The sequence below is a fragment of the Lipophrys pholis genome, assembly GCF_963383615.2.
Source record: "Lipophrys pholis genome assembly, chromosome: 10".
NCBI lineage: Eukaryota > Metazoa > Chordata > Actinopteri > Blenniiformes > Blenniidae > Lipophrys > Lipophrys pholis.
Genome location: NC_137640.1, coordinates 14,647,013 through 14,702,220, shown reverse-complemented (window position 1 = coordinate 14,702,220; position 55,208 = coordinate 14,647,013). Strand labels below are relative to the sequence as shown.

Genomic DNA, 55,208 nt, shown 5'->3' with positions numbered 1-55,208 from the left:
TTCAGATGCTCTGAGATGAATTTGTGGTTAATTTCAAATCACTGCATTTCAAAAAACACAAAGTCTTTTTTTTTTTTTTCCCTTAATTCATGGTGCCTTTTTGTGAAACAATTTATGTACAATACACCATAATTATGGGAAATCACTGCAAAGCAAAAGTCAAGGATCCCTTCATGAAAACATTCATGTATTGTTTTTTTTAATGTTTTTTTTTTCCTGAGAGATAGAGATAACATTATCAATGCAAGCGAGCATTCCTGTCATCAGATGCAAACTTGAAACCAAAAGGTGCACTTTTATTAAATCGATGGATTTGAAAATTCAGTCGGCGTTGTTTCTTTCAGGCTATTAGCAGTGTTTGTTCAGCCACACAAACAAAATGACACATATGAGTCTGCTGCACTAAACCTAAGCTGCTTTTTTTTTTTTTTTGTCCCTTATTAAAAACACTTTAGTCAAAACAAAATGTAACTGATAAGCACCAGTCTGGCCTCTTGAGTTCAGTTTCTCATAAGTTTGATATTATCCCTGTGAAACACAACTCCCCAAAAGCCTTATCCAGTACGATAAATAATGTGACTTCTCAGAGTTCAACACATTTCTAGCGTGGACGTTATATTCAAGGAACAAAAATTTGTTTTCATTCAATCAGTGCTAAAAGATTTCCATGAATTAAACTGATTTCGTAGCTAACGTTGTCTTCAGACGCTGTTCAATGTTTGAATCGACCACAAGATTTTTACTCCTTCTCACCATGAGTCTTTTACTTCATCTCTGATTATGTTGTCTGCATTTATCCTGTATATGGGTTTTATTGTCTCATGTTTCTCTTTTTCGGAGAACTTGGTATACACACCATTAAACCAAAGGCCACTTCTTCATTTGTATGAGTGCAATGTAAAATCAACACACATCGCCATGATAGAATATGTGAATCTAAACAGGGATGAAGAATGGCAGGCGTTAACATTTACTTTTTTATTGTACAAAATATATATTTTGTGTTTCTGTTGTTTTTTTTGTTTTGTTTTTTTTATTTAAAGCTCACATTATATTACTGTGAAGTTCTGCTTATCAGTGTTAAGCCTATTGTAAATAATAAAGATATTGATGAATAATGTTTTGTTAATGGGTTCCCTCTGCCTACTTCTCATATTATTTGATAGTTGTTTGTTTTTTTGTTGTTTTTTTTGTGAATGATCAGGTTTGACCAATGAATTAAACAAACAGCTATTCGGTAAAACAAAAGTAAGTGACTTACTTCCACATGATTTGTATTCCTGTTGTAGATTGGACTCATAACCACAGGTGATTGAATGTTTTCAAATTCATTTTTGATTTGCTCTAGAAGTTCAAAATGATAACACTTTGGATGAAGTGTTTATAGAAGTATATAATATTTCATAAAAATCTTTTTTTTCTTTAAAATGTCCCACAATGTATGTACAGACAAAAAATCTATAGTAACAAGAGAGCACAAAAATACCATTTTGTGGAATGAGCTGTTTTGAAAACTTAAAATCTTCTCAAAACTCCAAAAGCTCCAACGAGTGATATTTTGAAAAATGTTTGCACTTTTAATTTCAATATCTACCAATGTGGATAGTGATTAGCATTTATTCCTCACACCAAGAATACCCTTCTTTTTGAATTTGGGCTTGAGAACCTTTCTGTGTGGAGTTTCATGTTCTCCGTGTTTGAGCAGTTTAATCCAGGGCCTCCGGTTTTATCTCACAGTCTAAAGACGAGTATATTAGGTGTTGTGGACTTGTAGCCTGAATAGTGTATGCTAAATTTGTTAAACATAAGCTTGGATCCAAATTCATATTAACTGACCCTGTACTTCTCAGCAGAGGTCATTGTCGTTTTTATAGTATATTTGATAGTCTGTGGCGATAATGTTCACCACTAATCTGATGTTTGAAAAATTAATTAATTAATTAAAAATAAATAAATAAATAAAAATAAAAAATAAATATATATAGAGCCTGGCACACACTACAGGATTCTTAAAATCTTCACAGATCAAGAGACCACACACTATATGATCACAAAAGGCAGATCGCACATGATCGCCAGGCTCGTGACGCCGGCTGCACGCGCCATATCCGACTCCTCCCAGTCTTTGCCTGAAGTAAAGATGGCGTCCATCATGGAGGGACCGCTCAGCAAGTGGACTAACGTCATGAAAGGTTGGCAGTATCGCTGGTTTGTTTTGGACTACAACGCCGGTCTGCTGTCCTACTACACGGTACGCTCGTCCCCGCCGCTTGTGAACACGGAGGCGCTCGGGTTAAAGTGGCTGGGTGAAAAGAGTTCCTGTAGGTTGACAAAGTAAGAGTGAGGGGCCTTGTGTTTGTCAGGAGTTGGGAGTCTCAGCTGGCACCGGGAGGTGGGACTTCCGCGTGACGGACCCAGACACCGGCCAATAGCAGAACCGCTATGAGACTTTCTGACCAATCGGGTGGCAGCATTTTATCTCCACCGCCGCTAAACGCAGCGAGCTAACAAAGCTAAAAGCCGAAATGAACAACATTGTTGTGAGGAGTTTACGTTACAAGGGAGAGAAATAACTCTGTAGTTGTCATGATATTGTTTGCCATTGACAGTGGCGTCAGAGTTCATCATTCACTGAGGTTGTTGGCAGATATTTAAAGGACCCTGCAGGAGGAGACAGTGGCTGATCTTAACTATCAACGCTGCTTTCAAATGAACTGTCGTTAAAGAGGATCACAGCTAAGCTTTTCTCCGTTGACACGAAGTTGATTGTCTTATAAAATGAACAATCTTGTCTAAGCATAATAACGAGGGCAGTGGTGGATTTTGCTAACACCGCCGACTTTCAGTAACACAGTCGGATCAACCACAAAATGTCAAGTATAACGAATAACCACGTAATGTGATTATCTCCTCACCGTTACCACTGTCACTGAGTGGGACACAATCAAGTTGCCGTTAGTTATTGAAGTTGATGTATTGGGAGGAGAAAATTGGGCAAAGCTGCGGTCATGATTGACAATGGTTATAGGAGCGAATTGCAATAGCTGCAGTGGATCATGGCAACTCAAAAACAGCAGGCTCTGTGGGACGTTCCTGCGAACACAATGTGCTGCTAATAGGACGTGAGCCTCCTAACTATCGTTCAGCTGTGGGGAAAGGTGGCTACCGAGCAGGGACAGCGTGACGCTCTCGACAAGCTCCTGCAGAGAAACATTGGATGCTGTCTTTCAGTGGTTGGTACTTTTGACGCCTATCCAGGCATTAATGGCAGACTGCATGCACCCTCACCCAGCAGTAGCCTCTTTTAGTCTGGTAACCTTTGCGGAAAAAAGGCCTATTAATGATGTGAGGAACATGTAAAAGTAGTTGGATGCAACACAGTGATGGAGTGATTAACATTGTAACCTCGGAGAGAACCTGGATTTGCTGCTGAGCTGTGTCTGTCTTATGTGAGGTCTGCACCTTCACCATATATGGATATTCTCTGGTTACTGTGACACCCAAAGACATACTTTTTATGTAATTGGTGCCTCTAAAATGTCTGTAGATTGAGTGTGTATTTCTGTGATGCTCTGTTTCACTGTATTAACCCGATAATAGACTGGAAATGTTCAGTGCATATTACATTACTTCTCCTATTGTTGTCTGAGAGAGGTTTAAATGCAAATTTGATGCGGGCATCAGAGATGGATGAAGGTGTAAATGAATGAACAAAACAAAAATTGCTGTTTAGTTGAATATCTGGGAAAACACAATCATATCAATGGAAGTCTAGTTTACATACACTCATTAGCTAATCAGCCAATGGCAAGGCAATAGTAACTCAAATTTCCAATCTTTACAACCAAATAATGCCGAAGATCATAACAAGTTGAACCTGTAAGCTGATGGGCTACAGCAGCAGAAACACCCCGAGTGCCAATACTCTTAGCTAGAATAAGGAAACTGAGGTTAGCATTATTACCAAAATTAGAGAATGGAAGTGTTGAAAAACATTTCCGGGTCTGATGTTTCAATTTCTGTGTGAAATGCTCTTTGTAGTGTCAGATTTGGGTATAAACAACATGAAAGGGTCCATTCTGCCTTGCATCAACGACTGAGGCTGCTGCTGGTAGTGTCATGTGAGTAGGATATTTATTGGCATTCTTTGGGCCCCTTTGTGTCTTGTTACCATCGGTCTAACACCACAGACTACTCGGGATGCAGTGTTTCTCTTTCAAATATTAATCCACTTGATTCGCCCAGTACGGTTCAGTACATTTTTATGCAGTTTTTTTGCCCAATCACTGTTGTGATAGACATTAACCCCCCCCACCATGGCTTTTTCCCTCGACAGCTGATTGCGCTCAGCGAGGAAGAAAGGTGGTCTGTCCAGGTCCAGTATGTTGTGGTTCAGCCAGGGCTCAGTGATTAGAAAAATACAGTAATTCCTCGTTACTTTTGTGAAAGTTCATCTTTTGATATGCACCTTGAAGCCGAGGTAGGGCTGAGTGATTTGACCAAAGAAAAAAATTTAAAGAAAAATTAGAGTTTCGATTCGATTTTCCTTTTTTTTTTCCTCAATGCACTTAAAAATGACGGCCCAAAATGCTCATGCACTCTTCTTGCCATGGCAGTAAAACTGGATACACTGTCGCATCCTGTGGAACATAGGAAGTGTAGTTGCAGTCTCTCGTCCAGATAACGTGCTGTTTCATGGGCTATAATTTGTGTTCTTTTTCTACTTTTTGTTTTCTTATTCTTTTAAATGTTTTACTGTCATATGGCATCCAGCAGTCCTAAAACTGTATTCATAGCCCTACTAGTAATTTTTTTATGACTTTTTCTCAATATGTGAAACTGTATAATGTTGCCAGAATTGCTTAGCACTTTATTGAACTACCGCAGCTAACTGAGGCCAAACTTGTGATAGCTCGCTATCCAGATTAGCTCATACGATAAATATCTACATCTGTACCAAATTAATCACGTTTTTCATTGAAGAATAAAATATTCTTTTCTGTGAAAATCTTGATTTTGATGGAACTAATGATAATCCTGCTTGTTCCCTCACCAATGTAAGTGTGACTGTGACATTCGAAGGCCTTGGGGCCTCGCTATAGGTGGCATGCAGATAACAAATAAGCATGCAATTTTCAATTAAAAACTAATAAGAGGATAATAGTAACCATTTCAGGGTTCAGAGTCGACAGATACAAGCAATGTGCCAACTACATGGGGTTTAAACAAGCACATGCACTGAAATTTGGAATGAGGTGAATCAGTTACAGGTACGGGTGGAAACAGTCGCCTATAAAACGAAGCCATTACCTGAAATGGAAAAAAAAAGACATTTAAACAAAGCAAGAAAGGATATAGGATACATCGGCAAAATCTAATCGCATGTCACAATGCACAATATAGTATTTAGTAGTGTCCAGAAGGCATTATTTAAGGTCTAATAAATGGAGAGCTTTGCTTTATGGCTCGGCTTCCTCTTCACCACAACAGTCCAGTACTGTGGCTGCATTACTGCGGCTGCATTACTGCGGCTACCTGTCCGAATCTTTGGCCAATCCCACGATCCCCATCACTGGTGAATAAGATCCTAAGATACTCTTCCATCTGAGGAAAGTGCTCCCTCCCTACCAGGAGTGGGCATGCCATCGTTTTCCACGAGAGAACCATGGGTGCCGATTTGGAGGTGCTGATCTGCATCTCAACCACTTCACACCTGAACGGGGTCTTTTTTATATTTGAAATAATCATCATGTGATGCCCACTATGTGTGATCACCTTTGTGTGAATCGGATTCTCCTTTTTTGTTATTGTACCGAATGAGTTCTAAAGGAATCGGCGAATGATCTGGGTTAAAACACTCTCCAGACAGCAAGCGGCAGTTTTTGACTGAGACATTGTGTACGGAGTGAAGAAGGTGGGGTCTGCACTGCTGGTCTCCGGCTACTCCAAGGCATCAACGAAAAGCTGAGCTCCGTGCTCCACTCCTGTTTTTATAGCATTAATACAGCGGATTATGGGTGTCACTGCTTGGTACCTGTTCAAATTACTCACAGAAAACACATTTCACATACTCATTAGGACAGTAAAAGAACTGGTTATGTTGGATACAAGTCACATGACGGCTGTTAGAGAGATGATTTTCCACCTCAATCCCGGACTGTAAGACTGTTAGCTGCCAAAATATGCTTGTGTAGATGAGACTCAAATGTTGATCACTTGTTGACTTGAGAAATGTGCATTTATTGAACATTTGCGCCCATTTTTTTAACACTCTCTTTTCTTAAACATTTAGATAAAATAGGAATGAATAAAATTTACGTAAATGAGGGTGAGTGTGGGCTTTGCTCACCGCTGTGTCATCTGCATTGGTATGTGGGGAAATGAAAGGAACTTTCTCAAGTGCACTGAGACAAAGATGGAGTTTAAAAATAAGGCCACATCAGGCTATATGAAGTGCTCTTATTTCTGTTTCTTGCAATGTTTTTTTTTTTTTCTTCCAACTGATAATTCTAATTTAACATATTAAAGTCCCCGTCTTTAGTTTAATTTATGTAGTTTAATTTCTTTTTAGCCTCCAGGTGATCGTCACTCCCTGACATTCTTTGTCTAGCAGAACTAGCTCTCCATGTGAAAAAAGGTGGCAGACGCCTAGTCTAGATCAATGGTATAGTTACACCTCCCTTAGTAGCTTTGGAGCACATTTCAGACGGAATATTGGAGAGAAAAGGCAGCCACACTTCAACTTAAATGTTTATTATGTGAAACTGGATGAAACACAATTTCTGGTAATACTTGAATACGTAAATTTGAATTCACTGATTTGCCCGTTGCAGTCAAAAAACTGTTGCGCTTTCCTTCTCTGAGCAGTTCTATCTATCTAGTTATCGGGCCTTACATTATTGCATGCAGCAGTTCAGACAGGCGGCAGTGACAAGTAAACCGTTATCAAATTGACCCCTTTCTATACTTCTCTACTAACAAATATCACTAATCAAGAAGAAACATGTCAACTATTACACTATCCTATTATTTTCATCTTCCGTCTAGTAAGTACTTCAATACGTGTGCTGCTGATTCAATTAAACTTTATTTTGGACCCAGCCAGTATTAAACTCGTTTTAGTTTATGGTCACTTACACCACAAAATAGCAACGGCTCCAAATGTTACCAATTTTTAAACACCTTTTCACCAACAAGCACCAGTTAAAGGAAAATTAAGTTGGCACTAATGTTGAAATATTGTTGTCCCGAGGTGAAAGATACAGTGAAACGTCCAAATAAATCAATTTTGTTACACCTTTTGTTGCAAATTAACTCTTTGCAAGGTCATTCTGCAGGCCAGCTCCCGCTCGTTTAAATTCCAGGGCAATTGTCTACTCATCTTAAGGTGCAAAGAGTAACTGGATGATGTAAGATAGACCCAATATTCAATACAATAAATGGATGGAGTCAAAATGTATTTTATTTAATGTGAATGTGTTCCAAAAAGTACTGAAAAGTGTGTCTTGATTGAAATGATCAAACAATATCATGTAAGAGGCTTTCGTTGTCACCATTAAGTGATTGATTTAGAAATCTTTTGTATTATGTTTAAAGTTCTATATTTCTTTTAGATTATAACTTAAGAGTATTTTATCTGGACTCTGTAAGAGCTGAGACAGTAGTTGGATCAAATTGCTCATTGATCTTTATATTGACCTACAGAGGAACAGATACCTTATATTTAATACCTATCCGATACGACTGTATGCTACATTTCATCAGCATCAGCTTTTTCCCCACTGTGGACACATTACCATAATGGAGAAGGCACATATACCTCTGATACTGTTGACAGTGTGTCTTTCATACTCGAGGGATTCAGTGACAGTGAGCCAGCAGCAACCATACAGGACTTTGAGTCTGGAGCAGCTGAATGAAACTGTTTATTTTCTTTTTACACTTGTGCTTTTCCCACTTTCACATGTTACAATGTCTTGAAAAGCTATGATGTTATCGCGTAACCTTCAATGTTGAAGGCTTACTTTGCTCATCCCACACTTTTTTGTGTTTGGTTACAGTCGAAGGACAAGATGATGAGAGGATCTCGGAGAGGCTGTGTACGACTGAGGGTAAGTTAACTTTCACCAACTAAATACCCCCTTTGCGGCATTTCTAGTTATTTTTCCTGTATTGAGCAAGTGTTTGAAATACATGTGTTACCTTGGCCTTATTTACTTTGAAAACAGCTCGAACAGGGATGTAGAACACGTGACACAAGTAGTAAATAACTCTTCCCTGATGAGAGTTCGTCTTTACAGGAAGATAATTCCTTTGTGGAATCCATAGTTTGTATGATACTTTTCTGCTGCTTTATCCATCTTTCCACTGCTGTTCTTGTATTCCTGCTGTTCTTGTCCTCACTGGCTGTTTTCAGTGTTGAATAATGTCCACTAGATGGCAGCATTGTCCTACTATTCAGTTCTAAATGGAAGCGCAGAAAACATTGTTCAGCTGTATTTGAATTTCTTAAGGAAATGAGTTCACATTGATGGTTAAAAAAAAAGACAAAACCACACGGATTAGAATATGTGTTCCTTAACTTGGGTGTACTCTGCAGCTGTTTTTTTGTGCTAAATGAAGTAACAAATGTCATTCAGCGTTTGATATTTATTATTTGTTTATGACTATGTTGTAGTATGATTTTAGTGAGTTGACATGCTCAGTTTTCCCACTGTGGCTTTAGATTATAGGCCATTTGAATGTTTTAGCTAATAGCAAATAAAACAAAACAAAACAAAAAAAATGTTGTGCATCCATTGACATCTTTAAAACCTTGTGTTCATGTTTCTTTTCAAGGAGGTCTTTGTATTAAGTCTTTTATGTTTGCTCACAACTTTTAATGATGAGTTGTTTGTGTTTTTCTTTTAAAATATAAATCCAACCAGTGGGCCCCTCTTTTAGCACCGATAATTTGTAAACCCTCAAAAATCTTTCCAGTCTTGTAGCCTGCACAAGTAAATACACCTATTGATTCTCCTTTTATATTTGTCTGATGGTGAACTATAAAATCAAAGAGAAAAATTCTCGTGACTTTACCAGAAGCAATGGATCTTTGTCTTTCTCTCTCGAATATTTCTACAGCTGTAGTCATAGGGCCTGAGTTTCTTTGAGAGCCAGTTCAGTCAGTCAATATTCAAAATAAATCATATTCGTCTTACTCACCACACACTTCCTTGGACTTAAACCCAGATTTTGTAACTTATGTTGTCCAAATTCCCAAACTTCAGAGTGTTTTTCCTGAAGGCTGGGATTCTCTGAAATCGCCACCTACTGTACGCTAAGGTCAGCCATAATAGTGGAAAGCTCTATATGTTCTCAGGTGATACACAGTGTGAAAAGTTTCAGAACTTATCTAATCTAAATTATTATTATATTACAAGTCAAAATACACAGCAGTCTCCCATCTTGAACAATGATTTTTTTTTTGGTACATGCCAGTCTAAAAAATGTCAATAAAAACAGATATGACAACATTTTTCCAATTAGCACGCATACGGTCAAATCCAATAATTGAAGCACATACAGCAATCCTAACAGACATATCAGGATTTACTGTGTAATAATGCATTGAGAGTAGACTTTTTTCTGATACATTGTCCATGTTATTATTATTTCAGTGTTTTTACCATTGCTGAAACATGCAACCCAGACATAGAGTATATCTATTATCTGTTTTTGTTGGCAAAGCTAGATTTGATTTGCTGGATTTGACTTGCTCAATATTTTATCAAATCTTTTAGAAGTCCCTTTTCAATATATCCAAGATTAACTTGTCAAGCCTGGTCACTCCAATGTATCACAAGATATTGTACATATAAGCCGTATTCATGGTTTTTCATACATGTTCATGCAGCAAGGGACTTTGTGGATTCGCCTCAGAAAAGCAGTGACGTGGTTTTCACTGTTATGTGCAACTTTCAACATGGCATAAAGTTTTTGATGCCCCCCAAAAAAAGTTTTGTTTAAAGAGTGTGAAACAGTTTACAGCTGCTTTTTCATATCCTGCCTGCCACCATGTGGAGTACAGTAGAAGTTGTTATTCTTAGTACTTGAAGGTTTTGTGGATAGGAAAGCTCTGAGTCACACACCCTGTTTCTGTTGCTAGGAGCTAATGCCCCAGCTGGCCAGCAGGCCACTTCACTGCGGTTTCTTTTTTCCCCTCCCTTTTGGCTGCTGGTCCTTAGTGTCTGTTTCTCTCCACCCTTTGCCGCTTTTCTCCTCCTTACCTCCTCATAATCCCACCTCCTTCTCTTTTCTTCGCTCCCAAAACGCTGCACTCGTATGTGTTTGTGTGTGCGAGAGAGAGAGAGAAAAACACAGTGAGAAAGAGATGAGCTAAAGGACACCGTGAGCTGCTGTGAACGACCATAAGTAATTTACAAAGAGAGCCGGGTACGGGCTGCTGGGATATGTGGAGGGAAAGAAGATAGACATTGAAAGTAAAGTATGACGTGTCCCACTGTCTGACTGGCTGCTTTTGTTTTTTCTTTTTTTCTTTCTCCCTTCTGGCTCTGGGTTTGCACAGGGAGCTGTGATCGGCATTGATGACGAGGATGACAGCACGTTTACCATCACTGTGGACCAGAAGACTTTCCACTTCCAAGGTGAGGTATCCCCTTTTTATTCTTTTTCCTTTTTTTCCTCCCCCTCTTGTCTTTCTATCAATGTCGCTCTTTCTGTGGCTTCTTATGCATCCAGTCAGGCTCTTCATCCCTCTCCCTCCCCCTCTCCCTCTCTTTCTCTCCCTCGCTCTCCCCCCCCCCGCCTTTTAAAGAGTTCGATCGGCTTGCTGTAACACCAGGAAACACATGCACACAGGCATCTATACAATATCAAAGCATGCTGCATGCATCTTCGCTGCTCCTTTCTTTCTTCCTTGGATCTTCTCCACGCTTTGTGGAGTTGGACGGACACATATTACTGTAGATGAACAAGATTTGTGCCGCTGCAAGCCGCACAGATTCCTCTTGGAACAAACCCAGCAAGTAAGACTTTTTTTTTTTTTTTCCTTCGGCCCTGCCGACTGTGGCCGAAGAAGAAGATTGCTGCTTATGTGTCTCTGCCGCTGAGCCTCTGGGAATAAGGGAATACTGCTGAGTTGGAAGCTGAGATCAGGTCTCTTCTGGTTGCTGCTGCTGCCGTTCGCCCTTCACTGCACTGCTGCCGTCACTATCTAACAACCAAGCTCTCCGTAGGGACAGGATTGGCTCCTAGCTACAACGTCGCCCCTCTCCCGTTCTCGCAAACCTTCTTCCCTTTTTGACAGGGAGCTGCCAGTACACCGCAGACACCCTTTTTTTTACTCTGTCGCTACGTCAGGTCTTTAACTAACCTCCTCTAACTTTCCTTCATCTCTGTTTTTCCATTAGTCCATTTGTGTCCGTTTTGCCACCACCAATCCCTTCCCCTACACTTCACCACCAGCATCCCTTCTCACCTCCTTCTCGAGGGTCACTAGCCACAGTCTATGGGCCCCACGCCCCTCTCACCTTCTCCATGCCCTCTCCCATGTCTGTGTTCCGAAGCTGTATGCTGTGGTTCTACAAACGCAAGGGTAAGGCGAAAACCGCGCACGTCTCATGGTCAGCATGCATGCCAGACCCGCGGAGAATGGATCATGAAGAGGCAGTGTTTGTCAGGGTGGAGCAGTATATGCTGTTAGCACATGGTTTATGTGGTTTGTTTTTAAGGTTAAAGGACAGTTCAGAACAGAGCAAAAACAAAAAAAAAACACCCAGCAGTTTACTGGGTTTGCTGTTTTGGTTGAACAATGATGCTGTCTCGGTTTTTTCCTCCTTCAGATGGCAATATATTTCACTTATTGTCATAGTGACATGTGCATGTCCTTAATGATTATGAAAAATCCATCTGGTGTTTTATTCTGGAACTTTGTTTGCCCCCAATGAATCAGGTTTTCAATGTCCACTGTAGTGCCTCAGTGAGTTAATGGTGTGTTCATTCAGTTATTTTTTATATGCCAAGTTGTGAGCTCTGAGTTATCCCAATCTAAATGACTTGTATACTTGACAAGAAAAATGTCTGCAAATCATGCACAGATTTAATAAGCCAAATTTAAATGGAATTATTCAGAAGCCACATTAATTCTGGGGGAAATGATCTTTGACAGGCTGTTGTATAAACATATCATCCACACAACAAGGGCATCACAACACGTGTAGTAAACAGGCACCGCCACTAGAATTTAGATTTTAAAACTCAAAGATAATATGAGATGAACTTTCTACTACTCTCTGATCAGCGATCAACACCATGTTGTGTTGAAGGTAAAAATCTGAAAAGATCGTATCTTGCATGGGACATTCTGAAAGTTTGAGGCGTATCGGAACCCCAGTCGTCATAGTTTTGAGTGAAAACAATAAATGTCTTTGTTAGACACATCTGCTGTCTTGATACCCAGAGGAGTATTGGTCCATGTCGTGTATCATCATATGGGGAAGGGGTAGAAAAGTGGCACTTAATGTGTGCTGAGCTGGAGAATCCAGGTATCAGACAGGAGACTCATAGGATGTTGGGCAGGAGGAGGTTTCTGTGTTACTGTAAAAGGATCCCATTGAAAGCATGTTATGCAGGCAGTCGTGTGTGTGCGCGTGCGTGTGCATTTTCTGCTAATGCGTGAGTAAGTTATAGATTTTGAAATTGCTCCATTGCCAAGATCAGAAGGATGAAAGTGAGAACTATATGGTTTTCTATCAAGACACGATTGTTCCAGCTACAGATCTATTGTGTGTATTGCGGGACGAGCCATCTTCCAGTTGGATCTGTCGTTCTGAGCTTACTGGCTGTAGTGTTAGAGTACAGCTCTGTACTTCTATTTAGAGAAGCATCCATTATTCATCAGTCCCTCTCCCCCGGTGGTGCATCATAGTTGCCTGAGAGCCCTTTTCCTCTTTCCCCCTCTTTGCTCTGCTCTAATCTACAGAAGCTATCAATTTATTGCTTTCCCTCCCTTCTCTCTAGCAGACCTCCTAACATACCCAGAGCATCACCCCTGGATGAAAGACACTATATGGGCATATGAAAGACACATGCCCACTGTTTGCCTGCCACTCCGCAGAATTTCTCTTTAACTCTATATCACCTGCACCATCTGTACTCTTCTCTTTAAAAAAGAAAAGAAAAGAAGAAGAAGAAAAACAACTTTTCACCTTGTCAGCATTTTTGACCACAATAAGTCTTTCAAGGCTCTATGGTCTTGTGTGTTTGTTAGTAAAGTCAGTTAGGACATAGTGTAATTTTTGTGTTATCACACAGTTGGAGAATAATTATATATATAACAGTACAGTTATAAACAGATATGTCGTAGTTACTGCAGTGTTATTTTTAAATTATATTCATAATGATTCATATTTTGGATCATTGCAATGCTGCCATATTTACAGGTTACAGTGTGGTATCAGACACTCCGGCCCTCCCACTGGATTATTTACGGAGACATTTGATGATCTTGTCTGAAGATGGCAGGAGGAGAATGAACATAGGAGGGATGAATAATTCAGCAGCTTCTTTGGAGAGAGGAGGAGGAGCAGCATCATGGGTAGAGGCTGAGCATTGTGAAAGGAAATGTGTGTAATGTTACTCTGACTTCCTGAGATAAAATCTTTGGCTTAAGAAAACATATCTGTGGGTTGTGTTTGCCAATCAGCAACATAACAGCAAAGGTATTACAGATCCTGTCACATATGACGCATGTTCAATTCCTCTTGTTTCTTGTCATCTCCTATGTGTGGAAAAAAAACTGGATAATTACAAAGGTTTTTCACAATGCAAAAAAACAAATAGCCGGGTTCTGCTGGATTTATGTATACAAGAAAAATTAACTGCAAAATATAGTTAAAACACAGATATGTTTACATCAACATTTTAAAGACTATGGAATTTAAAGTAATTGGATGCTTAGAGTTTAGTAAGTGTTTGTTGTTGTTTTGACACCAGTAGTTCACACATAATATCCACAGAGGGCCGTTGAGCCGTTAAAGAGTGAAAAGAGGACACGATGAATCTGGACGAATGGCATCAACCCACACCCTGCACAGCAAATGTTTGTCTGGTATCCATGCTATATATGAGGTGACCTCTACTGCCCGTGTGGACATCAGGATACTGACTTAGGACTTGTTTTTTGCAGAGTATGTCAAAACTATATGGGTGTCTTATATTTAGTCTCTGCATTTTTACAGATATGGAGACATTTGTGCTCTGTCAGGTTGTATGTATTGTAAATCTTCATTTAGTCTTTGCCAGGATCTAAGTGTAATTACTAGAAGGTGTGTGTGTGGATAGGTGGTGTCTGAGGTTGCCTTGCAGCTGAGTCCATATGCATTTTTCCTGCAGAGATCCTGTAGAACTTACAGGAACAGGATTTGGTCCGTACACCTCCTGCTGGTATAACACTATTAGATAGCTGAGTCGGGAATCTTTTATACCCACACTGAATCAAACCGCTGAAAGTGAATCATAAACCTCACAAGGGACTTTTGCCCTTTTTTTCCCCCTCCTTTTACATGAAATGGTCACCGCACAAAGACCCATCACATGTCTAGTAAAACATTCACTGTGCTCTATCCATAAGTGTTTTCACTCTGAGGATCTCTGTTCTCATCACTATTGCCTTGACTTTTCAGGCTACTGCTCATTACACAACACAGTTGTCAGAAAGTTGTTAATCGTTGTCCCTTTAATTTAATTACTTTGTGACAAATCTTTACATGACATTTGACCTTTCAATTTTTCAAATATGTACCTGTTTATGTTGACACAGGACAGTCAATATTGTCATGTACGTATGTAGATGAACATGTGATGTGATGGCAAGGTTAATGGTTTCGATTTCAACCACAGATGAGAACAGAAGTTGGACTTGTGACATGGGAAGTACAGTTGCACTATTTGTTTCTCTTAAATGACCCTGCTACTGTCTCTATTCTGTCATGAACAGACTTGACAACATTCACTGCAGTAATCTGTTCCTCTTGAGAGTGTGTTTGGCTGAGGGGAAAGTGAGAGGGCAGTGAGGCACTGTCTGAGTGGATTGGCCTGAACCTCGGACGCCTTTTAATGTCTTTAAAAGCTTTTGTGCTATACCACTGCTCAGCGTCTGTGCTAGCGCAGCCATTTATCTACTGTACTGTCTTGTTTCTGGCTGTCTGAAAAATGACTATGACACAGGATATAATTTGCTTCCTAAATGAAGTTTATACACTTTTATTAAGTTCTCCCCTTCACATCTTTTACAGTTGAGGTTTTTTGACTCAGGAGAGTACCATGCACTTGTACAAAGGACAAGAAACGGGTCCTTTGATGCGACAGGAAACTGTTTGATTCTTTGAGACGCAGTCATAAATATACACAGCACTTACACAAATTACAACTTGATCATAAAGAGTTAAGGTTAGTCCATGTTGTAATAAATTGTGTCTATGTGTCTAAAAGGCAGCAAAGTGTGGAGAAGCCATTTGCAGTTAGTGTGGACACAATTCATGGTTTAAGTATAGATTCATTGGTCATTGCTCATACACAGGACTATGCATTAAAACATTTCATGGAATTCTGTGTGTGTCTGTGTGTAAACGCAAGGGTTTGATCATATCAGCTGTAAATAACAGTTGAGTTGTATCATGTATGTTAACATAGCGTCCATCTCCGCATCGCCTATGCTCATATCATTTCAGTGTTGCGTCCTGATGTCATTCGTGTGCAACATGATTTCTGATGAAGTCTGTATGGAAAACATGGCTCACTGGGTGTGTCTGTGCTTCTGCCTTTAGCCCGAGATGCAGATGAGCGGGAGAAGTGGATTCATGCCTTAGAGGGAACGATCCTCCGCCACACCCTTCAACTCCGGGTATGTAACCGAGCACATGTGTATGAATGCGCCTCATGTTTGCTCTCCACAAACCGAGCAAAGTGTTTTAGATGTTAATCTTCATTTTATTGCACCTGATAATGTTTGCTTTTATTTTGCCATCTATTGTTTTGTTTTTCCATCCCTTTCAAGTAAACATGTCAAGCTTAACAGTGTGCTGGTATTTATGAAGTCAAAGGGGTACAGCGAGCTAAGTTGGTACTGTAAATGTAAAAGATATCACAATAAGATAGAATTTATTGACTTTACTCCTATTCATATGGTGAATTTGATTGTACTTTACATATCAGGTGTTTTCAGCACTTTTAAAACCTTAACTTGCTTTTTTTTTTTTTTTCCTTGCTTGATAACAGCAGTTAAGAGTTGGTTATCTGTGTCATCTGTATAAATAAAAATAATGGTGACATTTACATCATCATAAATGATGTTATGGCAATACATGGTGGACGGGCTCCGAGACCTGGCTTTTCAGTTCAATGGAATGTCTGTTTAATAGCTGGCCTGCTGACAGCCTTTTAGTCTCGCTTTGTCAATTTTTAGTACTGCAGCTTCTTTTCCTTCAGTGGTTCCTCTTCCCGACTTCTGTCCTTAAAGGCAAATCTTCCTGCATGTTCCATACTTCCATCATGTGCCCTTCTCCTCCTTTTCATGCTCATAACCAACCTTTCCATTCGCTCTCACTCCCACATCCCATTTCCCCTCCTCCTTCCCCTCCCTCCCTCCCTCCTTGACAAATCCTTCTGATGTGCTACGTGTGCCTGACTGTTCAGTGCGCACACACATACACGCACTCATACAGTGTTAGTGTGCTGCTGTCATAGCGTCATGTGACCTGGCGCTAACCAACCTGAGCCCTGAATGCTTGATCAACCAAACCTCTGCTGCCCTCAGCCAATCGGCGAAGCTGTTGGTGCTTGTTCCTGTCAGTGCTCGCTACCGCTTTGTGTGTTTTTGCTTCTGCCTGTGTAAGAGGAAGTGTGCCTTTCCTGCCAGGGGAGGGTCCTGGATTAGTTCGCCTCTGTCTATCTTGTACTCGATGCTCAGCTGATAACTGCTGCTGAGGGATGCGTTGTAGCTAGACTGACTTCCCGACTTTTCTCCATTTTGAAGGCTGTTGTGGTTTATATTTGGAGGCTGCAGTGGAGAGCAAGAGGAGGATATTGTGCTCTGTGTCATTCTGCATGAGAAGGAGGGGCTGAGAAGAGGGGGGGGTAGTATGTTAATTTCACTGAAGCTGGTGATTTGTTGCATTGGTGAGGAGAAAAAAGCTGAGTAACGGAGCCAGAAAAAGAGAGAACCAACTTGTCAAGCCAAATGGCCTGAGAGATGTACCAGGTTTAATGCAGCATGTCCATTGGAGCAAGGCACCCAGTAAGTACATACACACACCTACAAAAAAACATCACTGCATCACAGTTGGGATAACCCAAACGGCTGCACTGCGCTGCTGGGGAATCAGCGTTTTAAAGTGGGTCACACTGTGTCGAAAGACAAATAGAGCAGGGGGGAGGGGGAGGGTGTGAAGGCAGTGTTGTTTGTGAAGTCTGGAGGGGTTGGATGGGTTTATGTGTGTTTACATGTAAGACTTTGCAGACTGTCGTGAAATTCTCCCTTTGTGCCACAGGAACGATCAGTATAGGAGGTGGAAGTGAATGAAAATGTTTACAGCAGTACAGTGGCTTACTATGAACCAACCACCTGTGTCTGATTTTCTGCTTTCAAACTTTTGTTGAGTATGACAATACATGCGATGTGTGTTTTTCATGCCTCATTTTTCATTTCCATTTTGCTCCAGTGACAATTAGCTCCGTTTTTCTTGATCTAGGTTAATTCATTTTCGCATATATTTAACGTGCAGTAAATTCTGTCTGTTGTGTGTATTTCGTTTCAACTCAACTGTTATTGTTGAGTCTCTTGGTATCGTACACAAAAGCATTATGATATATGGTCTTTACTTGTTTTAGCTACTGTCATTTAGGCTGAAAGTAATCTCCTGTATTCCCAGTATTCTTAAAGTTTGGGTATTTATTCATTGTATTTAGGGCTTCCTGAAGATGTCCTTTCATAGCTCTGTATTTAGCTTTTTGTTATCTTCTATTAGTCTATTAATAATTATTTTGTCTGTGTACTAGGAAACCAAAGAAGACCATCTCTATTACTGAGATGAAACAAGACCACAGTAATCATTAAACTACACCCAATTCAGTGTCTGCACTTCTTTGATTTTTACTCAGGCAGCCATGTGGCCTTAGTCACAATCACAGTGACACCTACCTTTGTCCCTTTAAAGAAGCTTGCCACAATCACTGCAGACTTCATGGCTGCTGAGTTAATGCAGACTTTGCGCTCAATAAAGCAAGCATGTTTTTATAGTTTAAACTTTAGCAGTTTGCAGCCCGGAGATACTGCTGACAGTGTTTGGTTTTAGGTTACGGTAATGGCTTTTCTTCACGTTCCTATAAGCTCATCTTCAGAAGCAGGAAACTCACCATTCGGACGCAGAGGGACAATGCCACGCAGCAGATTCAAAGCGACCATGACATCATGCATGGTTTGATCAGAATTTGTTTTTGTAACAGAATGAGGACTTATTTTTTTGTGATTTTTAAAATGTTTCTCTCACCCCTCCGTTTTCATGGAAATGTTTGTGTTGCGGGTTTTTCCATGCCAGAGTTTTACTGTTGTATAATGGTAAATTGTACTGACACACTGTGGTAGTCATCTCCTGAATCATCTGACTTGACGTAGATGTTGTGTTGTCATAGTTGCTAAGTGGCTTTGCTATTGACCACTTCGGTATGACTGGCTATATGTCCGGGGTGATAGCTTTGCCTCTTTTATTTTTGTGTGTTTTTGGTTTTGTGTCCCAGCCAACTGGATTGTTCTGTGTGCACGTGAGCTCAGACAGACGCAGACGGATGCCTGGTCACGTCTGTTCTGCCAATAGTTTAGTAATTACCTTCAAATGGCTATTATGTAATGTAATTTTCTCTTCCAGAGTTTGTGCGTGTGCATGCAGTCTGGGGGGCTATGAGGCAAAGCTAATTACCAAAGAATGAATCTGAGTGCACCTCAGCCCATTAACACACATTGTCCTCGGTCTGTCACTGTCGGGAACTGAACGCTCTTCAGCCTTGAGATACCGGATTTAGTTTTGTTAGAGCTTGAAATGTGCTTGGCCATTGTCAGGCAGGCAGACAGACCTGCTGTGCTTTCATGACGGCGAGCCTTTCAGTCATACTATACATATCTCCCTCAGTACAGTACATTGCTGGAAGATTCTCCTGAACTGGTGATCTTTCTGTGGACTGTTTTGTGTTTTACAAAATACAGTTTACAAAGCCTGTATGTCCGGGAGAGTGTTTGTGTGTGTGGGTGGGGGGGTCTTTTTTGTTGTCGTTTTTTTTAATGAATGGACAATATCTGTATTCATGGCTTTGTATTATTGGGAGTGCCTATAAATGTTATTTTGAATATGTAAATACTTATTCAGCTTTTGTGGTGGTTTAGTCAGAGCTGCACTCATGCTCTGCTTTTTGTTTTCCTGTCTTCAGGAGGCCGAGACAGGATTGGTTCCAAGTGTTCAAGACTTTGACAAGAAGTTAGCTGAAGCTGATGCCTACCTGCAGATTCTGATTGACCAGTTAAAGGTAAAACATTGACTTGATGTAATCATTTAATGGGTTATGGTTAACATTTTAACGCTTATATTGGACACGTTGAAAGTTGCCACTGATTTCAAAGATACTCCAAAAAAATATAGTTTAACTGATAGTGATTGATTATTAAAATCTTATCTGGATTGTGCAAAGGGCATATCTTGTAATCAATGTGTCGCAACTGTTCACAAAGAATAAGTAATTGAAAATGGGGTTTATGGTGACAAGGTAGAAAACTGAATTTAAAGAAGCAGTTCGTCTTGGGTCAGAACAGTAAAAACACTTCAAGTGTCCGTCCTTAATGAGACCAGCTTACTACTTGCCACATTATGGGTAAAGATTCACCTTCTAATCCTTTGAACACTCGAACTGTGGATTCATCTGCGCTCATGTTCCATCTGTCTTTCCCTGTCCACTCACACGTCTTCCTCTCACACAGCTGTTTGATGAGAAGATCAAGGACTGCAAAGAGGATGAATCACGCAGAGTGAGTATGAGCAGAACCGTGCTCTCTGGTCTGCAGTTCTGTCCTTCGTTAGGATTCCCAGCTAACGTCTGGAGAAAGACACAGGATAGTTGTCAGGGTGGTGCAGATGTTTCATATCTGGTGCTTGTCAACTTCAAAATCACACTGTGTTGATTAGAAGAATAAACACAACAAGTTGCATGTCAGCATGTGTGGTTATGAGTTTATTAGTGTCTTTATTGACAGCCCACCACACATATTGATATATTAAACACAGAAGTACTGGAATTTGTTTGCACCACTAGTTTTTTCTAGATTTCTTTTCCAATTTTATGTTAACATATATCAGAGGGATAACTACAAAAGTAAAGTTGTTTTTCTGTCTCAACAACGGCATCAAAAAGAACTAAATTCCTTGTCATTCAGGAAAAAAGGTTAAAGCGATGCATCGTCATTAAACTGCATATCGAAAACTGTTTTTAAAGCTGAATTTTTTTAATGTTAACTCCATTTAGTAGCAGTAAGCTGTCATTCTTGGTCATGAGTATTGAAACGTTCCCATTACAGTTGCTTGCTTTTCTTCAAAACGTTGTCTACTTAGGCTGTTTTAGTGAGTTTAGATTTGAGTAAACCTTTTCAGTATGTAATGACGTTGACCTCAAAAACCTTTCACTCCTGAGTGGATGGATTAAGAAAAAAAAGCTTCTACATGTCACTATTATTTTAATGCTTTTTTCCAAGTTGTGCATTTTCTTGCTGTTAATCTGTTTGCATCGTGTTTTTGATTAGATTTTTGTTTTCTTGCCTTTTACAGAAAATTGAAAATTTGAAACAGACTACTTGTGTAAGTCAGAGCTTCACGCATTTTCCTTCATCTAAGTGTGTAGGACGTATACTTCTATGAAATGACATCAATTCTGTTTTTCCCTTTCAGAGTATGGTAGAGTCCATAAAGCACTGTATTGTACTGCTGCAAATTGCCAAGGTAAACTCTGTTATATTACATGCTTGGTTTTCCCCTCAATGTGATATGCTCTGCCATTTCACCATAATCATTGTTGTTGTGAGACCACGGTGGCGTGCACTGAGAGTTACCTTGCATCCCCGGGGTAGTTCCCTGCTTCCCGTTGCTATCTGGGTTGGTGGTTGATGAGGGTGGAGCCCTGTGCTTGTTTCATCACATGTTCCTTTCAGCTCTCTGAAAGGAAGTGGAGCAATAATTTCGGCTTCATGTGGCCTTGAGGTGACACTTGTTACCTTTTTTTTTTTTTTTTTACTTTTTTAAATAAACATTTAAGTACAGCTTTCCATGATGGAGCAATTTTGTTCTTTTTGACAATATCAGAGAGAAGAAAGGGGGATTTGTGATGAAAGGATCACGGCATTTGGCAACACGGGGAATATTCTAAATCTCCATGTGACGAGAGAGATGGACTTTATTTCTCTCAACACTTCAAATGTTCCAGATGCTTTGAAAAGTGACTCTTCCCACACAAGCAGTCTAACACTGTCTTCTTAAAATTTTAAGGACCAAAGTAACGAACAACAACACGCAAACGGACTTATAGTAAGTTTGACACTTTCTGTCCATGAGAAAAACTGAAATCAAACAAACTGCTAACTTTCTTTACTGCTCAGTTTACTCTCTCGTAGAAAAGCAAATGAATCCGATCTCCGTACTGCATGTCGTCTAATTTGGAGATCCGCTCTCGCTCTGACGCTCTTTCCCTCATGTCTCCCACTACAATCCTCTTGATTAAGTTAACACTTTCCTAATTTCATCTAAGGTGTACTTTCCAAGCAATGTTTGGGAACTATCCTTTTCTTCATCAAAATACCAAACGTGTGTTTCTTTGGTACGCACAAATGTGGATTGTTGAAAAAGGAATGTGTGTCCTTGGAATTTGCATGTATGTTTGCATGCCTGAGTGTGAGTGTCGCACATCACTTCACCCACTAATTAGTCAACTAATTCACCATTGATTTATTGTGCACACACTGCCTGCCTATTGAACCGCTGAGCACTAAAAGCTGGAAAGCCACACAGACAGCAGTTTATGAGCTCTGTAGGTACACGTTAATGGTGAAGGATGTTCCAGGGGTTATGCATGCTTTAACTCGCATGCTTGCTTTACATGAATGAGAACTAGTTTCCTCAGCATTCACTGGTAGATTTTTAAATTGATTTCACACTTGGAGGCAATTTTACCTTGTTTTGTTTGTGGTTTTTTTAACCATCTCTTTATTGATTTTAACAAAGTACAATGGACATGCCCACTTATATACATATACATACAGATAAACAGGGGAAAAAACAGAAATAGATATGAAAATAGATCAATAAAATAAAATAAACAGAAATATCAACATCTAGACAAGTTGTTCTTACCAAGTCCTTGTTCCAATTTTAGCTTGTTATTCCATTCAGTATCTTGTTATTGTTAACTGGAAGACTTAAGCAAAGCTTTTGACAGATAATCTGTCACTGACATTAGAGAGAGTAAGGCATTTGTAAACAGGAACTCTTCTGGACAAAAGAAATTCTGACCATTGTGCTGTGAGTATAAACTGCCAAACGATCTGTTAAGTGGAACCGACGGCCAGATATCTGTTGAAATGTTGTCATCTTTTTTGTTCATTTTGCGAACGGCATGGCTTCCTAAATGTTAACTTAGCTGCAATGAAATACATATCACTACTGAGGTTGTGTAAGTGTCGAGATCCCCCAAAAAAGACAGCACAGAGGCTGCTAGACTGGAAAATGGAAGGTACAGCAAAGTAAATGCTGAAGGGCAATGAAACATGCACGAGAGATTAAACCCCACTGGAGCATGAACTGAACCTGGCTGCTACCTGGAAAGTCTAAAAATTGATCTGAAGCCTTACTGCAAGCATTGGAAAATGTTGGAAAAGTCTGTAGGTAGTAGTGTGTACACAGAAATATACAGTGTTCTTCTTGAATCCCACATGGGGCAGAAAGCTCATAGAGCAGCATTGCTCTTATAGCTGACCTAATCTCATAGTCATTAAGTACAGTCTTATGTCGTATAAATAGCACACCATAAGCTCTGTCTTCACGAATAACCGCACATGTGTCAATATGTCATAAGCTTTGCGCTAAAAACATTTTTAAGTGTACATCACGTTGCAATTTACTTTAAACTTTAGCTGAAAATACTTCAAATGCTGGCAACACATTTCATTGACCCTGTCAAACACTGGCCAGAGCAGAAATCATTTACACTGAACACACAGGAAGTCTGTTTGGTATTTAGCTGTCAAAATAATTTATGTACTGTGATTGATTTAGGCGTGCTGTGCCACAAAAGCTACTGGCTGCATCAATATTACATTGATCGAAAAAAAACATATGCATTGAACATGACTCAGGATTGAAAGCTTCACCAGCTGTAACACTCTTGTATCTCCTAGCTGCTTTTCACCATCTGCTTTTGCTTCATCTGCTGCTTGCAAGACCACAGGCTGGTCCGCACATCATAGACGCAAACAGCTGAAATTGACTATAATTAGTAAGATTGGATAACACCTCCCAATGACTAAATGTCATTTCAGTGCTACCAAGAACCCTGAGGGTACACTGTAGTAGAGTAAGGGTCAATACTTTGACTTTAGATGGCTTTGTTGTCAGTGTTGCTGTCAGTGTGGTGGTGTAGCAGTGACCCTTTCACATTGAACCAACGGTGTTCTTTTTTTAATGTTCTGTATGCGTATTGTATGTGTGCAAAGGTGGGACTCGCATGAGGCGTCCAAACAATTCCGACTGCTTTTTAACATATGGTCCAGACATGGTGGAGCTCACCCCGTGCAGTTAATGAACTCCCTTTTAGGCCGGAAGGTTGCTCAGAGGTCAAGAGGTGATGTTAGTTAATGTGTGAAGCTGCTGTCGGCATTTGGATTTGAAGCACTGTCGCTGGTTTCACATCGATTACAGTAATGAAACCTTGTAATGCCGTGCTTTCCAGGAAATGGAGTGAAAGCTCATCGATCTGCCCAGACCGGCTTGTGCATATTTAAGCTAAATGTTCCTGCAGTCACATAGAAACACAAACCAGCTCAATCAAGGATTCTTTCAGTCAATTATTGCTTTGATATCGGCCTTTTTGCTTTCATTGTGGGTGCCACATAGGTTGACAAAATAAGCTGTTTGTATTAAAAATAACTCAATTTATTTATCATCCGACAATAAAACTAAGGAGTTATAACAGGCAGTGTGTGTGTGTGGTTGTTGCAACAGGCATCTGATGCAGAGGTTTTTTCTTTTGTTTTTGACACCGATGTTGTTGGGGTTTTTTTGTTCTTGTTCTCCAGAGCACCATCAACCCAGTGGATGGGATCTACCAGCCCCCCCTGGACACCCCTGTAGTCAACACCACCATGCCAACGCAGACCACACTACCTACAGGTATGACACTGTTCTCGCCTCATCTGAAGGTTCATGCTGAAGCACTCTGTGATACAGATGATCGTGTTACATTAGATAAATCATTACTTTTCAAATTTATGTAATTCGCTCTGCAGATTTACATGTAATTTTGTTTGTTATTGTAAAAGTTTAACAAGAGCAATCAGAGATTTCTGATGTCCACCAAAAGCTCGACCTGGACTTCGCCCTTTCAGATCACCTCCAAAACTTAGTGGAATCTTCAATGGCCTAATAAATATCTGTGGTGAAAGTTTTGACAAAATCTAAGCAGTAGTTTTGACCTCATCTTTCTAACAGACAGACAAATATACATCGATGACTTTATTACGTTCTTGGCAGACGTAACAGAGTGAAAAAGAAACAAGGTCAAGTTCTCAGATGATACCATCAGTTGTTCTTGGTTTAAATAAATGTACTGGAAATGAATGTTCAAATCAATAAGCATCGGATTGTACCATTTATATTTCATGGTTTTATATTGTGTTTTAGACTTAATAATCTTCCCAAAGGAATAGATGATAGTTTCTTATTGATTATTTCTTATTTGTCTGTATAATTATATTTTAAGCCGCATTAGGTGATTAATAATTGACTAAATTCACAGCGATTGTGTGAGTAATTCGTGATGCGTGTGAGTGTATTTTAGTCCGGTGACTATGACTAGACTTTTTGAAAATCCTGCAAAAATAAGCACCACAAAATAGGCCATTCTATTTTCAGTGTCTAGCTGGTCTGTGGAATCCCCCTCACAGTTGAAGTCTCACTCTGCAACACTGCAGGTCACTTTCTCAGGCTCAGCCTGCCAGCATATGAGGACTGTTGTTTGTTTTTGTTTTTATGCTGATCTGGCTTCATCAGGCTTCACTGCTAATTGATGTTCCTTCTTGTTTCACTAAAGACGCTTCTCAGGTGTGTAAATCAGACCAACGACCTTCCACGTTACTTGTTGGTCCTGTCGTAACGGTTATGGGTAGTCTGCAGACTCCTACTCCCAACAGTACAGGTAAACTGATCAATAAACTTCTTTTTTTTTTTCCTCCTTCTTTTTTCTGGTGGCATTTTTAAGGCTAAAATTGGTCACATGATCTTGATTAGCAAATTATCTTTGTTGTCGTGCTAAAGGTTAGAAATTAACTTAAAAGTTTAGTTCCTTCTAAAATTTCCATTGTCACATAGCATTATCTGTTATCAGAAAGAGGAGAAATTGTTTTGTCAGTTGCAGAAACCGAGTATATAAATACATTGCCGTGCAAAAAAAAAAGTATGTGAATCCCTCTTTATCCTTATTAACTAGCCTTCTAGGGATAAAATGTTAACGGATAAAGGTTCCCATTAAGCCTGGACTCTTGCAGCCACCATGTAATGTTTCAAACATTTGTTTTTGCTTTTTGTTGGAAATAATGGCATTTACAATATGTGCACTCAGAAATAAACTTTAGTCAGGTTTTACTGATGATTAAGATCTAAATTCACAGCATTTTTTCACGAAGGAAGAAACAGTTTTATTCTTGGACTACTGTGTCTCAAAAGTCAAAATTAATTGTGACCTTGACACTTTTGTTTTCTATTATTGTAGGTTTTCTAAAAAAAAAAAAGAAAGAAAAGATTTTACTATCCATGCACTATAAACACATTTATGCAGACATGATGTATTAGTCATTCTCCAGGAAAAGACACTGTGCACACTTTCCAGAATATGTATTATCAGATAGTTGACTTTACAAGCAATGTTTAGCTGATGCATGAGTTTGACCACAGAAAGGCATACAGTTGAAATATTAATTAATTCTGCTCTTCCGTGTCAGTCTGTAAGCATAATGTAAATTGAACAGCAGAGTGCAAAAGCATAGCAAAGCAGAGGTTGTAGCCCGTTTGTCTTCGATGCTGATGCAGTAGTATTAAAATGCTGCGCTTTGCACTAAGGGGGCTGGCTGCATGCTTGAGAGTACTGTCAATATCCACTTCAGAGTAAGCCCTCAGTATGTTAAAGACAGCTTAATGTCACTGTGCACATTCTGGAGAAGTGCTCTTGCTGAACAAAACACTGTATTTGATCATCATTTTGTGTCTATTGGCATGTAACTGACAAGAACCCTGCAGCAACTGACAGTGTTTGACGTCTTTGTTTGTGTTGTTTTTGTCTGTTAGGGAGTGGCCCATCTGGCCCCAGCAGCGGCGTCGCCTCCCCAGCTCTAATCCCCCTCCCCTCGCACTCGGTGCCAGACTTCTCCTACTCCTCCAGTGAGGACGAGTTCTATGACGCTGATGAATTTTACCAGAGCAGCACTTCCCCCAAACACTGCATAGAGTAAGTACAATAGCACTGCACCTCCTCTCCAGCCGACACCGCTCACAGCAAATCAAAGGGATACTTTTGTAGTTTGGTTTTGGGTGCTTGAAAGTGTAGTTTCAGACACACAAAGCAAGGTAGGAGGCGCTCATAACCACAATACCAACTAAATGTTTCTCAACATTCTGTTAATTAATACCACTTCAGTTAGTTTAGTCATGGTAAACCTACTGTTTTCCAGTATTGAGAAGAGAGGGGGAAAAAAACAAGTAGTGAAGCCAAGCTGACTCCCAAATGGCTAAATGAAGAGCCAATGAACTTGACGAGGATTCTCTGAGAGATGCTTGACTATACACAAAACCATCCATCTTCTATCCCGTTCAATGTCGTGGGGCACTGGAGCTTTTCCCAGCATGCTGTGGGTGAGGGCAGGACACACCTTGGACAGGTCGCCAGTCTGTTAAAGGGCAAACGCATATAGACAAACAACAACACAGTGAAAACAAAAGATTTTTACCAGAGATAAAGAAACGTCTTGTATAATACACGTAATTCAGATATGGTCACGGTACAAAGTTTTCAATCCCTACAACATAAACACATGTTTATCAAGAAATACTCTTTCAACTAGTTCCAACTATACTACATTCAGTTTCTCAACAATATAGCCTGAACACTCCAAAATGTTGAAGCTTCCGTAGTCGGTCCCCTCAGGTCAATATCTTGAATATACAAAGACTTTCCTTCACCCAAGCTGAGAGCACCATCATATTAAATAAAAACGTGAACAGGAAGTGGGTTTGACCGTCAATGGAGACGTGCAAGAGAGATTTGCAGCGTCCAACAGTCCTCACCTAACTCTGTAGATTGGACGGATGACTGTTGTGAAAATATGTCATGATCCTTTTGTCAGAAAACCTGGAAACCAAAGCACAATGTGATGGAACTCATGTGGATCAGTAGAGGCAAAGCATTTTCACTTGTTCTGGGACTTCAACAAACAGGATTGTGACTGGAAAGAAGTCCATACGCCATAATGTTCTGTGCTTAACACACATTGTCTTTGAATGTGGAGACTCTATATTTTGGTCAGACTGTGTAGAAGGGTGATGCCATCTAATAGTCACAAAAACGGTTGAAGTCAGCTTCACCCACAGAAGCTATAACGACTATAACAATACTGTTTCAAGTGAATTCAAATGAAGTGGCTTTAATCAAGAGGGGCTCAAAAGAAAATTGGAATTTCTATCTGCTCTTCAACATGTCATCTCTACTGCTTCCTACCTCATTTCTAAGCCCACTATTTTTTCCTTTTTCCCACAGTCCCTCAGGGCCTTCGGCAGCCTCGTCACTTGCAAATCAAGATACAGCGTTGAAACGACCCGACACCACCGAGTCCCTCAGCTCATCCATGTCTAACGGCACCACAGATGCAGGTAAAAAAGAAAACGCAAGACATACATATTTATACTATTTATACTATGATCGCTGGGCTAAAGCTTTGATTTGCTCTAGAAGTGAGAGAAGGCAATTGTTTTAGGGGCAGTGGTGGCCAAGAGGTTAAAGACGCGGATTATGAATCTGGAGTTTGCGGGTTAAAATCTCCCGTCCCTGAGCAAGACTCTTGACTCCCTTCAACTCCCTGGAGTGCCGTAATGTGGCAGCACCTCCATATCCTGAAAATAGAATTGGTCAATGCGGGATGGTGATTCCCCCAAGGGGATTAATAAAGTATGACTAGTTTATTTCAGTGAGTTATACACCCAAGTAATTGAATGACGTATTACTTCATTACGGTTGTATCTGCCACACAATTAAGGGACGCAGCTGTGTGTTTTTGACGGCATGGCACATCTGGTCTTTTTTTATTAAATTTTTTTAATCTGCAGATCCATTTGACAGCCATGACGACCGAGATGATGACGGTGAGGGCGAGTCAGTGGAAGAGCACAAAAGCGTCATCATGCATCTGCTCTCTCAAGTTCGTTTAGGCATGGACCTCACAAAGGTAAGGCCGTAAGACTGTTTTTATATTTCAGCGTCTTCAAGTGTTCAAGGCGTAGTTTTAACTGTTGAACGAGACTTTGGGCCTCGTTAATTTACACTTATGTTACGCAGACACACTTTTTTTTTTTTCCTTTACAACTGTCATAACTTTCCTTCATCACTGTATTTCACAGGTGGTGCTGCCTACATTTATTCTTGAGAGGAGATCTTTGTTAGAAATGTATGCAGACTTTTTTGCACATCCAGACTTGTTTGTAAGGTGTGTATCATTTCCTCAGTCGTGTAAGAGTTGTCTTCATTCTGTTTATCTGTGGTTCCGCTTTGTGAGACCATCATTAAAATCCTCGTTTGATTCCGACAGTATCGCCGAGCAGCCGGAGGCCAAAGAGCGCATGGTGCAGGTGGTGAAGTGGTACCTGTCGGCATTCCACGCAGGGAGGAAAGGCTCAGTGGCCAAGAAACCGTACAACCCGATCCTGGGGGAAGTCTTTTACTGCCACTGGGATCTTCCCGTCGAGACGGAGGAGCTCGCTCCACCCACGGTGAGATCATGTGCCGTCATGTGCTATTGCGGTCATGGTCATCAGTCCGGCCCAGTTCACACAAGTTTGACTGTATTCTTTAAAGTGTCTTTAGAACTTCAGTTTAATCATACCATCATATTATTTAACCCAAGATTGTCACACCCAATCTTTTTAGGCTCTTATATTCAGCTAATATCTTACTTCTGCTGTTTCAGTATCACACAAAGTTCTCATTCATAAGCAAAAACAAAATGTGCCCAACTTAAAAATAATTATATTTTTTAAAAAAAGTCTAACTATCAAATGAGTCACTCTATGTGGTTTTTAAATATATGAATGGATGTCATTTACCACATTAGCACAAAATATTAAACACTTTATTTATCTGGTCACACTGGTTCCAGATGCACAGATTTGTCAGGTCTTGGATTAAAAAAAAAAAAAACACTGTTCACTTGTAATATGGAAAAAGTATTGATTATTCTTTCATTCATGTATTCATTCATTTATTGTTTCTACTCTGGTGTCCTGTAGGAGACTGTATCAGAAGGTCCGGTTCCCTGGTCCTCAACCAACAGTGTGTGTTTTGTGGCAGAGCAGGTCTCTCACCACCCACCCAGTGAGTGTTGGTCCCTATTGTGTGTAATTAACAAAACAATAAAATACAATACATTCACCAAGCTGTGAACATGCTAATACTTAATAATATGCTCATGACCTTTGTGTTTTTATATAATGTGTTACTTTAACAGTAAGTCAGCCTCCTTAAGCAAACATCTTGTCCAAATGTCGGAGTGAAACTGTTTTAGCCACTGCTCGCTGATGTTGTTTTACCATTTTTGGTTGACAATCCTTTCTTCTTCCTGCAGTTTCTGCATTCTACGCAGAGTGTTTAAGTAAGAAGATCCAGTTCAATGCTCACATCTGGACCAAGTCTAAGTTTCTAGGCATGTCCATAGGTGTCCACAACATTGGCCAAGGTACATTCAGTGCTTCTTCTTATATGTTGAAATACACCGTTTGTTTTGACTCCATCTCCTTCAACGTGCCGAAATCTTTTCTTTTCTTATCTTCGTCCAGGCTGTGTGTCGTGTTTGGAGCATGATGAGCATTATATTCTCACATTTCCTAATGGATATGGAAGGTACGTCTGAATAATTGCTGGATTATTGTGTTTATTTCACTCACCTCAGTCTGTTTGTCCAGGTCTGTGAGGAATATCAGTCACACAAGTTGTGGTATCTATACAGCGCACGCTTATTTTTCCCATTTTTGAATCAGTCAAACCTCCATATGTTTTGATTTTATTACACAAAGACTGAAATATTCCAAGCCTTTTTTTAAATAAATCAGGAAAATCTAAAATACCCAACTCAAAATGAGAAAGTTTCATGAGATCAGATGTTTCTCCCTTTTCTTTTTGTAACCAGACGCCATAATTGTCACCGCCACAAATTTGAACATGCTCAAACTTTTTCCATTTCAATGTTGTTGGTGTAGAAAAAAACTGGTAAAACTTAAGATGCCATCTTATTTATCTGAGCAGCAAAACAACCGGGAGACATCAGTGATCCTCAGTCCTCACTGACCAAACGTGAGATCGAGGATCCCCTCCCATCTGGAGCGGTCTGGTTTGATGTGGTTCCTCTTGTTCGGTCTGTCCAGGTCTATTCTGACTGTGCCGTGGGTGGAGCTGGGTGGGGAGTGCAACATCTCCTGCTCAAAGTCTGGCTACAGTGCAAACATTGTGTTTCATACCAAACCCTTCTATGGAGGAAAGAAGCACAGGATCACTGCTGAGATTTTGTAAGTGGAATATTTAGATATACACTTTCAATGGGAGTTTATAAACCCCGACGGCACCAAGTGACGATATCTGAAACTTTGTCATGATATCCAACAACACAAATGTTTGTGCGTCTGTTTCAGTGCACCAAACGACAAGAAGTCTTTCTGCTCCATTGAAGGAGAATGGAACGGAGTGATGTATGCCAAATGGACAACTGGAGTGAGTCCTTTTCTTAAATAAACAAAAACCAATTGTTAGTTGAACTAATCAAAATGAAGAGCTCATTGACTGGGTGTGAATTTATTGTGTTTCTAAAGTGTATAACCTTTGGAGTGTTCTGCTTGTTCTGCAGGAGAACACAGTCTTCATAGACACAAAGAGGATGGGCATCATCAAGAAGAAAGTCAGGAAGCCAGAGGACCAGCTGGAGTACGAGTCCCGGAGGTCAGAAATTACAAGTTGCTTTTCAACCATAGCAGGCTCATAACACACAGGTGAAGATTCAGAAACCGAAATGCTTTAGAGTTAACACACACACCTTTTTTTTTTTCCCTCCATCAGACTGTGGAGAGATGTGACGGTAAACCTGAAGCTAAAAGACATTGATGCAGCAACAGAAGCCAAACACCGGTTGGAGGAGAAACAAAGAGCTGAAGCCAGAGAGAGGAAGGAGAACGAGCAGCAGTGGGAGACCAGGGTGAGACTCGGTCTTTGTTGTTCAGCTACAACTGCATGTCAAAACTCCTCGGGTTCTTAAAATACTGAGACGGGAACACATACCTTCCTCCCTGGGAATCTAAAAATCTCTTAAAACAAATGCAGGTACACTTAAGTTTTAGATTTCACAGAAAACTCTGGGTATGAATTCAAGGCATCACTCAATCTATGACGACCGATACTGTTATGTATTCGTTGCTGTAGTGAGACGTGTTGGTGATATTTTGGTTTTCTGGTAGGATTAGTGAGACCGTTTCAATGCTGAGGTGTCATGGTTGCTTTTCCTTTTGTGTGTGTTTGCAGCTATTCCATGAAGACGGAGAGTGTTGGGTCTACGACGAACCGCTATTAAAGAGATTTTCCTCTCAGAGGCAGTGAGAAGACGCCGCCACACTCTTAATAAACACACATACATATGCATAAAGAAATGCACACCGATCAGAGTCTTCATAAGAACTCTTTTGCAAAACCACTTCTTATCCAAGCCTTGATATGACTGATGATTGAAGATGTACACTGCTTAGCATTTGACTGTAAAACAATATGGAAATGAATGAAAAGCCTCTTAAGATGTAATATGAATATTAGTAAAGCTCCTCTCCGTATTTTGGGGTAATCTTACTTCCACCGCCACCGAGACCCCGCCACCTGCCAACATGAGACTCGGCAGCACAGGGTGGAGTCAGGAGAGGCGCCGCGACTCGTCTCTCGACTCCTTCCATTAGCCTCACAGCCACACCATCCAGCAGCTCTGGGCAGTACTTGTTTCCCCACATACATGCGTTTATCGGGAGGGGGAGGCACAAGGTCTGTGGTTGATGTTCAGTTCAAGTAAAGCTTGAAGAGTAAAACTGTGCTCTACATCTCAGGGAATCTGGTGACTGAGGAAAGAAAGCTGCTGCCCCCTCCCAGAGTCTGACAGCCTTATAACGGTGGACCGGATGAATCTTTAATGGGCGGGAGAGAAGTTCTCTGCTTGCCTGCAACTAGTTGTAACTGTTGTTTATATATAGATATACATATGATGGATATATATTCTTTTTTTTTTTATTTTCAATGCTCTTTTTGTTTATTTTTCTTTCTGGCAATAGTGTAAAATATTTGAGGATATGACCTTGATGGCTTTATTTTCATCTTTAGGAATCATTCCATGTTAGCCTTTCGATGTTTTCTTCCCATTTCTGAGTGAACTTTCCCACACATTCGATCATTCACATTGTTCTGTGTCTCCAGTGTTAATTCAGAGGCAAAGTCCTTGGTAAGCCATAGCATCTGAACTCACCCTGATTGAAGGAGGTGTGATCAATTTATCAATATATGCAATACAGATCAAACTTAATTTACTTCGCTGGTCAAAGGACAAATTTCCGTGTCCAATATGCCAAAATAAATCTTAAGAGAAAAAGGTTAAAGGGACTTTCATCTGGACAGACAGTAGCACTCTGAGAGGTCTCCATTTTACCTGAAGGCATTTCTGAACAAATGATTGTTTACATGTTTCTGTCTTTCTGGGCAGTTGGTCGATGTGCAGTTAAAATTGAGTCTCCTGTTTGTGCTGCACATCCCCCCCCCCCATCCTTGATTCCTCTCTGATGTCAGGGCCAATCACCTTGATCTTCCCTCTGAAGGGTGAAGAGATTGAAAGCCAGAAATGAAGAGACCTTTTGAAGCACTGCTGCAGTTTCACAGTGCCGTCAAGCCCGATTGGTCATTCCTTGTGTGATTATACTTTTGCGTTTTCATGTTTTTCAAAATTCAGAACAACATAGAGGGCACTATTTATCCTGCTGTACACCTCTGCTTTGTTGAATTCAATCTCTCCTTTACAGCTACATAGGTTGGGCCTAAATACAATATTTGGACGAGATGGAGAAATAAAATATTTTCACCTGGAAAATGCTGTAGCAAGTCAGTGCAGCCCCTCTTGTTGTCTTTGTAACGAGTCTCTCAAACCACAGATTGAACAATTAAGGTGAAGGAATTCTAAACCCTTTTTCTGGTGCTTGATCCAAACGGGGAATGATAAATCTCTCTCTCTCCTGTGGACTGTGTTCTTATAAAATCAGAAATCAATGCCTTTGATAATAATCCAACTGAATTAAGTGGCTTACCAAATCTAAAGCTATTATTTTGTCTTTACCCCCTTCATGTGTTTGTTTTTGGATATTCTGTTGAATAGAGGCCTTGCCATTATTTTCAGTATCACTCAGTATTGCTTGTTATAGGAAGCAATCCAAACAAATGTATTTTTATTTCCTTCTCATCATAACCGGTGATTGTATCCGATTCTCCTGTTTATTGATGCATAATATTAAATCTCCATGAGTTTATTCCCGTGAGATTTTGTCATGGCTTCTGCAGAAGAGCATCTGGAGTCACATTGCTGAAAACGTCATCGGATGGATTTGGTGTTTTTCACAGGGTTGCCTCAGTTTACGTAGCTGACTTCAACTACTTTGTAAGGAAAGCATCAAGGGATCGTTCTGCAAGGGAGTACAGAAAAGCCAACGACTTGGCATAGGATTACTATTGCAACAACACATCAATAGGGTGAAACTAACCCGTCTCACGACAGTCTAAACCCAGCTCCCGTTCCCGATTAGTGGGTGAACAATCCAACGTTTGATGAATTCTGCTTCACAACGATAAGAAGAGCCACAAGCCAGTTATTCCTGTGGTAACTTTTCTGACACAGTCAGACAGATCGTGAGGCCGCGCGTTCACGGTCTGTATTCATACAGAAAATCAAGGTCAAGCGAGCCTTTGCCCTCTGTGCTCTCGTGGCTGCACATGTCTGGAGGCAGCAGCAGCAGTTAATAATGGGTGAAGGCCAGAGGCTGGTCCCTGAACTGGTCACCACTCGATGCGAGGGCAAACAGAAACAACCCTGTACACATTTGTGCACACCACTTAACCAAAGGTGCAAGTTTTTGGGCTGTGGGATGAAATGTATACACAGACAGAACTTCAAACCTGGAATTTTCTTACTGTGAGGCAACATTATACCACAGCAATAAAGTGTACAGAATAACATAGCCGTTTAATTTAACAACCAGAGTTCAAAAGTACCTCCTCTGTGGTTTCCAGTGGTCCCAGTTAATATACATGAATTTGATTAAAAGTGTGTATTATCTTAAAGCCTTACTGATTTTGTGCACATGGATTTGTGGAAATACGAAAGCCGTTATGGAACATGTTTGCGAGAGTCTGCCAACATGTGATTTTCCGCAGAGCTTAACCTATCTTCTACTTGACATCTAATCAGCAGGGCATTAAAATACACACCTGCGTGGGTACGCAGAGATCTAAAAAAAAAAAAATACATCCTGACATATAAACACTCTGAAAGACCACATCCTGATGATTAGATAGTGGTTTGGCTACCAGGATTTAACAAGATGACAGAACGAATTTGCAGTGAAATGAGAATGACTCACGTACATCAGCAACAATGTGGCTTAGTGTCGTAAATTTAACAAATGCTTTTAGAATGAAATGTGCAACTTCATTATCGCCTTGAATAATGGAAAATGCATTTTGTAAATATTTATTTTTGCCTTATGATTTTAATAAACATATGAGAGAGCAACTCAAATCAAATTGAATCGGGTCAGCTGGACTTGGTCATGTGTCTTGGAAGACATGTGACATTAGACTATCTGGTCTAAATGTTGAGGAGGTCGGATATTTAAACCCTTGGAGTGTGTCACTGCAGGTTTTATATGGTAATGGCCTACAGATTCAATGTTGAGGGGCCTCGGGGTGCAGGGTGTGCCTCATTGAGGAGGAATATAACTGTTAATAACCTTTACCTTGCTCATTGGAGTCGCACACGGTCACTTTGTGTTTCATACAGTGACAAATATGACGGGGATTTAATCTGTGTAATTCTCCTCATTCATCTTCAAATTCAAGCATGTGCACTTTGGAAGGAAAGTCGCCCAAAGGAAAGCTACGAGTATGCAAACCACACAGGAAAGTTAAAATTCTAAAGCGCTAAACACTACTGCCACGACAATAAATCATGATGATAATTTTTTCAAATCAATGCGACGGAATGTTTTTTTACCCATACTGGTTTTGTACGTGAAGTTATACCTACAGTGAATATGTTATGTATGATATTTCGCTTGTTTTTACGACACTTTATGCAGTTAAGCAGTTGGTACATTCCTTTAATAATCGTCACTTGGTACGTTCCTGATTTGTTACGTGGAGGCGCCCGACCTCCGCCTGTTTTTCCCGGCAGCCTTTGCGAGTCTCCTTTATAAAGCCCGGGCTCCGTCAGTCGCGCCCTCTCGTGCCTCTGTAACCTTGCAGGTAACAACTCTTTATTATTTGTCTACGCTTTCGTTATTCTTGATCTGCTTTAATTTTTTATCTGAATGCCTTCAGAATGTGTTTTTGTACATGTTAACGCCACCACAGCTCTAGTTTTTATTGCTATTTTAAGCAGTAGCGGCCGATGCTAGCAGGCCTCAGCCACGTGCTGTTGCTCAGCATGGTACGCACGTGCACTTCATGGCTTTCTTTTTATAGCTTTAGCATTCAAATATAATTGTGTCGTCACCTGGTTGTGTGATGAAATGAATGTTGGTAGGGACATCTGAGTAAATGTGAGGAAACGCCAACTATTCTGACTCCCACGTGACGATTAGCTCGAGCCGTAGGCCGCAGGAATGACCTGCTACTGGCACTGCAGCGCTTTCATGATTGATCTACCTGTTTCAGCCTTTATAGAGTGTTTTACAAGAACTTAAGTTCGTGGAGCTGTGGTGAGGCCGTGGCTTTGCCTTGTCTGTTGGTCAACTAAGAGTTCATTGTGAAGGATGAAATGATTAAACGATGCTCTCTCTCCAGGTTCATCATGAGATTGCAGTTTTCAGATGCCATGCTTCTCCCAACTGGTGAGTCCCTTTTTTATGGCCGGGCTGTAGTAATTTCTGGAAGTCATTGATGAATCTAATATAAGAGTAGTGGACAGAAGTGATTTCTGAGCATTTGAACTACTGAGACTTGACTGTTAACATGGTTCTTCATCCACCCAACCTATACCGTGCTCATGAAAGTTTCTTTTCAGGTGGGATGGTGAAGGAGCATCCAGCAGGTCACAAGGTGAGAAGGTTTCCTCTTGGAATACTAAAGCTTAATAATGCTCTTCTGAGGTGTTTCCTGTAGGTCCAGATTAGCTCTGCATGTTCAAATTTCCTCAGGAATGATTATTACCCTTTGACGGTTATTGGCACATTCTCCAAATTTGGCTTAAAGATTGAAAGGATGCATTTATGTTCATGTCTTAATTTGACTGATGTGTACATGTATGTTGTAGGATGGTATTTTAATTTAGAGGAAAAAAAATTAACACCATGCCAGTTACATGTGAGACTTGCTTGGTGCTTGCCTGTGCAGCGCCTAAAAGTGATTAGTCCACGGAAATGGTTCTTTGCCGGATTTACAGTCGTAATGTAAAAATATACTAAACTATCATGCTTGTTTAAGTATTGTAATATCTCATTTTGGTTTACATGTAATCCATTGGTAAATCATCTCAATTGCAGTTTAGGTTACAAGGAAAACTCAAATTGTAAACATTAATTATTGCCATGTAAATCTTTTTTCCTTTTTTCCCCCGCATATAAGACATGAGACTTGCCCAGACGCGCCTTGGTTGAAACTGTCTACATACAGTTTAGTGTATTTGTACATTATGACTGTAAATCCTAATAAAAGCATCTGCAACAGAAAGGACATCTCCAGCAATGGAATTGCTTTTTGCATAATTCCTAAAACTAGTTATTTGTCGACACCTCAGGGGCGCATTAGTCGCAACTCCTGTTCACCTTATGTCCTGTGATGACTCCTATTTGCTACTCTTGACAAGCTGGATGACGATACAGACGACCACCATGTCAATTTTCTGAGGCACATGTAGTTGAATGCTTTAAGCTGGTGGAGGAAGTGTTGATTACTAATATGAATCTTTCTACCTGCAGATGTGCTTCAGATTGCCCGTCACACCATGGCCACAGAAAAAAAGGTAATTGGGATAAATTTTAACTATCATTTGGTTACAGCTGTCTATGATGATTTTTGTTTAAAAAACAATGGGAATCTCTCTGAAAAGAGTGAACGATAACTTTTGTCTGATGCAGTGCAATGAAACCTCATTCCTATGAAATACATTTTGTAGTTTTCTAATTTCTTGTCGTTTGACTTTCAGATGGTCCTGATGGAGTGAGGGCTGGTCTTTGAAACACTGGATCACAGTTGATGGGTAAATCATGACTTTCACTTTGAAACCTCATTAAGAGACTGGTCTGTAGTGATGAGTGCATAGTTCAGCAGATGTCCATGACGAAGAACAATTGTCTTTCGCTCCTATCTGACGCAGCAGCTTCACTTAACCATTGAGTTCCCTGACGTCTGTGCAGGATGCTAATTGTGTCTTTGATTACAGATGCTGCTGCTGCTCCAGGACCAGGTCTCGGCAGATAACTTCTAGTGAAGGTGAGGTTTGGAGTCTCAAAATATCCTCTTAAAGTGGGATGCAATGATGAGTGCATAGTTCAGCAGATCACCATGACGATGAACAATTGTCTTTCGCTCCTATCTGATGCATCGGCTTCATTTGTCCTTTGTGCTTCATGACTTCGGTGGATGTTAATTCTGTCTTTCATCACAGATGCTGCTTCACTCTGGTGTCCTTCGAGTAAAGGTGAGGTTAAAGTCTAACATGGCGTCTTGTAGTGGGATGCAATGATGAGTGCATAGTTCAGCAGATTACATGACGAAGAAAAATTGTCTTTCGCTCCTATCTGATGCATCGGCTTCATTCATCATTGAGCTTCCTCGCTTTTATGGTCGGTGTTAATTCTATCTTTCGTTACAGATGCTGCCACACTGCACTTGACTCTTCAAGTAAAGGTGAGGCTGGAATCCAAAATGTCCTTTAAAGTTGGATGCAATGATGATTGCATAGTTCACCAGAAAAACATGACGAAGAATTTTTCTTTCCTGATGCATCAGTTTAATTTACTTGCTGTGTTCCGTCATTTCTGTCGTAGATATTTATTTTCCTCTTGTTACAGATGCTGCTGAGCCACAAAGCACTTTACTCTAACCAGAGTCTGCTGGATTGCTGAAACTTAAGAGTTTTACTGGTAAATATAATTTCCCACACCGACTCTGCTGCTATAATCTTATTGATGTGATGAATTTGAATCAGGTCGCTGATCCAGTTGAGGAAATCACTTTATTATTCTGATCTGCAATTTTAAAAATGTGGTCCTGTGTCACAAACTTGCATTATTTCACCTGAACTTTTGATCTTTGTAGACTCTGAAATTGGTTCAGCGCCGATCTTCGCTCATGGTGAGTACAAAATTATATTTGAAGTACATTGGGTCCAGGTAGATGGGGTTCAGTTCAGCTTGGCACTTGATCCTTGCACTGTGCCAAAAGCTGCCTCACCTGGGCCTCGTGTTTGTTGCTGAAGCAAACTACTGATCCTGTAGTCTGACCTGTGTGATGACAATGTGAAGACTGACTATAAACCATGGAGTCACCACTTATTAGCTCTAGCTGATGTGGTCAGCGATGCATTATATTGCATGGTTTGGTGTGTATGTTTGGTTAATTGATATCTTTATCCCTGCAGGTTAGAATCTTGTCGGTCTGAAAGATGAAGAACTTCTGAAGGTTCAGTCTTTGGTAAGTCTCAAACAAGTTGTTCAGTCTATGCTAAAGGTTGACCTCAAGCTGTGATGAAAAGATTCTGCCAAATGATTTGTGTTGATTATAACCCATACCGTTCCATTTTAGTCTGAGCTTGTTTGGTCAACAAGTTTATAGTCTCGCTTCTTGAAGTTTTCAGAGACGTAATGGCTGTTCTCTTTATTCCTCAGGTACTGTGCTCTCTGGGTTGTCACGTGGATCCAAACCAAATGTGCTATAATGAAAAGTGTGACTGAAAATAAAGTTGAAAAGAACAACTTGTCCCAAGTTTTTGTTTTTTCCTTCCTCTGACAGAAGCTCAAAAGTGACTTAAGCTTTAATAATGAGCATTGTCAATGCAGCCCAGGTTACATTAGTTGTTTAAGGAACGCTCTGACAAAATCCTGAGGTCTTCTGTACCGCTGGATAGACTGGAGATAAATCTGACTATTTAAGCCAAATATGTTTTGGGGTTTTTGTGGAGGATCCTGCTTACCTTGAATGGCATAGTCCTGGTTGGCCTGACACTCCCTCTCCCAGATGTTGCAGTAGATATAATTGGAAGTGTTAAGTGGACACACGGATGCTGTCCAGGTGGAAGTGACCGCCCCAGTCTGCGGTTGAGCTGCTGCATCTGCGATGAGCAAACCTGGGTTCAGTTATGCCTTTGGAGGGCAAAATCAACATTTACTTCTGCCAGGTTTTTTTCAATATTGTGCAGTGAATATCGTATTTGTCATTGAAAGCGGTGAAAAGTAAATTGACTTGTGTGAACTACAAGTGTATTTGACAATTGGCGCAAGGGTAATGAATTGTAGATTTATTTTTTCTGCTACAAGTTGCATTTAAAAGTAAATATACATTTAATTTAAATTGCATGTATTTTCAGCTAAAGCTTTAATTAGAAGTTGAGATAAATTTACAAAAAACTTTGCCTTTTAAAGCTGTTTACTGTTTCGATTGAAGCACCAGGGGGAAATAAATCTCATGCTTTGAGCTGCACGTATCTGCCCCAGGGAGCACAAATATGGTCAGTTGGGTCAATTCATTAGATAAGTGTATTGAACATTAAACTAGATGAGATGTACCGAGAGTTTCATTCAATTTCAAAGACGTTATTGTGGCATTATTTTACAATTCTGCACCGATGCAGGACTGAATTTTTTACCAAAAAGAAAAAGCAAACCTCTGGCCTGGAGATGCAAAACATGCCTTTTTCAGTTTTCCCTTAATCCATATAAAGAAATGTTCTGCGGGAGTAGTCCGGTATTCTCTATTCGATTACCTCAGAGGCATTTCTTTTGTTTATAAATGTTCTTAAACTACATAGACTTGACCCTCCGTACCACGAGAGGGAGCTCGCGTTCCGCCAACACAGTTTCAGGCTCACGGTTATAAGACTCTGAATCATTAAACTGTCACACACCGTTGAGCAATTCCTCTTGTTCCATTCTGGTTGCAATAGCTGTTAATATTGTTTGTCATTTGCCTATGGTCTATTTTTACGCACCGTGGAGTGGCCTGATGGGGGCGTCCTGAAATCACACACCTTCAGTGGGTTTAAGTCTGTTCGGCTGTGTAACACACGTGGGCCTTAAGATGGAGGAAAAATGTCGAGTTAAATTATTATGGTTGTGCAATTCAGTAAATACTTAAAGAAGTAGGTATTATAAACAGTCGTGGTAGTACCCGCCCCTCCGAGAGCAGGTGGTGCTACGAGCACGCAGCGGAGAAACCAAGCGCTCCTCCGTAGCTCCCACCCACCACAGCACGGGGGGAGGGGGTGATGCTTTAGGGGTGTCCTGCACGGAGCAGGCCACCGGTGAACCGCTGGATCCAGATAAATGGGAGCGAGGGCCCGGACCGCGGTGTCCAGTCTGCTTTGAGCCGCCTTGGGATCGCCTCTTCCCAGATGTCTGTGCGGTGGCTGCTGCCGCTGCTGCTGTGCGCTCTGCCCGCCGGGGCGGACCTCTTCCACCTGGACAGCATCTGCAACGTGTCCACTTACTACTTCAATTATATCTACTGTAACATCTGGGAGGGGGAGTGTCAGCCCAACCAGGACGATGCCACACAGCAAGGTAAGAGACGATGCGGGGGACCTCTGTCCTCTCGGGCCCTCACGGCCGTGCGGTGCTGGAAGAGCCCCCCCCGCACGGCCGGTGGCTGCGCCCCCCCTCAGTGTCCTCGGTGGTTGTTACTCTGTTACACGGTTGTTACTAAAGAGCATCTTCCTCTCGATGTGAGCAGTGCCCACCAGAGACCCGTGGTCAGGTCTGTCTCAGGACTACATCAGCCTGCTGCATCAGTGGTACTGTAGCCTGGGCCAGTGCTGTGAATCCGGGGACTGCAGGATAACCAACAACATCACAGGTCTGTCCATGCACACACACACACACACACACACACACACACACACACACACACACACACACACACACACACACACACACACACACACTTCTGTGCACAGGGTTCAGGCCAGTCTGGAAGAAGTGCTGGATATCATGAAGTCAGGTTATGAGATTACATGAAGAGATGGGATTGAGCCCACCCTTCATCCACAGACGACCTGTGTTTAGTCTTTATAGTCTTTTAGAGAAGAACTGCCTGCAGAATAAACTCACTAACTGTGCTTGAAGGATTGATGTTGTCAGGCTGCAAAGGAGAGTCTCGCTCAATACTGATTTATCTTCTGTTTATTCAAGTTGCAGGTTTTCAAGTTGTGAAAATTAACTATTAACACCACTATTTCTAAGAGCATTCTTCCTGTCACTCTCATTTGAAGCTTATGTGCAGTACTGAATACACTATTCCATGGATGGTAGAAAGGAATTACACTGACGTTACTGTATTTTACAAGTATTTGTGGTATATATTAGAATAACAGTATATATTTTCACAGTCATAGTGTAATCTGGTTTGTAGTACACCCACAATTTGAATTTCTATTCTTTGCATGTTTATCTAACAACTATTTTTATAAACGTTACTGTATGTCTGAGAAATGTGTTTTAAATATAATAATGTCATACAGGTAAATTGAATTATTTATTGCTTTTAATAAAATTAATAAATATATTAAAAAAATAATTTGAGAGTTTAAGATGATACTTGAGTATTTTCAGCAAAACAATGGCTTTGTATGTCATTGGGTACATTTTAAGCATATATATATTTTCATTTTTGTTCAATAACTTTAATTTTAGCAGGAACAAATTTATCAAGATGAAAAGAGACGAATAACTTAGAGATAAATATTTGACCATGCAGAAACCATATAAAACGAATCACATGGAAAACATTAACTCTAACAGTTAGTTAGGGAGGGAAATGTTGTATCGGTCCAAAACAAATATGTCTGTTGTAACACAACCAAGTGTCTCCTCTCCAGCATCTTAGAGGCTGGCCTTGACGATATGACGTGACAGATAAGCAGCTGATAACAGGCAGTGTGTGAAACAAATGTAAATTAATTCAGAATATTTCTTTCTGTGATTCATAAGAAGAGTCTGTTTGTGACTTACGTTGAAAAAAATAAATCCTTATAACCATTGTAACATGCCAGTAAATGTTTCTCCTAAGATGCTTACTCATTAAATTTTATTGTGTGTATGGACATGCTGCTCACGACAAGGCGGTGGAAAACTATTCCGATCATATCAGGTGTCTTAGACAATTAAAATATATTAGACGACACATTTTTTTTTAAGTTATTTAATTGCATGTTTTAAAAAAAACAAAAAACATTTATACACATGTCCCAAGTGTGTAAGTATTGAGGCGGGTGATTAAAATGATTTTAAATATGTGTGCACATGCAGGTCTGGCGAGGGATCTGCAGACCAAGCTTCACGGGCAGCACCTGGCTCAGTCGGTGGTGCTTAAAGCCATCCACGGTTTCATCAACAACCCCGAGTCCAACAAGCCGCTCACGCTCTCCTTCCACGGCTGGTCCGGCACCGGCAAGAACTTTGTGGCCCGGATCATAGCGGACAACCTTTACCGGGACGGGGTGAAGAGCGAGTGTGTCCGTCTGTTTATTGCCCCATTTCACTTCCCTCACGCCAGACTGGTGGACACGTACAAGGTGAGAGCCCACTTGGCACAGAGGTGCTGGTTTGTCTGCCAGGAACCAGGCATATGTTTAATCTGGGTTTTGTAATCCACTGTAGAAATGATAAAGTTCACAGTTCAGACAGAAGTCTTAAATCAAACACTGACTCCACAAGATGGGCACAGATACACATGATTTTTGGAGCCTGGAGATCGACCCACCAACCGGGGCCTCCGTTGACAGCCTGATCCCCTCTGAACACACATTTACACAATCACTGCATTTGATTTCAAAACGTTATTGACATAGACATCCTCCATAAAATCAGATTGAACTAGAAATAGTGCACAGGACCTTTAAACTGGTGGCGTTACTTCATAGTCCAACAACGGAACAAGAATACAGTCTTTTTTATTCTTCCTCCTTGTGTCCAGGGCCAGCTGCGAGAGGCCATCCGAGACATGGTCTTACGCTGTCCTCAGACCCTCTTTATCTTCGATGAGGCTGAAAAACTCCACCCAGGTCTCATCGATGCCATCAAACCGTACATGGATCACTATGACAACGTGGACGGGGTCAGCTACCGCAGAGCCGTCTTCCTCTTCCTGAGGTTCGTTGTTGAACGTTTGAGCCGCATCACATCTGCTGAAGTGGGATCAGACGCCACTGGGCCACATATTCTTTCAGCTCATTGTGATGAGCGATGCCTCTCTTTGTTTGGTCTATATTAGCCCTTTTAGGGGGTGTTCAGGTTTTCAGTCACTCTTGTCAGATGCATGCAAACAAATAGTCTCGTCAGTCAAAAGGAGAAAAGTGTTGTGATGCACTGATTTGATTGAGGCTAAGACTGATCCAAGACCACCGACACCCAAGGACTGACAATATGAAAAAAACATCACCTAACAATTTATTAAAGCACCCGCTTCTTGTTTTAGATAAATTTGTTATTTGTCATGTCATTTTAAAAGTCCCCAAGAGAATTATTTATTATTTTCCAGACATTTTTTCCTATGTAGTCCAAGAACAACTTACAAAATGCAAAAAAAAAGTAAAAAACAAACCCTCCTGTTTCTTTTACTTTGCGACCTGACCAGGGATTATCCAAACGTCTCCTAATCTCTACATCTTTGAAAATCATGTGGTGCCGCTGTGCCGCTTGTCTCTGCAGTAATATTGGAGGCGTAACAATCAATGACGTAGCGCTGGACTTCTGGCACTCTGGTCAGAATCGAGAAGACATCGGTATGGAAGATCTGGAACATCGACTACGAGCTGAGACGATGGAGTCTCAGGGTGAGTAAGCAGAGCGAGTTTCTTTTTTTGTTTTTGGACTTTTTATTTGGAAAAGAAACCCAAAACAAAACAAACAGATGTTGCTCCCAATGTTGTGCTTGTGTCACCAGTCCTTACCACTCAACCTGAGTGAAATCAAATCAAAAAGAAAAATAAATGAATAATAAATAAAGATAAAAGGGAATGTATTCTCACAAATCCCCTTTACTCACATCATCAGGGTATACCCTGACCCTGTATACAGATATCCGAACTTGCAATAATAATGATTAGAAATAAATATATAATAGAAAGCTAAACAATAACAGCCCTAATAATAACAACAAGTTTGTCCACCTCTACATGCACGTCTCTCTATATAATGAGTCCATTTCTTCCATCTGACTGCATGAATGCTCCTGTGATCAACAACTTACAATGTAATGAGAATAATAACGACGAAACCGACACTGATTATAATAAATGTCACAGACAACAGTCCAGTTCTTGAAACAAAGAACGAAACCTACGCAGATGAGTGGAGTCAAACAAAAGGGGTGTCTATCTATCTTGTCTTTCCGGGATCCTTAAACAGAAACCCTTTAAACTGGGACCCTGAAAAACCTAGTAATATATTTCCACCCAAATTTTCTCCAAGACAGAGCCAGACAGTGTTCGCCCCGGACAAGTTGCCAGTCCGTCACAACTTAGAGACAACACACACATTTTAGAGGGATTGTGGAAGGGAGCAGGAGTTACACAGGGAAAACATGCAAACACAGTGGGAAGCGGAAACCTTGTTGCAGTGTGCAAGAACGGCCAATGTCTTACCTTCCTATTGCAGTGAAGTCCATTAATGCTAAGCCTGTCAGCTTCAATGCCACGCTGCTTGGACAGTGCGTGTCATCACTAGGCATCAGACTGCCTCAAAAAACAACAACAACCTGTGTTTTGGCATTTTTTTACATTAGATTTGGTACCAAATTCAAAGTCAACATGATTTTTTATTTTTTTATTATTTTAGAGACAATTCATGTATGCGTCTGATTAATTCTTATGTGCAATATCACTTTCTTTCTTTTTTTTTTATCAGGTGGATTTGCTCAAAGTGAGCTGATGGCTGGCCACCTGATCGACTTCTTTGTTCCCTTCCTCCCTCTGGAGTACCGTCACGTCAAGCTCTGCGCACGAGACGCATACACAGCCCGAGGTCTGGAGACAGACGAAGCCACATTGGATGAGGTAGCCAAGGCAATGCTGTATGTTCCCAAAGAGGAGAGACTGTTCTCAGCCCAGGGATGCAAGTCCATACCGCAGAGGATCAACTTCTTTCTCCCCTAGAAGGAGAGACAGACAGGAAGCGAGAGACCTGGAGGAGGTGTACGATTGCTTTTCCAGCTCATCTGCACACAGAGCCACAGAGGAGATGTGTCTTCTTTGCTCTGCTCTGCATACCCCCCACCCCCCCACCCCCTATACCTCGCAGATACAGCATGTGTCTGTCCGGGTCCCTCAGAGGAGGCCAGACAGCAGAGCAGATCCCGTACCAGAGAGGAGAGCAGTGTGAGCCGCCTTGCGGAGGTCAGCAGGGGTCGCAGGAGGCGCGTTTGAGACAGAGTCGTCAATTTGAAGTGTGGCTGTTCTCCTACCCCTGCCTGGTTTGTGTCCTCACAGTGAAGAAGACAGTCTCTGTGCTGTTATGCAATAGATGGACACATGATTTAGTCGCACTCTTTTAACACCTGTTCACTTCACCTAAAGTCTGATTTGCACAGTTTTTTATGTTCAAACAAGGTCACCGTTCACGTCTGTCCAGCATCATCGTGCTTCCAAGAGTTGTTGTTATTTATTGATATCGTTTGTACCATATATGGACATTATACTGTAACAAGTTGTTTTGTGGAGTGGTTTAAATTCATTGTCTTTGGTTTAGGCATTACCTGAGATGGTAATTAAAGTGTCTTATGTTGTGGAGTGTGTAAAAGAGCGAACACACAAAGACTAATCATGGTCATGGAAAAGTGAAATAAAATGTTACTGCAAAACCTGTGAAAGGCCTAGTTTCAAAAATTCAAGTCAGCTGAAAGGCTTTTTATATGTGTCTGTATTTGTGATCCCTAATTTCTTTTTATCGTAGTTTTAAGTGGGTTTCTGTGAATATCATCATTGCTTATTATAACATAAAATGGTTTATTTGATGGCATGTTTTACCGCGTTACATCACTTTCACAAGTTTATCAAAAGGATCACAACAATATTTACATAATATCATTGAAATGAATTTTGTCAGACTTGGTTTGAAGAAATAAACACCCAGTAAACCAGCATCATTTCATTATTCTATGTTGTTACTGATCATTGGTTCAAACTGCAAATTAGTTTGTTATCTATGGCTTAAAGACAAAACATTGTCACATCGGTGGTACAACAATTCTGCTCTAAATTGTAATTTCTTTCACTTACCTAAATATGTGTTTTATGTTTAGATATATACATTTAATTTATTTAAGCTGGTTAATGGTAAATGGCAATAAATGCAAAATAAATATGTACAAATTAGGACAGTAGCAGGTCACACACTGGGTATTTATATACATTAGGTGCAGCTAACTTTTTCTGATGATTTTAATGAAGTCTCATTAAGAATTTGTTTTTTAGGTTCTTCTCTTTGAATACACGTTTTATTGTAAAATTTGGTAGTTCCTGTTAATATCTTTTATTAATGGAGACCAGAGCGATAACACATTTGAACACTTAGCAATTTAAGAGCCAGATTTTCACCACTGCTGTCTCCAATTCAACAAATACACGATCTCTATATCTGTATCTCTGTATATTAACTAAGATTGTGGGTGTGTATTGAACAGTACATCCACAAGTAAGTAGATCACAAATTCAAAATTGTACATTAAGTATGAGTTAAGCTATGCACCTGAAAAAATACACATAAGGGCAAGTAATACAAACTACTAAACTATTAATGTGAAATGTACTGTGGTTTCCTCTCACAGTCCAAAAACATACATGTGATGGTGATTAGTGAACATAAATTCCCCTTTGGTGTGAATGTGACTGTGTGTAGGATTGGCGACTTGTTGATGGTGTAACCTGTAATTGCTGGGATTGACTCCATGATTCTGCACTCAATTGGATAGATGGATGGATGGATGGATGGATGGATGGATGGATGGATGGATGGATGGATGGATGGATGGATGGATATTATGCCAGCTGTTCCTTTGACTCGAAACCTAACATTTTCTTTGTTATTCCACAGGCCAGAGTGCTCCATGTTACGGGCCAGTGTTGTCACAAGAGCCATATTTTGGACACCCCTGCTGAAAGTGTTGCTGGTTAAAAACACATGTCGATGAAGTCCATTCACTTTTGCATAACGTCCGTGAAGAATTGTGTCACTCTGATATTTCCAGGTGTAGTCAGAGTGTTATAATTCAGTAAATACGGACTAATTGTGGTATTTATTTCCCACACACCGTTATTTTATTGCTCCAGCATGTGATTCACCAGCGGCGCGTCAGTCTGCCTGTGGGCGTGAACCCACCCAACGCGTGGTCTGCTGTGATTGGCCACAGCCATCATTTCCCCGCGGACTCCGTCTTCCGATTGGCTGTCAGCAGCAGCGCTTCCTCGTTGACATCGGGGCCCGTCGTCCAATCAGCGTCAGACATCTGTTCCGTGCGGAGAGGAGCGCAGCCGCGTCGTCTCAGCGCTTTTCGCCGTAACATGACTGCATGAGAGGCCGGGAGAGACACCGCGCTGCCGCAACGTCTGCCAACACAGATAGACACAGAGATAATATTCACGCAGGGATTCGCAGGAGGTATCCGCGCTCCAGCTCGACACAATGACGGCCTTGTCGCTGCTGCTGGTGGCCGTGTCGGTCGCATCTTCACTGGCCGAGTCCACTGTGTATTTCCGAGAGCAATTTGAAGATGGGGGTGAGGTCTTCAGCACTTATCATTCCTTTTCTTCAGTCATATGGCTTTTGTGCATTGATAATAACATTTCCCCCCCGTTTTGAATCAGTGCACGACTGTCTAAAACCGGTCGTTTTAAATACATCATCACATTATTTTGATATTTCTTGCACCGACCGAGAGATGCATTGTCTACTCACTGGACCACCATTCATTCAGCTTTGACCCCCACACCCCTCCCTGTTCGCTGTGTTACCCACCCTCAGCTTCCACCAGACCTCGTCTGTCACCCCCTCCCTCCCCCTCTGCCGCACGCCCCTTCCCCGGTCTTTTCCCGGTGTCCTCCTGCAGCCAGCTGTCCTGCTCTTTCACTAGTGGAGGCAGCCATCAAACCCTGCAGAGGGACTCCACATTGGAGCTGCACCTGCGCTGATGCATCCTCCGGGGTGGAGTTGGTGGGGTCTTGTCACGGTGATTGTTGCTCAGCTGAACCTGACTTCATGTGTGCAGATGCCTGGAAGAGTCGCTGGGTGGAATCCAAGCACAAGACGGACTATGGCAAGTTCGTCCTCACCGCAGGGAAGTTTTATGGAGATGCAGAGAAGGACAAAGGTGAGTGGTTGACTCAAGTGTTTCCCCTGGATTTGCAATGAATTATACGTGTAAATACTTTTCACAATGTTGTTAATTGAGGTTTCAGTTCTTTACCTGATATGAGTTTATTTTCTTGTGGCATCTCTTGCTTACATTATCACATGGAGGCCAACGCTGTCATTTGCTCTCTATTCAAATTTGAATTTGAAATGAGTTATTATTTTACTGCTTCTGGACCAATGGTACAGCAGGTTAGACCACTGTTTTTCATCAGTTAAAGAAAAGATAATACATCTTTCTATGAATACCATGTTTTTATATATTTTTATTCCAAGGTCCCCTATATTGACAATATTAGATGATGTAGATTTGTTTTTTTTATGATTTTTTTTCACTTGCCACTAGAGGGAGCTAACGGACCACTGGTGGTACCCATTCCACAGTGCAAGAATCTTTTAGACTGTACTTTGTTACTGCTTCATCACTGGAGTCAGTCTCAGCTGATTAATGGTGACGGTGGCACACACATACACACTCTCAGTCAAAACCCACACATGCTCAAAAAGAACATCGAACCAGGGATTTATTATCACTGTGAGGTGAGACAGCTATCCACTACACCACTGTCCTGAGTGTAAACTTGATTAGCAAACAGATTTCTGTCATTTGGACCGCTTTTCAGTCTGGGAGTTTCACCAGATTGGTCCACTTTCTCTGTAGTGGAAGAAATAAATAGCACAGCAAATTAATGCCTATCAGTTTTTAATGAATAAGAGTTTCAAATAGGTGTCAAAGTCAATTGAAATTGTGTTTATGTAAATAAAATACTTATCAAGATCCTTTGATGGATAAGTTAAGAAAAACATTTTAACTGTTGAGATAAAATTAAAATAAAACATCTGAAATGAAGACGTTAGCTACCTCACTCTTTTGCCTTTTGCATTCACGTAGACATAAGCCTAGATTATTTATCCACACCAAACAGAACAGAGAGGACAATTTCCCCACAGAAAGAAGGCGTTTATTGTATGTGACGGGTGTGGCAAGGAACTGTCGTTTACACACAGCTGATCTGAATCAGATGACAGTGACAGAGTAGTAGTGTCAGTATAGCAACACTTAACACACACATTGTTTGAGAAAAATGTTTCATTTCAGAGACTTTTTTTTAATCAACATGCTAATCTTTTTTTCATATCACAGGTATCTACGAACATAAGTGTTGTTAGACATACTGCATATAGATGTCATAGGGTGAAACCAGAAATAAGCAAAATCTACTAAAAATATTGATACATGTGAGATTAAAATACAATAAAAATGGCAAACAACAGAAACGTTGCAGTCAAGTGGTCTGGTGCACGACAGTGAAGTTAAACCCAACTCTACTCAGGATGGTGGCCAATTTCTCTCTCTGAGAATATCGAACAGACAATATGAGAGTGCATCAATCGGTCCTGTATTTTCAGATACAGATGCTGCGTAGAGTCGAGTGTCATCGGTGTAACTGTGACATTTTTGTCTGTGAAAGTTTTAAAAGAAGCTGGGAAGATACTTCCCTCTACTGAATACGTTACTATTGCTCAGTGTCCTCGCATACAGCTCTAGACCTGAGGTTGAAAGGATGTTTGTGTTGATACATGGAGGGTTTACTCTTTGTAAACCTTCATCATCACCAAGGTCAAAACCTTTGAGTTGAGATAATGAAAAGCATTGTATTTGTACACTGTATTGTTTGTTATGTTATATGACAGGCTTTCTAGTGTGTGTTATGTCTTACATGTTTTGTAGTACTTGTGTTTGTTCTGTGTTTGGTGGTGTGTTTTTACCCCATGGGACTACGGATGGAAATTAGCTCCGAGCTAAATCTGGCATATTTACAGCACTGGCTGTCTGTTCATTAATATGTACTGTCGCATTCAAATAAATGAATGAAAATTAATTAAATTAAATAGAATTTGCTCTGAATGTATCACTGTGAGGTGTGATTCTAAAAATATCATGATAGAAGAGAAAAAGTACTACATTGAATGTGTTTCAGAGTTGATTTTTATATTCACTGGAGCTGCTTTGGTATTTGTCCTTGCATTACTTCATTATTCTGTTTCACAGGAGACTGAGAGCCTCCAAAATAAAAGTAACCCGTGTAAATTTAATGACACGGCACAAGGGAGTTGTACTTCGCCGGAGCCTGTCCACAGTAAAGCTGTTCTTATTGCAGGTCTGCAGACGAGCCAGGACGCCCGATTTTATGCTTTGTCAACACGGTTTGATGACTTCAGCAACACAGGCAAGCCTCTGGTCATCCAATTCACTGTGAAACATGAGCAAAGTATCGACTGTGGAGGAGGATACATCAAACTGTTCCCTTCCGAAGTCAGTCAAGAGGACATGTTTGGAGACTCCGTGTACAATATCATGTTTGGTACGTGGGAATAGTGATTGCTGTGTACTGAAGGATGCTGTCACTTATGACTACCTGTCATTAAAAACAATACAGGCATTTACAAAAAACAAAAACAAAAGTTGATTTATCTATTGTCGAGACATTCTAGACATGTTGGGAATCACAGGACCTCACCCACACACACACACACACACACACACACTTCACCCCCTCACTCAATTCATTTCCTAACAAGCATGTCTTGTATTGAGAGAGATTTTAAAGAACCTGCAAAGAAAACTGCTGGTGTGAGGTGACAGTGCTCACCGCTGCACATAGTGCCACCCCAAAGACGGTCTGTTTGCTGCTAATAGGTTCTCATTATGTTTTATCACATATTCCCACAGGGGACAGTCTTTCTGATACTGACTTTATGAAAGTGTGCAGGTTTTTCTGAGCAAATTACACCAACATTTCAAGCTTTAATCCATTTTTAGTCTCTTAACTTTGAGCATTATCTGATCCATTCAGGTCCTGATATTTGTGGCCCTGGCACAAAGAAAGTTCATGTGATCTTCAACTACAAAGGCAAGAACCATCTGATTAACAAGGACATCAGGTGCAAGGTAGGAGCTCAGGGGGAAAAAGTCGTCTTTCTGTTTGATATGAAACTGGAAAACTCTGAAATATCTTGTTAATTTTACAACTTCAGATTCAGAATATATAACCAGCTAAAATCTTGTGTTGTATTAAAATGTTTAATTTCTGTCTCATTTACGACAACAAACGCAAACGGTAAACATTCTTGTGTTTCCTGCAGGATGATGAATACACCCACTTGTACACGCTGATCGTCAAGCCCGACAACACGTACGAGGTTAAGATTGACAACAAAAAGGTTGAGTCTGGCAATCTGGAGGATGACTGGGATTTCCTGCCTCCCATAAAAATTAAGGACCCTGAGGCCAGAAAGCCAGAGGACTGGGATGACAGGGAGAAGATTCCTGATCCCGATGATAAGAAACCCGAGGTCTGACTGCTTGAAGCGTCTCTGAAACCTGTTTTGATGTCTTAGAACATGTTTTTCCTGAATCCTCATGTGGTGTTTGCGCTAATTTCAGAAGAAAAAAATAACCTCATTTTTGTATGAAATATGATTTTTTTTTAATAATATGTTAAAAAAAAAAAGAAATGTTGTTGTTGAAGGATTGGGACAAGCCCGAAAACATCCCAGATCCCGATGCCAAGAAGCCCGATGACTGGGATGACGAGATGGACGGAGAGTGGGAACCACCAATGGTCACCAACCCCGATTACAAGGTACACAATAAAAACTAACGGCGTCAGTAAGTAACTACAACAATTCATACAGTTAGTAGGTCACGTCAGAATCGCCTTTCGCACTTGTGTCTTTCTGAATTAGGAACTTTGAGTTTTTTCAGTCACGGAACATAAACCGAAGCTGAAGGAACATGTTTTCCTGTCTAAGAAAAAGCAATGCTGAACACTTGTGTGTGTGTGTGTGTGTGTGTGTGTGTGTGTGTGTGTGTGTGTGTGTGTGTGTGTGTGTGTGTGTGTGTGTGTGTGTGTGTGTGTGTGTGTGTGTGTGTGTGTGTGTGTGTGTGTGTGTGTGTGTGTGTGTGTGTGTGTGTGTGTGTGTGTGTGTGTGTGTGTGTGTGTGTGTGTGTGTGTGTGTGTGTGTGTGTGCGCGTCTCCGCAGGGTGAGTGGAAGCCCAGAGAGATCGATAACCCCGCCTACAAGGGCAAGTGGATTCACCCTGAGATTGAAAATCCAGAATACACAGCCGATAACGAGATCTATAAATATGATAGCATCGGGGTGATTGGGCTTGATCTGTGGCAGGTAAGACGCTACTGAAGCTTATTGAGAATTTCCAGCTTAATGCGAATTTGGAGAAATGAGCAAAACCATCAAGTGAATGCAGGAATTATTCTGATTCCATTTTTCTTGAAAGCTAACAGCTACTTGGTTTCGTGTTTTGGTGGAAACTATAAGTAATTAAAGTTTTGCGTGCAGACAAAGGGAGATGTTGTGCAGGTGGACGATGAAATGAGAGCTTGTGTACGAAACGTTCAGGATGACTCCTAATGTGCTTGTTGGCATTGGGCCATTAGCAGAATGAATGAACTGCTTGGCACTTTTGTTTTGGTGTAGGTCAAGTCTGGCACTATCTTTGACAACTTCCTGATCACCAATGACCCAAACCTGGCAGAGGAAGTCGGCAATGACACATGGGGCAAAACTAAGGTAATTACCAGTTTACAGATTATAGGAATGCATCATTCCTCTCATGCGTCACGGTCTTTCAATATGTGTTACCGCGCTGGTTTCGGTGTGCGGTGGGTTTTAACGTGACTACAAAGGTATGATGTCTTTATCTCTTTTTGACTTATGTTACTCTGTCCTTTTTGCTCCAGGACACTGAAAAGAAGATGAAGGAAGGCCAAGAGGAAGAGGAGAGGAAGAAACGTGAGGAGGAGGACAAGATGAGGAGAGAAGAGGCAAAGGAGGAAGACGAGGAGGAAGAAGAGGAGAAAGATGAGGAGGAGGAGGAGGAGGAAGAGGAGGAGGAGGGAGAAGAGCATGAGGAGGAAGAAGAGGACGAGGAGGAGGACGAGGATGATGAAGGCACAGACTCTAAACTCAAGGATGAGTTATAAACTCAGGACCTGTTCAGACTGGCCGTGTCAGGAAGAAGGTTGGAGACCGAATGACTGACACCCGGGGGGTTGGGGGGGGGGGGGCTTTTTCATTTGTTTCTTCTTTACAAGGCAAGGGTTCAGGCCAACAAAGGGCGATTGCTATCTTATTTGTTGTTTCATTGTGCTACTACTACTACTACTACTACTACTACTACTACTATTACTACCACAACAACTACTATTATTAAACGAGGAATAGTAACAGGATGAAAATGTCGACCTGAATGTCACAACCAGAATTTTTAAAACTCCCCGAGAAAATATGTAAACTGTCATTTGTGTTTTGAAGAAGTTTCAGTTCTTATGAAGTATAATGTTGTTGTGACATTAAAAGGTATATTTGATTTGTGGATGGTACCACAAACCTGTTTTGTTTACCTCACGTGTTTAGTTTGTCTTTTTGTTCTGTGTCCTTCTGTTTTTGTAAATGCAAAGTTTGACTTGGGTTAGATGTTGTTATGCAGATTAATTTATTTGATCAAAATGAGACTAAAAGGGGAACCAGAGTGCATTGACAGTATGTATATATATATATATATATATATATATATATATATATATATATATATATATATATATATATATATATAAGCCAGTTTCAATGAGGTGGTCACATGAGGTGCTTGAGATGAAGTCTTCTGTAGAGTTTTGTACTGTATACTTAACACTTTTTCACATCCATGCACATACTATAGTCTCGTGT

At 40.7% G+C, this 55,208-nt stretch overlaps 3 protein-coding genes and 1 long non-coding RNA gene across 9 annotated transcripts; all 4 read left to right on the top strand.

The window, feature by feature from the left end:
• Positions 1-2,119: 2,119 nt before the first annotated feature.
• On the top strand, positions 2,120-34,149 carry osbpl9 (oxysterol binding protein-like 9). Of its 6 annotated transcripts, XM_080473912.1 has the most exons (25): positions 2,120-2,251; positions 8,061-8,111; positions 10,568-10,646; positions 15,828-15,904; positions 19,480-19,575; positions 20,024-20,071; positions 20,865-20,894; positions 20,985-21,035; positions 21,579-21,617; positions 24,380-24,473; positions 25,393-25,497; positions 26,643-26,802; positions 28,108-28,220; positions 28,674-28,792; positions 28,965-29,050; positions 29,153-29,333; positions 29,850-29,934; positions 30,185-30,295; positions 30,396-30,459; positions 30,981-31,121; positions 31,245-31,323; positions 31,457-31,548; positions 31,666-31,801; positions 32,125-32,195; positions 32,691-34,149. In XM_080473912.1, the coding sequence occupies exons 1-25, from the start codon at positions 2,141-2,143 to the stop codon at positions 32,704-32,706; spliced, it is 2,235 nt and encodes a 744-aa protein (XP_080330038.1). In that variant the 5' UTR covers positions 2,120-2,140; the 3' UTR covers positions 32,707-34,149. The 6 variants fall into 6 exon arrangements, with proteins under 6 accessions (XP_080330038.1, XP_080330039.1, XP_080330043.1 ...); XM_080473913.1 differs by lacking the exon at positions 21,579-21,617; XM_080473917.1 differs by lacking the exons at positions 2,120-2,251; positions 8,061-8,111; positions 32,691-34,149 and adding an exon at positions 10,318-10,434 and having other exon boundaries at positions 32,125-32,425.
• Positions 34,150-36,083: 1,934 nt separating this feature from the next.
• Positions 36,084-39,810, top strand: LOC308115600. The gene is made up of 12 exons (XR_013935702.1): positions 36,084-36,141; positions 36,682-36,728; positions 36,902-36,936; positions 37,815-37,858; positions 38,042-38,095; positions 38,279-38,328; positions 38,504-38,536; positions 38,711-38,745; positions 38,910-38,981; positions 39,157-39,192; positions 39,479-39,531; positions 39,726-39,810. It is a non-coding gene; the product is annotated as an uncharacterized lncRNA (long non-coding RNA).
• A 1,128-nt stretch (positions 39,811-40,938) lies between these two features.
• tor3a (torsin family 3, member A) lies at positions 40,939-47,205 on the top strand. The gene is made up of 6 exons (XM_080473134.1): positions 40,939-41,615; positions 41,785-41,907; positions 43,359-43,624; positions 44,026-44,201; positions 44,760-44,884; positions 45,957-47,205. Exons 1-6 carry the CDS (start codon positions 41,447-41,449, stop codon positions 46,202-46,204), a joined length of 1,107 nt encoding a protein of 368 aa, XP_080329260.1. The 5' UTR covers positions 40,939-41,446; the 3' UTR covers positions 46,205-47,205.
• A 1,341-nt stretch (positions 47,206-48,546) lies between these two features.
• On the top strand, positions 48,547-54,886 carry calr (calreticulin). The gene is made up of 9 exons (XM_080472605.1): positions 48,547-48,822; positions 49,312-49,413; positions 51,617-51,820; positions 52,313-52,407; positions 52,602-52,811; positions 52,988-53,101; positions 53,502-53,645; positions 53,958-54,050; positions 54,221-54,886. The coding sequence occupies exons 1-9, from the start codon at positions 48,729-48,731 to the stop codon at positions 54,461-54,463; spliced, it is 1,299 nt and encodes a 432-aa protein (XP_080328731.1). The 5' UTR covers positions 48,547-48,728; the 3' UTR covers positions 54,464-54,886.
• Positions 54,887-55,208: the final 322 nt, after the last annotated feature.

Coding starts and splice junctions, on each gene's coding strand:
- osbpl9 (XM_080473912.1), top strand. CDS start 2,141: ATGGCGTCCATCATGGAGGGACCGCTCAGCAAGTGGACTAACGTCATG. Junction 20,895..20,984: donor ATTTGAAACAGACTACTTGT/GTAAGTCAGAGC, acceptor TTTCCCTTTCAG/AGTATGGTAGAGTCCATAAA. Junction 30,296..30,395: donor TGTCCACAACATTGGCCAAG/GTACATTCAGTG, acceptor ATCTTCGTCCAG/GCTGTGTGTCGTGTTTGGAG.
- tor3a (XM_080473134.1), top strand. CDS start 41,447: ATGTCTGTGCGGTGGCTGCTGCCGCTGCTGCTGTGCGCTCTGCCCGCC. Junction 41,616..41,784: donor GGACGATGCCACACAGCAAG/GTAAGAGACGAT, acceptor CGATGTGAGCAG/TGCCCACCAGAGACCCGTGG. Junction 43,625..44,025: donor GACTGGTGGACACGTACAAG/GTGAGAGCCCAC, acceptor CCTTGTGTCCAG/GGCCAGCTGCGAGAGGCCAT.
- calr (XM_080472605.1), top strand. CDS start 48,729: ATGACGGCCTTGTCGCTGCTGCTGGTGGCCGTGTCGGTCGCATCTTCA. Junction 52,408..52,601: donor ACAAGGACATCAGGTGCAAG/GTAGGAGCTCAG, acceptor TGTTTCCTGCAG/GATGATGAATACACCCACTT. Junction 52,812..52,987: donor CCGATGATAAGAAACCCGAG/GTCTGACTGCTT, acceptor TTGTTGTTGAAG/GATTGGGACAAGCCCGAAAA.